Genomic DNA, 72,089 nt, shown 5'->3' on the forward strand with positions numbered 1-72,089 from the left:
CAGGTCGGAACACCTTCTGCTCCTCCGTGGAAGGTTAAGTTTCCTTGTAAATTGTGTAAGGGTGACCATATTCTTCGGGATTGTCCTGGTATTCCTAGGATCTTAGAAGCATGGTCTCACGATCTGGCTCATCCCTCGTCATCATCTGAAGCTCATGGCGATGCTACCCTATCAACTGGAAATGGTAAGAATAAAGGGAAGATTCGATTCCCCTGTAGGCTATGTGAAGGAAACCATCCCCTTCACCTCTGTCCGCTCATGGATAAAGCTTCCACCATTTTGGAAAGTCTTACAGCTTCTTTACCCCAACTTCCTGTTGGTTATCAGAGGCTCTCTTGAGACCCTCTCCCTATTGACAAAGAGATTGACTTAGATTCTTCTCTTGTCCACCCTCCTCTTTCCGAGCTTGGCTGTGCTAAGCCTATTCCAGACTAACCATTGGTCGGAGAGAGTGTCAACTTGGGTTCACCACCTATTTATCACTCTGTTTCGGAAGAGCATCATGCTCATGTTCTTCTCATCTCGTCAAATTCTCCTGAGTCGGAAAATGACCCTCTTATCCCCGCTAGTCAAGAGGGTCCTTCTTCGGTTTCTGTAGAGCAGGGGGCAATCATACGATTCCCCCACCAAGTAGTTCGGTCGTTTCCTTCGACTGGAGTCATTTGACTACATCCTGCCTTCCATCCTATGTGCCTTTCAAGATCATAGTACATGCCTATGATAAGGTAGTACCTGACACTGTCTTGGATGAGGGTGCGTCTGTCAGTCTTATGCCTTCCACTACTTGGCAAGCTTTGGGCTCCCCACAGCTTGTGCCAGTCACACAGAATTTGTTGGCATTCGACGGAGGAACCTGTCAACCCTTAGGGATCCTTCTGAAGTTCCCTATTACTTTGGGAGGAAAAACCGTCTATATAGACATCATGGTTGTCCAAGGTGCTTTAGATTTCAGTCTTCTCCTTGGCCGTGACTATGTTTATGCCATGGGGGCCCTCATCTCTTCACTTTTTCGTGTGGTTTGTTTTCCACATGATGGAAGAATCGTGATCATAGATCAATTATCATTCTTTAGTCCCCCGGTGCCTCCTGCGCAGCCATCATCCCCTCTTGGTTCTTACACACAAGCAATACCTTCTTTGCCGCAGGTCAATTATGTGGCTACCTATTCCGTCTCCGTCTCTGCTGACGATCATGTAGATGGTATCGTACATCATGTACTGGGGTAATTGGAACCTGATCTGTCATTAGTGCCTCATGACATGTATTCCTCCCAGAGTTCATTTCTTCCATCTAGTGAAGACCTCTTGGGAGCCATGTTCTCATCTGACCCATGAACAGATGAACAAGGATAGTTTGTTCCTGTCTCCACCTCATTAAAAAATGAAACCGGGTGTACCGAGGATAGTTCTAATCTTGTGTCGACCTCGTTAAAAAACGAAACAAGGTGCCTGAGGATAGTTTGTTCCTGTGTCAACCTAGTTAAAAAATGAAACAAGGGTTATGAGGATAGTTCTTTTATTGTGTCAACCTCATTAAAAAATAAAACACCTCCCTTTCCAAATCGAGTCTTTGATTAAGATCTTGTAAAATCCAAGTCGAGTCTTTCCAAGATCTCGAAAGTGAACCTTCATTCCATCCACCTCGTTGAATGCAATGAATCTTGGGGGCATGTACCTCGATTTGCGTCATTATGCTGGGGGCATGCGAACTCATAAAAAGCATAGTTTTTCATTTCAAGCTTGTGTAAACATGAAACCAAATCCAAGCAGAGTTCTCTGTGGTTCAAGCTTGTGTAAAAATGAACCCATGCATGATTTACATTTTTATCTGCTAAATTCTGCTAGATGAGCCTTGGTTGTTTCATTCCATTGCCACCATCTCTTTGGCCAATCATATGCTTTCACTTGGTTTTTTTTCCTTCCCTGAGGAACCGCAGCATTGAGTGGTTTTATTTGCCAGCCTCTTGACCATTACATGTTTTGAGCAGCTCCACCATTGCCGAAACCAGTTGCTACCCTTTATACCACTCGTTCCTCTAGGACGATTCACCTTTAAGCTCTTTTCTGTCTCGTAAACAATGAAAAGATTGCCAAGTTTTCCTTTTTGACTCGTTAAAGAGAATAAAAATGGAGGTCTGCTTTCAGCTCTTTTCTAACCATTTAAACACGAAAAGATTTCCGGAATTTTGTCATTTCAAGTCTGATATTGGTTACGAAATGGTGTGTCTTTGATCACTTTTCTACTCTTTCGGATTGAGGTCACTAATCACGAAAAGCACTCCTTGATCATAATGGTTAAGGGGTTCTTTCAAGTATCGTTTTATACTTTTTTGGGCTCGAGAGACACAAATTTACGAAAAAGGACCCCCCTGGAGTTTTCTTTTCCATGTCTTTTTCAAACTCTCTAAACATGAAAAGGACTTCGAGTTTAACCTATGTCGGAATCGTTAAACCCTGACGACATTGGACTCATCACCATGACGAGACTTGAGCTTCTCCTCCCTAGGGCTCGTTAAACTATTACTAGGTTGGATTCGACCGAAGGTTGAGCTTATATCACAAGCACATGCTATCCCCTTCAAGCTTGTTTTCAAAAATAATTGGGGTACTTGCCAGAAATGGTGGGGTAAAATTTGGAAATCATCATTGATTGTCTATGACAGCTAGTCACTCTTGAACATCGACACTTTTGCTTGTTGTCAGGTTGGGATATCCATACATCGTCTTTTGGCCTTCCGTGGGTTGGATTGTCATTTAGCCTCATTCCATCTGATCCATGCTATCTTCATTAAGCCTCTGATCCCTTGGTACCTAAATTCTGCCACCCTCCGGAGCCGTGTTGCCGACATGTTCAAGAGTATAATCCTTCTATAGTTTACATCCTTGCCTCTTCCTCTAATACTCTGTTTCACCATCTACCGCTTGTTCCTTGTCTCGTGTCGTTTATGGGGGAAACATTATGGCCCTCCTGCGATGGGTCGTCTCCTGTCGACATCAGCTCATTATCCAGGAGATTGATCTAGAGATCCCCTTTGGTACCTTAGAGCTTGTATGCCTCAATGGAAACTTCTTTGCGCCTGACGGTTGACTTACATCATTGGTCGTCGATTGGGTGATTCTACGAGTGTTCGACTTCAGCTCATTCTTCACACTTCATGGATTGTACTGGACAGTACCTTGAGAACCATTAGCATTATTGATGGTTTCTCTTGTGCTTGTTAATGGTTTACATCATCGACCGGTAATCAAGTGATTTTCTATCATGCTCGACTTCAACACCTCTATTCACATGTTAGAATTTGTACTATGATCTGTTGGGCTCAAGACCCTGAAATTAGATTACACATGTTCGGGATACGTGGATTGGTTCGTGATTACATGACTCATTGATGGATGGTTGCGGCCATACTTGAGTCTTCATGGATGGATACGACCATACCTTTATCATTATCATGGTCTCATTAGCTGGATGGTTGCGTCCATACCACAGACCTAGTTCGTATGTCTTTTGGTTGGCTGCGTCCATGCCTAGAATACATGTATTTCATTATTAGAGATATCAGTTGTACTTGCGCCTGCAGGTTCTTCTAGATGGTGTTCCAACTCAGTCAGTTTTGTAAAGCATTTCACCGCTCCCACTCTATCAGGCTTCATACTTTAGGGGTCATCTATTACATAGCAATTTTTCACTACCTTCACTCCCAATCCATCTACTGTGTCATGTGTCCAAGTCAAACATGCTCATGCTGAACAAATGCTCTCTCATGCTGCCAATTGACCCACTTTTCATAAGTTATCTGCCTCATTGTGACTATGGACTTAATATACGTGCTGAAGGGCACTCATAAATAGTCTAGCCACACTGCTAGTGTGGAAGTACATTTGATTCCCGTGATGGTCCAATTTCATGCTCCAACGCGAGGTTACTTATTATCTTTATCGATGATCTGACTGGCTACATTGCTCACTAGTGATGTCAGTGCTAAATCTCAGTTATGTACCCGTGATGATCTAGATTGGGCAAATTTGTTCCAACAGTTGGCCTTCTGGATGACTCCAGACCTAGTTGTTGGCATAGTTTGTGTCGCCCTTCCTTCCCTGGTGTGGCAGTTCCGTCAATTGTGCTACCTTCCTTGGTGATAAGCTCTCTCTTCCACCTTTCATGGAGACTCCTTCTCCTATTTAAACACTCACCTTTGATATGATCAGCGGGTTGGTAGTTGGTAAATTCTTGGATTGAGCAGTGCTGTTAGTGCTTTTGATAGATAGCTGGTGTGGGTGTGATAAGTGTGAGAGTGTTGATAGCTTGTGGAAGGTTGTGAAGTGCCCTTGATTTTATGTAAAACTTATGAGTGAGAGAGAGATTTTGTATGTTGGGAGATCCATCTTCAAAGAGTGAATGCTTGAAGAACATGCTGGCTGGATCCCTCTGAGAAGGCTTGTGACGTCAAGACTTTGGTTGTAAGCTTACTCTTATTTCATTATTAATACAATCAATGATGTTTTCCTATGTCTTGTATGTAATGTACTTGATAGCTCATGACTTCTTGACTTTGTGAGTAAATAGATCATTGTTGTTTTCCGGTTACATGCTTTGTTGTATTTCCTTTGCATTGTTTCAGGTTGATCACTCATTGAGGAGAAGGAAGCGAAAGCTGGAGCAACGAAACGGAACTCCATCGACCAACAGTTGAGGTAGGCCTCCAACTATGATTGTTTAAGGAAAAATATTGTTGATCTGTCCTTGTTTGTGACTAGACCCACTCCAGGGGTAGAGGGGTTGCCTCTGTCCACAGAGGGAACACTTTGCTGCATCACAAGTGTAGTTGTGGGGAGTGTTTGGTATCTATATAATGGTGTCTCATTCCACATGACAGGGAACAAAGAAATTTTCAATAACTTGGAGGAGAAATATCTCTAGATGCATATTGAGATGGGATATGATTGAAGGTACAACACGATCGGTATTGCTACAATCACCTTTCAGAGGCAGTCAAGCTCCCCTGTCAGGCTCAAGGATGTGATGTATATGCCGGGTCTAAAGAAGAATCTAATCTTTGTTACAGTGTTGGAAGATCATGGTTATGATGTGATCTTAAGCAAAGGGAAAGAATTATTGAGACACATATCCATGAGACAAGTGAAGTAGATCAGGGTTCATATGAAGAATCTTTGCAAGCTAGATAGGGAAGATTTTGTTGCATTGATAAGAAAGGTGGAAAAGTTGCAGAGCCTAGATGTCAGACAAATATGGCATAGAATATGGCCATTTACATCATTTCAACTTTGAAGATTATGCAGTATATTACCACAAGTTTCCCCAAAGGAGCACTATAGAAACAGGATAGATGAAAAGGGTGTACCTTGGGGAAGTACACAAAAGCCACTTTCAATGATCGGGACAACAAGGCACATGCAGTCCTTGAAAGGATCCATTTTGATTTCTGTGGACCTTTCTCGATAACCTCCACTGCCAAGAACAAGTATTATGTTAACTTTGTTGATGATTTATCATGGACATAATATCATACACTCTTCAAGTTCGTTAAATTGAAAGCACTTGTTGAGAAATAAACTGGTAAGAAATTAAAGGATATCAGGAGCGATAATGGAGGTGAGTATGTGTCGAATGAGTTTAAAAATTTATGTGCAAAGGAAGGCATTCAACGGGAGTTGACAACACCCCACAACCCACAACAGAATGGGGTGGATGTAAGGAAGAACCACAGTATTCTGGGAGAATCAAGGGTGATGTTGCATGACCAAGGCCTACCACTGAACTTGTGGGCTGAAGTATGCAACACATTAGTCTATTTGCAGAACATGAGTCCTCACTGGATTCTTGGCATGAGTACACGAGAGGAATATCTTTTGTGTAAGAAGCCATATGTGTCACACTTTAGGATTTTTGGAGCATTAATTTACTACCATGTCTCCAAGGAATCAAGGAAGAAGCTAGAGCCAACAACAGAGTTGAGGATATTGTTTGGGTACACAAAAACTCCTCACAACTACTGTGTGTACTTTCCATCCCTCAAAATGAAAATTGTGCGAAGGGATGTGAAATTTGATGAGGAGAAGGAAATGCAATGTTCTCTTTAGAGGGTGCTTCAATTGCAGCCTAATCAATATATTTTGTCTCCAAAGGAAGAACCTAAGGAAGTTGTGGAGAAGCCACAAGCAGAAGAGTAGAGAGTGGAGACAACCACTCAAGCATAAACATCCAGAGGAAGAAGGAAATGAACCAGGGAAGCTGAGAAATTATTGCATGATGCTAGAGAGAATGTGGGAGCACCCACTTCAGAGGGAACATAGAGGGGGTCACCAGATCAGTACACTAGCTACATGGATCTAATATTTGAGATTGTGGAAACTGAGCCATCCTCCTTCAAGGAAGCAGTAGAGCAACCTTTATGGGTTGATGCTATTGTAGAGGAATATGATTCCATTGTCAGAAAAAATGTTTGGGAAGTGGTCCCAAGACCAGAAGATAAATTAGTGGTGGGTTCAAGATGGATCTTCAAGGTAAATCATGTAGAAAATGAAATCATAAAGAAGTAAAAGGCCAAATTTGTGGCCAAGGGATTCTCTCAAGTTGAGTGAATTAACTATGAGGAGACCTTTGCTCCAGTAGTGATCAGGTGCTCAAGTTTATGCTCAAAAATCAAAGTTTATAGAATGGAATGGAAACTATATGGTTGGATATATCTCAGTAATTTGAATCCAACATAACTCGTCTCATCAAAAATGGAGTTCGGATGCTCCCAGAAATGAGTTCTAATCAGTTTACTAAACAGGAAAAATAAGTGCACAGTCAATAAGTTCAAGTCTCTTCAGCTAATCGAGAGACGCCAAGTGTCACTCTATCACTAGTCGTGCAAATCGGCCCATCACATCTCATCAGCATAAGTTTTCTATTAAAAATCGGCCCGGGTCCCGCCGAGATGCGATATGTGATATCGCATGGATCGCATTGCAAAATCACATCGCAGCAAGAAGTCTTGTTAAGAATCACCCTGCCTGCGTCAATAGCGGAACGCAGAGGGAACCGGATGTGAAAAGAGAATAGGTTGAAATGTATGGAATGTTCAGGTCCTGCGTCAATTGCGACAAGCCGATATATATATCAGACGTGAAATTGTTATGAACCATGGTGCATAAATCAATAAGTCTGCCATCACAAAATGCTCATCGTAGTTTCAGAAGTGTGGCGTATTCTATGTGCCCATTTCTCTGTCGATAGCTGATTGAGATGTGTTCCACCCCCAATCAATAATCACAGTTTTTGAAAGGAGTTATTCTGTCCATCTCTCCACCAATGCTGACTGCGATTGCGATTTCCAAACCATCAGGAAGTATGGCTCTAGTGGTCGAAATGTGGCAAATTTGGCGGATTTCATGTTGAATTTGATGGTTAGTGGCCGAAAGAGAGGAATTTGTTGAGAAAATTGTGGGAGAACTGGGAGAGGTCATAAATTCTTCAGTTCTTATCCAAATAAGGTGTAAAAAGAGTCAATTCTAAGGTTTTTGGCTATTCTAAACTCATTGATATAGGTTTCATATGCATTTGAGCATTGTAACACACTTTTGTTGTAATTTCTAGCATAATAGAGAGGCTCAAGCATTGGAAGCTGGACCAAGGAGACGTAGCCCAGGAGGGGTGAACTCCTCATAAAATATTTGTGTTGTGTGTTGTATTTTGATGTTCTTTGTTGTTATTTTTCTATTGTTTAGTGTGTGTGTTATGTTAAATTGTTTATAACATTTACATAAGAAACTCTTATGGGAATCATTGAATTAAGAAAAAATGGTGAATCCATAAGCACTTGATAAGAAAATTATAAGCATCTTGGGTTTTATTATGAATGGGGAATTAGCATAGCATTATTAATCTACTCCATTTCAGATCAAGCTGGTATCAGAGCACTAGTTTTTGCTTACTAGATTTTCTTGTCCAAAGAAGGAGTGTTGTTTGCTAGTTTTTGGTCATGCTAACAAGGTTAAAACTCAAAAGATGAGAAGGGAAGCTGGTTGAAAACCCTATAGTTGGCTCCAGTGGAAGAAGAGAAAGGTTGCCAAAGTATTCTACACCAGTACATCCTCAAGTTGCAGTTGAGACTCCAGAGATCATGTCTCATGAAGGAGAACCTACAAACATGACAGAAGATAGGAAGACATTTAGAAAGGATTTCTTTGATATGATAGAGATGGTGAAGGTACTTTATGAAGAGAGGAATAGCAAGTTCCAAGGAGAAAGTTCCAAACCTCCCAAAGGAGAAGGCTCTTCAGGAGGAGGTAATGGAAAAGGAGATAATGGGAATGGAGATAAACCTCCACCCTCTCCACCATATTCTTCATCTTCTTCTTCACAAGCATCTTCACACTCTTCCACTAATACAACCCTTACTCATACTCATCATCATTCTTCAAAAGGAACTGGTAAATCATTGTTTCTAAAACTTGATGTTAAATTCGAGTTGCCCATGTATAATGGTGAAGTGAATTCAGAGAAGCTTCATAATTGGATTCCTTAGTTGGATTTCTATTACAGGATTCAAAACCTTCAAGAGGATGACATAAAGATTCAGTTGGATTCCTTGAGAATGGAGGGTGCAACACTCATTTGGTGGGAAGCGAGGACATAAGACGAGATCAAAAAACACTGTAATATCTCTATTACATGGTCTGATTTCATTGCTTCTATAAAAGGACAATTCTACCCTTTAGCTCATATGAAAAAATATATCATGAATTGGAAAATTTTCAGACAGTTAAAAGGTAAAAATGTGCAGGAGTATACTCAAGAGTTTAGGAGAAGATCTCTTATGCTAGGAGTAGACTTTCAGTCATAAGATACTTTGCCGAAATACATAGGACGTTTGCATAGCTATCTTCGACACACCATTCTTATGTTTAATCCCACGAATCTTGATGAGGTCTGTGTTCAAGCTACACACCTCGAAGCAAGAGGGGAAAGGCACAAGAAGAAGGTAAGAAGAAGCCATTCCAGAGTGGTGAAAAAGGAAATAAATCTAAAGGAAAGCATAAGAAAAATGCTTTTGTTAAGAAAGAAGGGGAGAAACCTGTGTGCAAGAATTGTTCCAAAGAGGGCCATGAGGAAGCACATTATTGGAAGCTTCATCTCGAATTAATACCAAAGAAATTTAATAATAAAGGAAAACATAAGACAAACACTGTTGTACAACAAGGCTTGGGTTTCGACTCATGTGATGAAACAACGATTGCAACAACATTCACTAAAGGAAAAGTCATGGCAAAAATAAGAAAAGAGGAAGTCGTGGCAAGCACCAGCACATTAAATAACTCCAACAACGCTTCAAATGAAGAAAACATAATTGAGTTGTTCCATATCAGACTTATTTCCAAACACATCAAGATTGATACGTTGTGTGATAGTGGATCCCAGGAAAATTTAATTTCTACAGATCCGATCAAGAAATTGAATCTGGAAACTGTGCCTCATCATAAACTGTATTCGTTGGGTTGGATAACCAAGGATGAAAATCTTCCGGTCACAAGGAAATGCATTTTTAGGTTTGCTATTATTGCCAATTTCATTAATGAAGTCGAATTAGATGTAGTTCTGCTAGATATTTCTAGAATTGTGTTGGGAAGCCCATATCTGTATGATTGGAAAGTCGTTTTCCATAGATTTGAGAAAAAATATAATTTGTTCAAAGATGGAGGGGAGTATATTGTGAGATCCCATCGTATAAATCTTAATCTATCTTTAGCAAGTGCAGGGCAAATGAAGTGACTGGTCAATTCCAGTAAGAATCTTGTGCTCCTTATGATCAAGCAAAAGAATGACACAGAGCATAAATCCTTTGTAGCCTGTGACATGAAGCTGAAAGCCAAATTGGTTGACGTGGTCAATCAATATGGATATATGTTTCAATAACCAAAGGGATTGCCACCAAAAAGGAGAATTCATCACGAAATTCAGCTACAGCAAGACTGTCCACTCCCAAATATCGGTATGTATTGAATGTCAATTCTAGAAAGTTTAGAAATTAAGAAACAAGTCCAGGAATTGTTAGATAAAGTTGTAATTAATCCCTCTACTTCACCATGTGGTTCACCAATTTTTTTGGTACCCAAGAAATATGGAACCTGACGCATGTGTGTAGATTATCGAACTTTGAATAAAATTACCATAAAGAATGGATACCCACTGCCTGGAATAAATGATTTGCTAGATCAGTTGAAGAATGTAAAATATTTCACTAAATTAGACTTGAGAAGTGGATATCATCAAGTTAGAATAGTTGAGGAGGATATTTGGAAGACTGCTTTTAAAACCAAACGGGGATTGTTTGAGTGGTTGGTTATGCCTTTCGGTCTTTGCAATTCTCCAGCTACATTCATGAGAGTTATCAATGATGTTTTAATATCCTTTATTGATGAGTTTGTAATTTTCTATTTAGATGGTATTTTGATATTCAACAAATCATGAGAAGAGCATGTTAAGCATGTGAAGAAAGTGTTGGATGTCTTGAAAAAAGGACAGTTATTTCTGAAGATGTCTAAATGTGAATTCAGGAAAACTTCCTTAATGTATTTGGGCCACATAGTTGGAGGAGGTCAGCTAAATATTGACCCCTCTAAAGTTTCGGTCATTGTGAATTGGCCAATACCCAAATCAGTCACAGAAGTAAGGAGTTTTCTAGGAGCAGTGCAGTATTGGAGGAAGTTCATTGCCAATTTCTCTTCCATTGTTGCTCCACTACATGCTTTGACCAACATGAAGGTTGTCTTCTAGTGGGGAGGAAAACAACAAAAAGAATTCAATGCTTTAAAACAAAAGGTTAGTTCATCCCCAATTTTACCATTGTTTTGAAATAACCATTTGAAATACAAATAGATGTAAGTGACTATGCCATGGGAGCATTTTTCTTATAGCATGGTAATCCCATTTCATTTCATTATGATATTTTTATTGGTGTCGTTACTAAATATCCTACATATGATAAAGAGATTGACGCATTGGTGCAAAGTGTAACGAAATAGAAGCATTACTTAATGGGAAAAGAAACAATTATTCACATCAATCATCAACCTTTGCAATATTTGTAATCTCAAACAAAATTGCACTAATCAAGGCACTTCTATTGGATAGGATTCTTATAGCAATTCCACTTGGTAATCAGGTACAAGAAATGTATTTATAACAGATTTGTTGATATGTTTTCTAGACCGATTGTTAATATAGCCATTTTACTCAAGAATCATTATGTTTTTCCTGAAAGTTATGTTGAACAATACACACATGATGTTGACTTTCAAGAGGTATATTCAAACTTGAGTCAAGGCCACCAAGTTGAGGAATTAGACTACCATGTACATGATAATATGTTGTATCATTTGGGAAAACTTTGTGTTCCAAAAGGAGAGAGTAAATGTCACAAGGGAAGCGCACACTTCTCTTATTGCTGGACATTTTGGTGTAAGTAAAACAGTGGCAAATCTTCAGAGGTATTTTGACTGGCCTCGTATGCTTGAAAGTGTGTCACATTTTATCAGAGGTTTTTCATTGTGTGTAGTCAGTAAGCCTAATAATAGGAAACTAGGATTGTACACACCACTTCCAGTGCCTTCACGTCCATGGGAGAGTGTTTCTATGGATTTTGTAGGAGGTCTTCATTTATCAACAAGAGGCCATGATTATTTGTATGTAGTTGTGGATAGGTTCAACAAGATGTGCATATTAATGCCTTGTAAAAAAAAAAAAAAAAAAACAAAACAAACAACTCAACTTTTCTTCAAAATGTATGGGTTCATGTTGGATTACCTACTTCTATTGTAAGTGATCGTGATTCCCGATTTGTTGGGAAGAAAAGTATAGCCTTCCATCTGCAAACAGATGGTCAAACTGAAGTAGTTAACAAGAAAGTTATTCATTTGGTAAGAGGATATTGCAGCAAATGTCCTAAGTTGTGGGATGAACAGTTGCATTATATTCAACATGCTTACAATCGAGAAAAACACTCTTCTACTCTAACTTCACCTTTTGAGGCATGTCTTGGTTATTTTCCTAAATCGCCTTTAGATTTCATCTTTGAGAAAGATGTAGCTTTAGATGGACATAGCAACATAGACAGAGCAAAGAAATTCATTGAGAAAATTTAGTTGATTCAACAAACAGTTCAAGAACAACTAGAAAAGAGTCAAGGCAAGTATAAAGCAAGGCATGATAAGCATCGTGTGGATCATCAGTTTCAAGTAGGTGATCAAGTTTGGCTTTACATTAGCAAGGAAAGGCTTCAAGTTGAAGGTAAAAAGTTGAAACCAATCTGTTATGGTCCATTTAAAATTTTCGAAAATATTGGTAATAATGCTTTCAAGCTTGATTTTCCTTCATAAATGCAAATTTATTCTGTTGTTAATATTGAAAATTTGAGATTGTATGAGCCTCCCTTGATTGAATATCAAGGAGAAAGTGTATATATTCCATCAATTGAATAATTTTCTCCATAACTTCTTGATGAGCTTCAGCAAGACACCATACTTGACAGAAGAACAAGGTCATCAAAGAGTGGAAATGTTGATTATATTTGAGTGGGTCTCAACGATACAAATCCATCAAAGGCAAAATGGATTGAAGAGGGGAAGATGAGGGAACTGTACCCTCATCTTTTCAATAACTAAAGATAATATTTTGGGGTCCAAAAGCTTTCAGTGGGGAGGAGTGATTAGGTGCTTAAGTTTATGCTCAAAAACCGAAATTCATAGAATGGAATGGAAATTGTATGGTTGGATAGATCTCGACTATCTAAATCCAATGCAACTCGTTTCATCGAAAACGGAGTTCGGATGCTCCTAGAAATGAGTTCTAATCAGTTTGCTAAACAGGGAAAACAAGTGCACAGTCAGCAAGTTCAAGTCTCCTCATCCAATTAGGAGGTGCCAAGTGTCACTCTATCGTTGTTCCCAAAAATCGGCCCATCACATCGCATCGGCATAAGTTTTCTATTAAAAATCGGCCCCCAGTCCCGCTGAGATGTGATATGCGATATCGCATGGATCGCACCGCAAAATCGCATCGCAGCAGGAAGTCTTGTTAAGAATCACCCTACCCATGACGATAGTGGAATGTTTATGGAACCAGATGCAAAAATAGAATAGGTTGCAATGTAGGAATTTTCGGGTCTCGTGGCGATTGCGACAAGCTGATATATACCAAATGTGAAATTGTTATGAACCATGGTGCATAAATTGTTAAGTCCGCCATCACAAAATGCTCATCGTAGTTTCAAAAGTGTGGCATATTATGTGTGCCCATTTCTCTGTCGATATCCAATTGCGATGTGTTTTGCTACCGATCAATGATTGAAGTTTTTGAAAGGAGTTGTTTCGTTCGTCTCTCTGCCAACGCCGATTGCGATTGAAATTTCCAAACCCGCCGGTAGGTATGGCTCCAGTGGCCGAAATGTGGCAAAAGTGGTAGATTTCAGGCCAAATTAGATGTTTAGTGGCCAGAAAGGGGGAATTTGTTCAAAAATTTGTGGGAGAACTAGGAGAGGTCATAACTTCTTTAGTTCTTATCCAAATTAGGTGCAAAAAGAGACAATTCTAGTGGTTTTGGCTATTTTGAACTCATTGAGATGGGTTTCAGAGGCATTTGAGCATTGTAATGCACTTTTGTTGTAAGTTTGAGCATAATAGAGAGGCCCAAGCATTGGAAGATGGACCAAGGAGACGTAGCCAAAGAGAGGTGAACTACTCATCAAATCTTTGTATTGTGTGTTGTATTTTGATGGTATTTGTTGTTATTTTTTTGTTTTTCAACATATGTTTTATGTTAAATTATTTATAACATTTACATAATAAACTCTCATGGGAATTAGTGAATTAAGAAAAAATGGTGAATCCTGAAGTACTTGATAAGAAAATGATAAGCATCTTAGGTTTTATTCTGAATGGAGAATTAGCACAACATTACTAATCTACTCCATTTCAAATCAAGTAGCAAGGTACTCATCCATCAAATCAATTATGCATTGGTTTCACGGATGGGGTGGAAGATAAACCAGATGGATGTGAAGACAACTTTACTCAATGGAGTTATTGAGGAGGAGGTGAACATCAAGCAACCAAAAGGTTTTAAGAACTTTGATAGATAGTCGTATGTGTGTAGACTCAAGCAAGCATTGTATGGATTGAAGCAAGCACATCCTGCTTGCTACACCAGGATCGAAAATTATCTCATTAGGTTGGGCTTCACCAAAAGTGAAGTAGATGTAAACCTTTATCATATTGTGGTTGAAGGTAAATTATTGATTATTGTGTTATATGTCTATGATTTAATTTTAACTGGTGATGAGAAGTTGATCAGATGTTACAAGGAGGACCTTGCAAGAGAATTTGAAATGAAGGACATGAGACTCATGCATTATTTCCTTGGTTTCGAAGTATGTCAAGGAGATGGGGAACTGCTTGTCTATCAAGGAAAGTATTCCAATTAGATCCTGAAGAAGTTATACATGGAGAGTAGAAAACCCATGGACACTCCTCTCATAGATAATTTGAGGAAGGAAGATGCCACTTCAGGTGAGGAAGTGGAGGCTACCATTTATTGGCATCTTGTGGGTTCACTAATGTATCTTGTGAACACATGACTAGACACGTGCTATGAAGTCAACCAAATTAGTCAAGCTATGGTTATGCCAACCAAATTGTATTGGAAGGCAAATAAGCATGTTCTTTGGTACCTCAAGGGCACCACCCAGTTTGGAGTATGATACAGATGGATAGAGGGAGTGAAGCTTCAAGGATTCATAGATGCATATTGGGTGGGGAGTCCATCACACTAGAAGAGTACATCATGACGAATTTTAGTGCTAGGTCCACAACGGTTTCTTGTTACAACAACAAGAAAAGGTTTGTAGCACTCAGTTCAGCAGAAGCAAAGTACATGGCTGCCAGTCAAGCAGCATGTGTGAGGTGATCTAGATGAGAAATATCATTGTCAGACTATTTGGTCAGATGATGGATCCTACTGTGATCTACTGTGATAATAAAAGTTGTATCAAACTCTCTAAAAATCATGTATTTCATGATCGATCCAAGCATATAGATATCTGGTATCCCCATCTAAGGGATTGTGTGCAAAGGTGGATTGTGTTGGAATACATTCCTATAGAGGAACAAGATGAAGATATTTTGACAAAGGCTTTGTCAAGAGGAAAATTTGAGTACCATAGAGGCAGGATTAGGGTATCTAATAATCCCTTTATTTTTTAGAGGGAGTGTTGAAAATGTAGCAAGAAATCTCTATTTGACTTTTCCATGGTCAAACTAGATTAAAATTCGAAATTCTATTTCAGCAGAAATCTTGGAGGTATTTAACTGTGACATGGAACTTGTCACTCAATTAACTCAGTTAATTCAATTTGGGAAATGTGAGTTCAATTCAATATGATTGATTGCTAATTTGTAGCAATCTATTTCAGTTAAATTGAGTTATGGTAAGTTAAATTAGTTCTAACTATTACAGGAACTAGTGGAAGGTCGAATTGTGGAAGTGTAACTTTAGCTCACTTAGTGATCAACCAGTTGACTAATCAATCAACCCAAAATAACTTATGCATGTAGAGAATTTGTTACCCAGTTGAGATGGAGATTCCAAGGCAATGTACTATCAATTGTAGACTATTCTGAATTGTATAGGTGGTGCATGCAGTCAGTGGATGAATCTAGATGGATTACGCAATTCCAATTGAGGAATGCTCTAATTAATAGGGACCTACTTCCTCAGGGAACAATGTAAGGAAATAAGAGTTTAGAGGGCTTGAAAATTGGCTAAGTGTTGGCCATAGTTAGCGAATCAAAACTATATAGTTGCAGGTTGTTCTAAGGCTTGAGCAAGAATTGTATTTCATCTGTATTCTTTGATTAATGCAATATAAATAGGAAGGGGTTTTGAGCAGTTTCTTTCCACTAGATAAATCTCTATGTATGTGTGATAAATATTCATGCATGTTTATTACTTTTCTTCTCGATAATGAATTGAATTATGCAAATGAGCAAAAGATATTTGAGTCTTGTATTTTAGTAAATTACATGAGTAGTTTCATATCTACACATTAATTTCTACAAAACGAAGTTGTGAATTAAAAGTGAGAAAATGCAACCAAAAAACCATATCGAACCTAAGCTCTACTAGATTGATGGGCTTTGAAGGAAGCTCTCTTGGAGAACTATGCCTTTCTTTCAGTTCACATTGATTGAAGGGATGGAGAGCCACTTTCTAGAATTGATATTCATTGGTTGAGAGAATGAGGGCACCAAGAGGAAAGATGCTAACAATAATGGGATAAGAAATCAACCAGGATTTTTAGACTATTCTTCAGGCCAACTGTCAAGTGGAACTTGCTAAAAGGTCATTACATTAGAGTAATTTTAAGGTAAAATATAGGCCTCAAAACAAAAATGTACAAATTTTTTTTTATAATAACCAATAGGATTCAATATGATGATGTCAACCATGGGCGATGATTCACCAATTTTTGAGTAAAAATGTAATAAAAAAAAAAAAATACTTTTTCAACTCATATTTTCAAATTATCTCCCTACGATTTTACTCAAATTTCAAGCTGAAACACTCATTTGATGTGGAATTTAATTTTTCATCCAAGTGCATACTTTTGATAAAAAAATGTGAAATACATGAAAAAAAACATAGTTGCAATAATGTTTTTGCATGTATTTCACATTTTTCATGTAGTAGGGCCCATCAAAAGTATGAAACATGGGTACTCAGATTCAAAATTAAATTATGCATCCAATGGGTGCTCCTGCTTGAAATTTGAGTTAAAATCATAGGGAGATAAGTCGAAAATACAAGTTGAAAAAAGTAGTTTTTTCTTTTTTCCCTCCAAAACTTGATAAAGTAATATAATCATATTTTATTATTTCCACCATTATTTTATAATATTCCTTAGGAGGCCCATTTTACACCTCAAAATTTCTCTAATGCACTAGGCTAAAAATAAGGATCTTGTTGCATGCTTTAGAAAGCCTCGATTAAACCTTAAGAATTAGAGTTTGTTGACAAGGAAAACAATTTTTTTATCCACCTTGAACTAGGTGATTCTCTATGTATTCTTTCTAGTGTGTGAAATCCCAACTGATTTCCCATTGAATGTTGATCATTGAATGCTAGAAGAGTGCTATGAATTTGTAGGTTGGCCAAATTCATGAGAGCTATATTGTCAACTATGAAATCCATAGTAATCTCCCTTCATGTAGGAGATAGAGCTAAGTAATGAATGACATACAAACCCCCTAAGTGGTGGAATGTGGTGAAATTTGTGAAAATTTCATGTCTTAATTAAAATCTTGAAGGGGTGTATCACTACATCTCACTAGAATGTGGGCTTGTGGGATGACCTTTATTTGCATGGTCATCCTATCCAGGGAATTTGACAACATTGCTCAGCATGATTACGAACTTGATAAAAGTTAGGATCTCAAAATTAGAATTATTGCTCTAAAACCATTATGGTTACTAATTTGATGAGTCATGAACTCTTACGGCTTCAATGGAATCAAAGTAACCCTCTCTCTTTTTATATTAAGTATAAAGCAAACTTCTCCTCACTTTATTCCATGTCTCTATTGGTTGACTCTAGAGAGAGATAGAGAGAGAGAGAAAGAGAGAGGGATGAAAAAAGAGGAATGATATGGAGGGAGAGAGAGAAAAAGATGAAAATAAAGGAATGAGATGGATGGATGGAGAGAGAGAGAGAATGATAGATAAAGGGGATATAATGACAGAGATATAGAGGAATGAGATGGAGGGATGGAGAGAGAGAGAGAATGATAGATAAAGGGGAGATAATAACAGGAATATAGGAAGGAGACATAAAATGGGAAGGAATTTAGAGAGAGAGAGAGAGAGAGAGAGAGAGAGAAGGAAAGAAAGAGAGATAGGGAGGTAGGGAAAGTGATAAATAAATGGATATTAGATGTAGGTATAGGGAGAGAGATAGATAGCTACTAAAGATAAGGAAAGGGGAATAGATAGAAAAGGAAGGGGAGAGAGAGATAGAGGGAGGAATTGAACCAGAGAAAAATGGAAAGAGGTAAAGAGAGTGACATGGAATGAAAAATATAGAGAGGGGTAACAAATAAGGAAATGGATAAAGAGATAGAAAGGCATATAGGGAAAGGGGAAGTGATAGGAAGGGATAGAGAGTAGTGGGCTTAGGGGTGATCCAGGTGGCTCCAAGGACACACACAGGACAAAGAGGGCTTATGGAAGCTCAAAAACCAAAGTGATCAGAATGCTTTTGAACTAGCACAAGAGCATAGATCTTGTCATCTTGATCGCAACGATGTAAATGGTTCGTCAATCCGAGCTCGTATGAGGGAGAAAGAGCCAGTCAAAGTTTTGGTCAAAGTTGGGTTGTGGGCCAAGTTTAAGTGTCCTACAATTTGACCGACCCTGGGACATGAAACCTAGCTCCTAAAAGCGGGTAAATTTGTTAGGTCATTAATTTATCTAATAACCCTTATATTAGAAAAAATAAAAAAATGACCTTATTCTTAATAAAAATAAAAATAAATATACTTTTGGGGTGGCAAGCCACCAACCCCACCACCCCCCAACAACCGAAAACAAAATTTTAATTATGGGCAGACAGGCCATGACTCCCGCTGGCCCTCCCTCAACCACCATAACTGAAAGTCAATTTGGGGTGGGCGGCCATGACCCCACCACCCCCTAAGCCACACAATTACATCACATTATATATGGTGGGGGGCGCAGGCTGTCAACCCCATCGCCCCTCTACCTCACCATTAATACAAAAGGGCCAGCAAATTTGGGGGGAAGCAGGCCACTGGGAGCGAGACCCACCTCCATTAATAACCCTCCACGCACCTTATACGGAGCTGCTAGCAGAGTTGGGGGCGCGGGCCACAAAAACAGTAGAACCGCTGCCAAAAAAAAATAAAACAAAAAAGTGTTATGTTAATTTGGGAGGGGTGGGTTTTGATCCCCCGACCCCTCCTCAACTACTTTTAATTTTAACCAATGTGCCCAACCATGTCCTTGGTTTGTCCACCCACCAAACTACATATCAAACTATTTGCATAGTGTGCCCGGGGGGAGGAGGAGGAGGCCAGGAGTGGGCATGCATTTCTATGTAGGTGGAACCATGAGCAATGCAGAGAGGGGGTCGAAACCATGATCTGAGAAATTTCTCCAGGGGGCCTGATATTCACTTTGTTAGTTTTTGACAAATTTTATATGGTTTCAGCATTTCTTGACACCACAAACTCAACAGTTCTGTCTGTTTCTCCATCAGAGATCTGCAATTTTTGGGCTTCTTCAATTTTAGAGGTATAAGGTCATCATTTTGACTTTTTGATGTACTTTCATTATTTTTCCATCTAATGAAAACAGGGCCTCCCCACTAATTCAAGCAGGACCCAGAGACGTAGTCCCTCCTGGACAAACTCTGATATCAATCATGTGTCTTCTATGTGTGACTTGTTATTATTCTCTTCCTCTTCTTTATGCACTTATAATTTCATGGTTAAATGCAAGCTTAATATGTAATTCTTTAATGCATGACAAGGAAAAGATTTTTTGGGATCAAGTGGTATCAAAGCAGGACTTTGTGGATGCAAATTTCATGTTTGCATGCTAACGAGAAATAGGTTGTGAAGAGGTGAAGGCAAATTAAATTATTTTGATCTCGAAGCAGGACGTGCGTGTCGAAAGAGAAACATGGGTGAGGAGGACGATGTTCGATATGAAGAGGAGGTAAACTTCCACAAGACTTTCTACACGATGGCAAATCATGTTGAGAAGATGTTCTCAAGACTTCAAAATCTTGAGAGTGTGGGGGAAAAATATCCAGAAGGACAAGGTTCAATGCACGGAGATGATGGAGGAGATCCACCTCCTTCTTCACCAGCAAGTGAAAGTTCTTCTTCCTCTTCTTCTCGCCATGATCATAGGAATACAGGAAACACTTCTAAAATCCTTTCTTTAAGTTAAATGTAAAATTTTATCTCCCTATGTTTAACGGTGAAAGTAATGCAAAGAAATTGAACAACTGGATTAGGCAAATCGAAGTTTACTGCAAGGTTCAGTAGATCGAGGAGGATGAGGAAAAAATCCAGTTGGCATCCCTTCAACTAAACGACATCGTTCTTGTTTGGTGGGAGAGAAAATTGTGAAGCGGTAAGAGGATGGGTAATCTTATTTCTTCGTGGCCAAGTTTTATTTCTGCATTAAATGATCAATTCTATCCCTTGGGTTATAAGCAAAAAGCCTTAATGGAGTGGCAGTACCTAAGGCAAGGCAAGGGGCAAAACATGCAAATATTTACCAAGGAATTTAGAAAACAAGCACTAAACTTGGGCATTTCATTAGATTCACCTAAAGTGGTAACTAAGTATATTGGATCATTACATAGTTATATTAGGCATTCGTTGTTAATGTTTGAACCGACTACCATTGACTCGACCAGTGTAAAGGCATTTCATTAGATTCACCTGAAGTGGTAACTAAGTATATTGGATCATTACATAGTTACATTAGACATTCATTGTTAATGTTTGAACCTACTACCATTGACTTAGCCAGTGTAAAGGCCATTCATTTTGAAAACAAGGGAACACATGAATGCGATGACCACCCAAGGAGAATGGCAACAACCAAGAGAAAGGGAGCAAAGCCCTCTTGTACACATTGTGAGATAGAGGGGCATGACGAAGAAAATTGTTGGAAGCTGCACCCTGAGCTGAGACCTGAAAGTAATGATGGAAAGGGGAAGCAGAAGGCCGTCACCAACATGTAGAAAAACCAAGATTCCAAGTCAGAGGAAGGTGAGAAGGTCACAGCTACGGGATTGGCACGAGGTAGGCCAATTGACTTGGGGTCTGATTCCGTTGATGAAATGATGTTTTCAACCCTTGAGATCGTGATAGGAGGACCCATAGATTTGGGGTCTGATTTCGACAATGAATCAAGGATTTCAACAGACATAACAAAAAGGGCACTCCCCACAATAGGACTCCAAGAACTTGAGGAGATCAACCACTGCATCCAAGCAGAGAATGTTGAGCTAAGGAGGCTTCTACAGGAGGCAAGGGAAGAAAAACAAAGATTACTACACCAGTTGCAAGCCAAGGATGAGGCCTTGGAAAAGCTACAGCATCGCCATCCAGAGGTAGAAAATGATTCTCCATTTTTATATGATTTTCATGATGATGAATTCACTGCTTTTGAAAAACATACTACACGGATTGGATCCAAACTATTGAAGAATATGGGGTATTAGGGAAAGGGCCTCAGCATCAAAGGCCAAGGCATCGTAAACCCCATCGAAGTCAAGGAATTACCACGTCGTGTAGGATTTGGATACACCACAAAAGAAATGGGAGAAAGCTCCAATACAACTAGTAACCGGCCAACGACATATGCTGAAATTCCTTCCTCACAATCTAGTGATAGTGAGGGCCCCATGAACACTTATCAGAGGAACACCAGGAGAAAGTATCCCAAGGTAGCCCCGAAAGTTCGAAGGAAAAAGAATCGTTGTAGTCATTGCAATAAAGAAGGACACCAACAAACCACATGTTCGATGCTCCATGCTCTGGAAACCTCACTAGAGGAGCCGAAAGGTGAACATGTTCAACAAATGAATCTACCCCTTTCATGGTGGTCCGCTTTATTAAGTTGGTTTTTTTAGAGGTAGTAGCTTGTTATGGCCACCATTGTAAATCATATGTTGCAAGTAAATCTAAAAGTGATGGTGTGTTTCCCATCACTTCAAAACACAATGATGATATTTTGGCCTTTCCTTATTAGTAGTTGAGGTATTGATTACTTTTTATGTAATCCTTGGCCGATGAGTGTGTGCTATAAACTCTTGGCAAGGAAGGGTTGTTGAGTCATGTGTGGTGTGCGTGATTGCAAAAGATGTACCAGTTTTGCATGCAGGTGATTGAAAGTGTGGATTGAAAAGGAAAAAAACAATGTGCTAAGTGTAAATGCTTTTGGAGGACCCAAAATCTCCTCAGTGGGGAGGATTGATCGAAGTGGCTCCAGAGACACACAAAGGACAAAGAGGGTTTATGGAAGCTCAAAAACTAAAGTTTTCATAATGCTTTTGAACCAGCACCAGAGCGTAGATCTTGTCATCCTGATCACAACAGTGTGAACGGTTCATCAATCTGAGCTTGTATGAGGGAGAACAATCCAGTCAAATTTTTTGTCAAAGTTGGGATGTGGGCCAGGTTTAAGTTTCCTACAATTTCACTGACCCTGGGGCATGAAACCTAGCTCCCAAAAGCGAACAAATTTTTTGGGTCATTAATTTGTCTAATAACCCTTATATTAGACAAAATCAAAAAAATGACCTTATTGTTAACAAAAATAAAAATAAATAAAAATAAAAAATTGGTTTCGTGGCCACCAACCCCGCCACCCCCCAACAACGAAAAACAAAATTTTAATGATGGGCAGACGAGCCATGACCCCCGTCGGCCCTCCTTCAATGACCATAACCGAAAGTCAATTTAGGGTGGGCGGCCATGACCCTGTCACCCCCGGAGCCACACAATGACATCACATTATATATGGTGGGGGGCATGGGTTGTCAACCCTGTTGCCCCTCCATGTCACCATTAATACAAAAGGGTTGACTGATTTTGGGGGAAGCGGGCCACTGGGAGCAGGACCCACCTCCATTAATAACCCTCCATGCACCTTATACGAAGCTTCCAACGGAGTTGGGGGTGTAGGCCACCAAAACAGTGGAACCACTGCCAAAAAAACTTAAAACAAAAAATGTGTAATGTTAATTCGAGACAGGTGGATTTTGATCCCTCGACCCCTCCTCAACTACTTTTAATTTTAACCAATGCGCCCAACCATCTCCTTGGTTTATCCGCCCACCTAACTACATATCAACCTATATGCACAGTGCGCCCGAGGGGAGGAGGAGGAGGCCAAGAGCGGGAACGCATTTCTATGCTGGTGGAACCATGAGCAGTGCAGAGAGGGGGGTGGAACCATGATTTGAGCAATTTCTCTAGGGGGCCAGATTTTCACTTTGTTAGTTTTTGACAAATTTTATATGGTTTCAGCATTTCTCGATGCCACGAACTCAACAGTGTTGTCTGTTTCTCCATCAAAGATCTGCAATTTTTAAGATTTTTCAATTTTGGAGGTATAAGGTCATCATTTTGACTTTTTGATGTACTTTCATTATTTTCCATCTAATGAAAACAGGGCCTCCCCACTAATTCGAGCAGGACCCGGAGACGTAGTCCCTCCTGGATGAATTCCGATATCAATCCTGTGTCTTCTATGTGTGACTTTTTATTCTTCTCTTCCTTTTCTTTATGGACTTATAATTTAATGGTTAAATGCAAGCTTAATATGTAATTCTTTAATGCATGACAAGGAAAAGATTTTTTTGGATCAAGGGTGGTGAGGGAGATTGGAGGGAGGCATAGGAAGAGAGATAGATTGAGAGACAAGAAAAGAGATATAGAGAGAGAATGAGAGAGAAGGGGGAGAGAGAAAGAGAAATATAGGCGAGCGAGTTAAGGAAAAGTGGGAGAAAGAGATAAGAACCAAAAAGAGTTATGAAAGATGGTGGACCATGGAAAAAAGAGATCATGCAAATTATTTAATGCATGTGCATATATAACACATGCATGTTACATGCTTTGTCAATGTCACACACATTGTTAATTTCAATAAATATTTGGCAAGAACACCTTTTTCAATTATGTGGTGGATGAGGTGGATTTGGTTTTAGGTTTGGACCAACAACCCTCTTTATTTGGTCTAGATAAACTTAAAGCACATCCAGTTTTACAACTTATTGATTTTCATCCATGATTTTGTATATGCTCTACACATTCATTAATAGTGAATTTGAAGACATTTGGACATATATAAAATTTATATAAAAAATAAGTCTTTTATTTTTGCTATAAATTTTGATTGGCAAGCTCATGCCTAAAATTGAAAAAGAATTCACACTAGAATATATGAAGACCAACATAGTTTTAAAATAATTATGAATAAGTTAAGGCCCTCATAACAAGCCCTAACATTCACCCTCATTATTTTAAAGCTTCATTGCATTTATTAATTTGAAAATATACATGTAATCAATATTAAAAGTTATAGAAAAAAAAATGATGCACAAAATCCATCTAGTATCTACATTCATACAAATTTGTTTCAAAAAATTCCATCATTCACGAACGAAACTTGCGTGACATGGATTTTATGCTTACCACTACCACTATAACCTCTAGGTTTCTAGATATGCCCCTTACACAAACACAAGTTAACTAGGGAGATTTGAACCTTGAATCTCAGAGTTTACACATTAATTCATAACAGGCCATAGCTAATTGAGCTATCTCCCATGGGCTAATAATTAATTATTTTCAAATAAAAATATAATATACAATCATCTTTGAACTCTATATTTCTATTTCAACAATTATCATCAACCCAACTTCTTCAAATTTTATTAGTTTTAGAATTTGAACACATGAATCATATTTTTCTTATGAAATTCATTTTATACCTAAATATAATCTAAAAGAATTTTGCAAAATTGTTAAATGGATATGACTATAGGAATAGTGATAACAATAATTGTTTGCACCAACTACAAAATAAAAAGTTGTTGTGTATCTTTTTGCTAAAATGCATTTGAGTAGTATAGTAAGTATTAGTGTCATCAAATAGTGGCAATGTCTAATGAAGAACAAATCCCAAATCCTAGACAACCTTGTTCATTGATTTATGGAAAAAAAAAAAAAAAAATCACTATAAAGAATCGTGGTGATCAATGCAATATGCATCAAATATTCAAGAACTAGTACATTTATTTAAGAAATTTTTCTAAAAACAATGAATCTTAGGGCCACTATCAAAAGATCCTTCTAATATAAATAAATTTAATCTATGGATTTGTATAAGATAGTTTTTGTTTAATCTATTTCATTTTGGGGCATGTTAAAATTAAAACTTTTAGTGATTATAAGTCTAGGTTGTTGAATCTAGATAAGATGGAATACAATCGCAAGTGGTCCATGAGGTGCATAATGAATTTTTTTTAATTTGACAACAATCATGTTTTTTTTGTGAACTAAGGTTTGTATTTATTTCTTTCAAAGGTTTTCATGCATAGTTATTGAAATTTGTGTTGGCCTTCCATTGGGGAAACCAAAATAAACATAGAAATTGAACTGATTCGAAATGTCAAAATATAAGAGAGAGTATATAGATCTAAAAAAAAAAAAAATCTAATTGTTTTTTCACGAGGGCCCTTCTAATTCTAGAAACTAAAGAAATAAAAAATAGAAGGAAATAAGAGTAGAGAAGAAGATGAACATGCATGCCTATTTCTCTGAATAAGTTGCTTATATGGGGATGGGATCCTTATTGCCACCAGGGGAGCAACCAAGATCGGAGGAGTGTCCATATCCTTTTCATTCTCACAAGCCTGTGGCTCATTACAATTAGATGTCATTGCATTTGATTCATAGTGAAGATGATGTCTTCCCTAATTTATTTCCTGTTTACAAGCACCCTCCCCAAGAGAAACTTGAGATGCTAGTAGATGTCTACATTGTACATATATTGATTATACCAGCTCTAGTGTGCCCTGCATCAAGAACCCAATTTTCCATTTTGGCAAAAACCTTTGTGTCTATAATATTGCATCTTTCATTTGAGAGATCCCTTTCCACTTGAGTGATCTCCTCTTGAATTAGTTAAGTTATCAAGTCTCTATGGTAAGTGGCTTAGCTTTCAGCTCGAGTTCGAGCTCTGGAGAGATCTCTCTCTTGGTAATATACTACTTCCCATCACATTGTGGCTCTTTGCTTAGGCATGGATACAAATTGAAAGAGGGAGAGAGCTATGGTAGGCGCGGGGAACTCAAAAAATGTGGTGGGGCAATGTATTAGTTTCAAAATCCCACAAATATCACCTATAACACGAGTTACCCCTAAGCATGTGACAACTATAGTAACATATTTGGAACAAGTTGTGAATTAGAAGAGAGTGATTATAACCAGAAAATCATATCATACCTATGCCCTGCTAAACCAATGGGATCCAAAGGAAGCTATCTTAGGATTGTGCCTTGCTTTCAATTCGTACTAGTTGAAGGAATGAAGAGCCAATTGGAATTAAGATTCAACAACCCAGAGAACAAGGGTGCCAAGAGGGAGGAGGCTGACAGTAGAATGGGATAAGGAATCAACTAGGATTTTCTAGCTTATTCTTTGGACTGACTGTTATGAAAAACTTACTAAAAATAAATTATACTGGGTATAAAATAAGGAGCCTATTGCATGCTTCAGAAAACTTGAACTAAAACTTGAGAATCAAAGTATGTTGATAAGGGAAACAAACTTTTTCTCCACTTTAAACCAGGTGATGCTATGTGTATCCTTTTCTTGTGTGTAGAATCCCAACTCAGTGTTCATTGAATGCTAATCGTTGAATTCCAGAAAGTGACAGGACTTTGTGGGTTGGTCAAATTCATGAGAATTGTACTATCAACTATGAAACCCAACTGGAAGTCCAATGTAATCTCCCTTCATGCAAGAGATAGAGTTGAGTAATGAATGCCATGCAAACCCTCTAGGTGGTGGGATGTGGCGACATCTTGTGCAAAGTGCATGTCTTAATTAAAATCTTGAAGGATTGCATTTCCATGTCCTGCTAGCATGTGGGCTAGTGGGATGACCTTTTGTTTGTATGGTCATCCCATTTGGGGAATTTGACAACAATGTTTAGCATGATCACCATTTTGATAAAAAAATAGAATCTCAAAATGAGAATTTTAGCTTTAAAAACCTTTATTTTTGGATCAAAAACATTAAAATCAATCATTGTTTAGGGAATATACACCTGATAAATAATAATATAATGAACATTATGAAGTGAAGCATATAAGATAGTAAGCAAAATTTTGATTGATAGGCATGTTAACATTCACTACAACATGTCATGGTTGGCCTTTGTCTTGGATCTATATTAATATTTCTTTCATTATTCATGATAATTGACCCTTCTCCCTTGCTTGTTAAGGTTATGAACACCAAATCCCAACCATTGATATGAGAAAGGAAACAACAAAAGGTCATTCAAGTTTGTGTAATGAGAATTAAGTTTCCAATATCCTTGTCATGTCAAGGTAGGTAAGTTCAATTAAGTTATCACATTTTTTAAGTTTAAAGTCACAACAAACAAACAAGAATCAAGACTTTAATCACCATTGTACTTACTAGTTACATAAATTTATTTGTTTTATTTACTTGATATCATGAAATTTTTATAAATACAAAATGTTATTTGTTCAATGTCATGAAAATGAAACCACTTATAACTTTTTTTTCCTTATAAAATTTTAAAACATTTGATTTTTTTTTAAATAATAAATTCTATTTAAAAAAAAATCATATTTCTGAAATTGTTTTAATATTAATAAATATTTTCTCTTATATAATTTTAAAATATTTAATTCCATTTTAATTCATTTAAAATATTAAATTCAATTTAAAAATTCATAATGAAGAGTATCCATTTTTGTAAAGTATAAATCTAAATAATAGTTAATTAAAACACACATACTTAAATTTTGAAGAGTGAATAGCGTCATCAGTACATCGTCTAGTTGACTTAATGGCTTCTTTCTTGCTCATGTTATACTGTTTGGCATAGATTTTGTTTTTACAGCACCATTTCTCACTTTGTTCATGTAAAATACAACATGAGTTATCTGTTACTTTATCTTTATAGAATTTTATTTTTCTAAATTACTTCAATGAAGAATTAGTAGAAAATTCATTAAGTGGCCTGTAGATAAAGATAAAGTAATAGAAGTGGCTATTTTGTAGATAAAGATAAAGTCATAGAAGCGGCTTAGATCCTGCTAGGGAGAGGATTTTCTAGAGGTTTAAAGAAAAGTTTATAATATTTTTTTTCAATTACTTTTCAATATAGTGATTTTAATGGACCTTGTTAAAATGTAATTTATTAGATTTTTTCCTCAATGATTTTATATATGTATGGAGAAAAAAGCTAAATTAAAATGATTTTATATGTAGTAAATTAAAAAGCCAGAATGTAAATGTTAATAAAATGATTTTATACATGTATGGAAAGAAAAGTTAAAATGCTAATTTTTTACAAGATATCATAGCCATGTCATAATTACACATAAGAAGTGAGAGGCTTTTGTTTCTAGCATATCTTTGGAAAATGGGAAAATTTGGTGATTTTAAATATTTATATTTTAAATTTTCCATTTTCGTTTGTAAATTTATCAACCATAATAGTATCTATCAAGATTGGTCTCTTTTTCATATATAAGTTTAGTAATACTTATAATAAAGAATTTTTAAATGAAGAAAATTATTAGTTTCAAAAATAAGTGGGCTTAATGACATTTTATGATGGGTAGGTTAATACTTTTTGTTTTTTAAATGATAACATCAAAATCTTAGTGAAAAAACATTAATAATTAATTTTTTTTATATATTATAAATTAATGTTTTTAGAGATTTGGTTGGTTTTAAAAATTTCTATTTAAATTTCTAAAGTTTTTATAGTAGTATACACAAATGTGAACTCAATATGAACACCAAACATATGTGAATTTTTATAGTAGTATACACAAATGTTGACTCAATATGAACATCAAATATATGCGAACCATCATCAACCATCGTGAATGACGATCAACCATCATCAACCATTTTCAACCATGGTCCAACGTCGCATTGTGACGAAGATTGTTTCAATATGAAAAACAACCATGGTCACATTGTGTCAAAGATTGTCTCATTCTCCAACGTCACATTGTGACAAACATGGTCAACCTTGGTCCAACGTCGCATTGTGACAAATAGTCTCATTATGAAAATCAACCATGGTAAACCGAGGTCCAATGTCGCATTGTGAGAAAGATTCTTTCAATATGAAAATCAATCATGGTAAACCATGGTCAACAATAGTCCAATGTTGCATTGTGACAAATATTGTCTCAATATGAAAATCAACCATGGTCAACCATGTTTGTTTTAGGATTTATAATATTTATCTTAGAGTTTATATAACTTGGGTTTACAATATTAATCCCTTAATGGGCCATTACCATGGCTTATCAATGCTACATGCGCATTAAAGTGGGATAAATCTCTATGGTTAAAAATTTTGTTCCATATTTTTTTAAATGTAGATATGTTATGATAATAATTTAAAATAAAGTTATGATAAAATTTTCTGGACCTACACTCTGAAAGAGCATGTGTTAATATTTTACAATATTTCTTCTACCTGGAAGGTTTAAATTTCTATTCTTTATAAGCATGTAATGAATTCAGAATTCAATGTTGAATCTATATAATATCAATGCATAATAAAGTCAAAATTTGAAAGTGAATTTCTATAAACAAACGAAGAAGCCCAAACCATTCGCATTCCGTTCAGAGCAGTAGAAGATGAAGATCTATAACATTTCATCACTTTTATGGACATTACTTTTACTCGTTTCTTTTTCCATTTTGTTTTCAGTCCCTCCCCATTTCCTTCTGCCCTTTAATTCTCACACCGTTGGCATCCTTGTCTCAGAAATGCTTCTAATCAAGAGGCTGTCCTCGGACTTTGGTCTGCAATCACCTATGATCCATCTCAATCATTAACCACTTTGTGGAAAACCAACATTTTTTTCTAAGAGTTGAGAGTCATATGCAGTCGACACAAACAGAAAGTGGTTTCACACAATGTTTCATCCAAGGAATTTCAAGGTAAAATATCTCCTCTTCTCAGCAATCTCTCATTTCATAGAATGGTTAACCTTACCAATAGCAATTTTCATGGTCACATTCCCTCTCAATTCAGTTGTTTTTCTTGGAGATGCTTTAACTGTATATGAATCAACTCCACAGTTTTATTCTGTCCATTCTTGGTTGTTGTCGTAGTTTACGAGTCATATCTATACACTCTAACGAGTTCATGTGAAACATGTAGTGGACCACACTTCACTGCCTTGTGAAGCAAAATCTGAGCATCCTCATTTTCCAAATCCACCATAGCCTTCCAAAGCCTCACAAAGTCAAGAATATGCTCCATCCCTTTCCTCAACACTCAACTATTGTTTGTGCCATCTTGTTCAATCTTTGAAGCTTACATCCATAACTTCACCAAATTGGGGATCTCCTCTACACCACACACAATGACAACTTTGGCTTCATCTAGACTCACCAATATGCATGCCTCCAAACCTACATCTTCATTCTTTGACATTCTTCACAACCTTTTTAATCAAATGTCATGCTTCCTGTATCTTCCCTGCAACCTCCTCTATCCTTTTCTCCGCAATCCAACCAAGAGGAAGCTCCGGGTTAGTATGAGTAATTAACTTGAGCAACAATTTGGCCATTCTAACTTCTAAAGGATATGCATCTCTGGTAATCTTCATACTCTTGAGATCAATTAGATACGCATTAAGATCTACGACGATCAATCCTGAAACTAAATTAGAGAGCCTATTGAGCTTCAAAGACAACACAGTCTATCTCCCCTCTCCAATAGTTGTGAGATGAGTCACCAACGTCTGCGCCCACGGTGTCTCTGTGCCACCTGTAGCCCTATTTTTGGGATCCAATACACTAACATGCTCCTTCTCTTACCTGACATTCTCCAACAATGTATCCAGAATGGGAACAAACTCTCAAACATCTTTTTTTTTATCGAAATGAATAATCCCCAATCTCTGGTATGATGTCCCACTCCTCAGTGGAGAGCGTATACACTTTCCTCTTAATATCTACAAACTACTTTGTAATTTTCAGGTTTGAGGCTCTGCACTTCTCAATCTCTTATGTTTTAGCATTGCCTCCCACTAGTCCTTGCTACGAGAGTCCATTATTTAATCAGTGCTCTCCTGGACAACATCGACTTCCTTGTCATCCTCATCATATCTGGAAAAGGAAAACAAATCCACATTGTTGCCCTCAAATTCATCGAACTTATGGTTCTCATCATATCCCTTCTCGTCGTCTACTTATTTCTCCTCTTCGGCACCCACGACACTGGCACCAACATTGCCCCACCCTTTGCCTACTATCGTGCCGCTTATGGTGTTGGCAGATCAGTTTAGTGCGGTCCTCGCAAGCCCAATATCAGATCACATGGTGAAAATCGTGGCCCCTCCCTCATCATTGCATCTGGCCCAGTCTCTGGTCTCAATTTTTCTAACTTCAGGCTTTATCTTGTAGGAATTTACAAGGTAAGTTCCTCAGACAAAACACTAAATGACACCGCTCACAAACAGATCACAGATCAATACACCAGTATTCTTGATGTGGTTAAAACCCTTACAGAGGGACATAGTCCACGGCCTGAGCCAATGCGGGGACTTCAGGCAATTTATTAATAAAAGAATGAAAATTTACATAAGCTTCTCTCATGAACGGTTACCCTACAAATGACCTTCCATGCTCTTTAAATAGAGATCATGGACCAATCGGGTGTTAAGCCACAAATCAAGTGTCGGTAATACCGAGGAGAGAATGAACCATTGGATCACTTCATGTCTAGAACATATCGTGACCGTCGGATTTTAAGTTACAAAAGTACATAGTAAAGGAACACATTTTACCTAACTCTACACTAGACCAAGTTATACTTAACTATTTCCTATGTGTCGGAATATCCTAACTTCCCCCCTTGGGAACAACCTCGGATAGGATTGATGGATGTACAAATATGACTCAATAGGAGAAGGAAGGAGGCATTAGAGCCTATCCCCCCTTAGTGACAACTTTCTAAACTCCATTCATAAATCAAAGTTTAGTAAATTTTGCCTCTGTGAGAGCCTTTGTAAAGAAGTCTGCAACTTGATCATCTATTGAACAATATTTCACTTCAAGAACATGGTCATGAATGAGCTTTCTGATGAAGTGCATGAGAATTCAATGTGTTTTCTTTGCTGACGTTGGACTGGATCTTTGCATAGTTGAATGGCACTTTGATTATCACACCAAGGTGTAGTCGGATGCTGCTACTAAAAGCCAAACTCTAACAAGATCTGATGAAGCCACAGGGCTTCCTTACTAGCTTCTTGCAAGCCCATGTAATAGGTCCTGAACCAAGAGTGAACTCATAACCTGCAGTAGACTTCTGATCATTAGGGTTGTTGGGTATACGACCAAAGTCCCACATGGACGAGAAGTGGGGAGGATCATGGTTATATAAGGATGTACAAATATCTCCATTGGTATGAGGCCTTTTGGGGTAAAGCCCAAAAACAAATCCATGAGGGCTTAGGCCCAAAGTGGACAATATCATACCATTGTGGAGATATGTGGTGTCCAGAGTTCTTAACAATTGGTATCAGAGCCAGATTCAAAGTTAGCCAAGTGGATGAATCCTCAGAATGTCAAACGAAGGTGGTGGGCCCCGATAATATCATGATGGGATCCATGGATGAGCTCGGTTAGAGAAAGCTCTCGAGGCAGGTGGTGTTCCATGTAAGGCGTGTGCTTCCAACGCATTGGAGCAGAGAATCCTGGTTGGTAGAGAGTGGACAGATGGATAATCATTCGAGTGGAGGCTCGATGGTCCTTTGTTCGAGGGGAGGATTGTTGGTTATACGACCAAAGTCCCACATGGACGAGAAGTGGGGAGGATCATGGGTATATAAGGATGGACAAATATCTCCATTGGTATGAGGCCTTTTGGGGTAAAGCCCAAAAACAAATCCATGAGGGCTTAGGCCCAAAGTGGACAATATCATACCATTGTGGAGATATGTGGTGTCCAGAGTTCTTAACAAGGGTCAGTAGCCTAATTGGAATCAGTGAAACTAAATAATAGAGGAGATGCTTCTGCACTGTAATGAATCCCAAACTGAACTATACCTCGAACAAAACGAAGTATTTTTTTAGATGCTTTCCAATGAATTTCATGTGGGTTTTGCATAAACTAAGCAATAAGACCAACAACAAAAGAAAGGTCAGGACGAGTATCAGTCAGATGCAAAAGCTTTCCTACAAGTTGACGGTATAAGGTAGCATCAACTTCATGGGAAGTCCAAGTGGCTAAAAGTTTGGCTCCAAACTAAAAGGGAGGAGGGGTTGGCTTATAGTCTTCCATATGAAAATTGCGTAGAAGATCACATGCATACTTGGACTGGGAAAGGGAAATACCTTCCTTGGATTGCAAGCCTTGAAGACCAAGAAAATAATGTAAGTGTCCTAAGTCTGTCATTTCAAACTTATTTTTAAGGCTGGACTTCACATGGTTTATAAGGTTGGGATCACTAAAAGTAAGGATAAGATCATCAACATAAAGAACAAGAATGATAAGAGGCTTTCCCACTTTCTTGGTGTAGACAGTATTTTCAAAATGACACCTAGAAAAGCTAGTTTCTAAAAGAAATCTATCCATTTTGGCATACCAAGCTTGAGGGGCTTGCTTGAGACCATAAGGGGATTTCTTAAGCCGACATACAAGGCTGGAGTTTGTTTGTATAAAGTCAGTAGGTTGTTCCATATAGATTTCTTCATGCAAGTCCCCATGCAAGAAGGCAGATTTAACATCCATCTGATGGACCTCCCATTTGAAAGAGGTAGCAAGGGAAAGAACAAGGCAGATAGAGTTCATTTAGGCAACAAGGGGGAAGGTTTCAGTATAATCAATTCCTTCAACTTTTGAAAATCCCTTAGCAACAAGATGAGCTTTATGTTTATCAAATTTTCCATCTGGTCCATACTTCGTTCTGTAAACCCATTTGCATCTAACAATTTTTCGTCCCTTTGGAAGAGGAACAAGATCCCATTTATCATTTGCCAATAATGAACAATATTCTACATTCATAGTTGCGTCCCAATCTTGATGGCCTGAAGCTTCTGCAAAGGTGTCAAGATCATAATTCGTTGAAGCTTGAGCCAATAAAGAAGAGGCTCTATCAAACTGAGAACATGTACGTCAATGATCTGTAGGATCACTGGCAAGAGCACCTGCTACATCCTGAGTAGAACAGACCCATTTTGGAAGCTGAGGAGCTAAAGGAGGATCTTGAGAAGGTGGGGGAGGATTGTCATCCTCATTGTCATCATCTGAAGAAGAAATATTTTTAGAAGTAGAAGGGATAGAGAGAGGTGGCACATCTTCCGAACTAGGCTCGTAGGCCGATATATTTTCAGCAAACTTTACATCTCTTCTAATGATAACATTTTTGGACTTAAGTGGAATAAGTCTATATCCTTTGACATCTTCGGAATATCCAACAAAAATACATTTTTCACTCTTAGGTTCCAAATCTTTATGTTTCTCATCTGGAATATGGGCCCATGCTTCACTTCCAAAAACATGAAAGTGACTTACATCTGGTTTAATTGAGCTCCATGCTTCTTCTGGAGTAATATTCTTTAAAACCTTAGTAGGAGTGCGATTTACTTTGTAATTTGCACAGTTAATTTCTTCTGCCCAAAAATTAAGACTAAGTCCTTTAGATTGAAGCATACAATTAGCCATTTCCTTTAAGGTGTGATTCTTCCTTTTAGCTACACCATTTGGAATAGTTAGTTGCATTTACATTCCATTCTCAGTGAAAAAGTTGATGAATTGTTGTTAACATATTATCCGCCATTATCAGATCTTAGCTTAAGAATTTGATGTCCAGATTGTTTTTCAACAAAGGCCTTAAAGGCCAAGAACATGTTAAATAGTTCACTCTTGAGTTTTAAGAAGTATACCCAAGTGCGTCTGGAGAAATCATCAATGAAAGTTAAGAAATACTTGTAGCCAGAGAATGAAACAACTAGAAGTGGACCACAAAAATCACTATGCACAAGCTTTAAAGGGGCTGAGGCGTGCTAAGAGGCACGTTTTTCAAAACTATCCCAATGATGTTTTCCAAGTACACATCCAGAACAAAAACCATCTCTGCAAGATACCATTAGAAGACCTGTCACCATATTTTCTTTACATAGATTCTGAATGGAGTGATAGTTTAAGTGACATAATTGCTCATGCCAAAGTTTGCTCACTTCATCATTATGAGCAACAAATACCGAGGGAATATTTGATGACCCAAAGTTGTTAAACTTATACAACCTTGCATAATCATCAGCAATACTAGTAGCTAAAATTTGTCTAGGATCTCTTCGGTCCTTAATTACAACGCCGTGAGGTGAAAATTCAACGATTTTACCTTCACCTGAATGAGTTATCTGATATACATATAGAAGGTTGTAGGATAAGGTTGGAAGACATAATACATCATTAAATTGACCATTGTCTAAATAAACAATTCTAGTCCCTACAACACTAAGAGATCTATCATCACCAACATATATATTTTTGGTGTTACGATCATTTAAAGAAGAAAACATGGCTTTGTTTTTGGCCATGTGATAAGGAGCTCCAGAATCAATGAGACACTCATGAGAATGAGAAGAAGAAGATACATTTAGTGCATAACCAGACCAAGATGCTTGACAACCACATGCAAAAAGTGTTATTCCTGGAGACAAAGTTGAAGTTGAAGAGTACTCCAAATGGATGTTATGCTTCTTCATTGTTGTTTCCAAGGCTTCCATATTCTTAAAGCATTTGCATTCTAAGTGGCCATCTCAATTAAAAAAGTGGCAATGTCTATTAGTCTTCTTCCATTTGTTTTTATTTGCCTTATCATTTTGTTGAAATGATTTTTCCTTTTGAGACTAAAATTGCTTGGGACCCTTGTTTGGTTTAGGACCATTCTTTTTAGGATATTGTTTCTTAGGATTCTTTGAATTTGGTTGTTGCTGGGAGGCTAAGGCTTTCTTAGAAGAGTTTCCAAGATTAAGAAGGCCAAGATATAAGAGCTTTTCTTGTTCTCTTATTAAAGAATCACAGAAGGCATCAAAGGAGGGGGACTTGTAGTCTCATCCTTGAGAAATAAAGGCTTCTCTAGTACAATGGAAGGTGGAAACAAACACAGAGTAGGCTGGTACAAACTTAGTAAGAATGGAATAGATCAGGCTACCATCTTCTTTCTTAACCTTAACACCTTCCAAGAGAAGTCTAAGGGTCTTGAACTTGGACAAAAAATCTTCAATGGAAGAAAAATTATTAGGGTCCAATGTAAGCAACTCATTTTCTAGTTGATGGGCTCTAATTTCATTTTTAATTCCAAAAACTTTAGTGAGTTGTTTCATTGCTTCATTAAAAGTATCAAGCTCTGCGATATGGAATCTAAGGTCTCGAGAAATAGACATCCCTATCAAACCACCCGCTTGATCTTACCTATTTTCCCATTTGGCTTCCTTATCTTCATCTTGAGGTTTGGTTTCTTGGCCTGAGGCTATTTTGTAAAGACCTTTACTTCTAAGTAAATCCACAATGTAGGACCACCATTGGAAGTAGTTGGTGCTATCAAGAATAACTTGGCATAGACTTTCCATTTTAACAAAAACTGAAGTTGTAGATGTTGAAACTAAGTGTTGCAATGGAAAGATCTCGAAAAATTAAGCTAATTAAAAAAAACGGCTTTGAAAACGACTTCCAGATGAAGAATTTATGGCTATTGAAGAAGCCGACGAAGTGCATGAATGTGCGAAAATGATTGATAATGTTATATTTAAAAGAAATCCCCCTCCTTTCCAAACCTAATCTAATTAGCTCACTTTAAAAAAAAAAAATTATGTGACTCACTTTTATAAATAAGTGAAAGTCACTTTTACAATGGTACTTTATGAGCTACACACTAAAATGTAACTTAAATAAAAGACAAAGAGACTTTAGAATTACAAGTGACTCACCTTTTATAATGGGTGAGAACACTTTTACACAAAGTAACTTTAAAACATAAGTCACATGTGCTTTTTGAAAAAGTAACTCAACAAAAATAAAGACTTGAACTCCATACCTCTATTCTCATAAAGTAACTTTGGACCAAGTGAGCTAATTTAAAAGGTTAGTAATTTTTGGAAAAGAGGAAGGGTTTTTTTTTTTTTTTTAGTCACTGAAGCTTTGGGGTGCGTGCTTGCTTGAAAAAACTCTTTCTTGCCTACAAACCAAAAACCACAAAACCCAACATGGACATACAAAAAAAAACAAACCTTACGGCTTGAAGTTAGCTTTAGGCGGAAAATAAATATTTTCCTCAATGTTTTTGATTTTCCGAGATTACACTAAGGCATGACGGAAAAGAGCATACACATGAGAAAAATCTTTCCTTTCTATTTCTGATTTTCCCAGATCACACAGAATCACGGGGCAAAGAGCATACTCAAAAATGAAAGGTATAGATCCAGTCATAAAAAACAGAGAGCTAAATAAACTGAAATAAACAGAGAGATGAATAGTTAGAACTACAAATAAAGATTGTATACCTCCAGATCTTAAAAATGACATAGCTAGGGCTACAGGAAACCTTTTCACGTGAAACGAAAGGGGTACCTCACTGTAACGGCTGCTCCTTACACAATAGAGTAGTCCTCTCGGCCCAAAACCAGTCAGAAACAATAAATCTAGGAAACTACAGTCGGATGCAGTTGTACCAGCTTCAGATTTGGATCACCAACAGATGTGGCCCTCAAATAGCTCTGATACCATGTAGGAATTTATAGGGTAAGTTCCTCAGACATAACACCAAAGGACACCGCTCACAAATAGATCATAGATCAATGCACCAGTGTTCTTGACGTGGTTAAAACCCTCAAAGAGGGAAACAATCCACAGCCTGAGCCAACGCGGCCACTTTAGGCAATTTATTAATAAAATAATGAAAATTTACATAAGCTTCTCTCATGACCCTCCATGTTCTTTAAATAGAGATCATGGACAAATCGGGTGTTAAGCCACAGATCAAGTGTCGGTAATACCGAGGAGAGAACGAACCATCGAATCACTTCATGTCTATAACATATCGTGACCGTCGGATTGTAAGTTACGAAAGTACATAGTAAAGAAACACACTTTACCTAACTCTACACTAGACCAAGTTATACTTAACTATTTCCTATGTGTTAGAATATCCTAACAATCCATGTGACGAATAGCTGCGAGTGGAAAGACATATAACGGAAATCTGACTATGTTGGTGGTTGGTTCCATGGCATCATCATGGAGGACTCGATGTAGTTCACCTTTTCGTTTCAGGAAGTCATTGCCAATTAACAGGAAAGTGATGATCCCCCAATATTCTTCCCTGGTCAGCTTCTTATTATGGATCCAACTATAGGATAATGAGATCTGTGATGCCCTGTAGAGTGCGCAGTGAATTGCTTTCCAACAAGTTTACATATAATTACAATTTCCAACTAGGTTACATATAATTACATTTTGTAACTCATGCCATTAAGGAGGTATGCTTTCCTTTGTAACTCATGCCATAAAGGAGGTACTCTTTCCTTTGTAACTCATTTCATAAAGGAGGTATGCTTTCATTTCTAACTCATGCCATAAAGAGGAGTACATATGCCTTGAAGAAGAGAGAGTAACTTATGCATTGAAGAGTGCGTAAAAGGAATATTTTATGACGATTCTTTAATGTGCCTAAGAGAGTGTAAAAGGAGTGCAACAAATCCATTATGAGAGAGAGAGGGTAACACATTATTAAGTGAGAGAGAGGGGAACGAGTGCCATCAAGAAGAGAGAGAGGTGCGAAGTGGCATTATAGAGTGCTAAGTAAGAAATGTGACATGTATTTCCATTTTTGATAATAATATTATAGTATCATAATGATAATAATAATAACATTAATGATAATATTGATGATTAAGTAAAAATTGAACAATTAAGATTGATTAAGGATAACTGGAATGATTTTCCATCATCTATACTTGATTATCAATTGAAGCAAGGATATTTACTAATTTTGGAAAGTCATGCTTGAAATGATAGACACAACTTTCTATTTTTAGAAAGTTACTCTAGAATTGTCAGAAATGGGATTTTGTTCAAGGAAATTCATCCCTTAGCTGCCAATTTTCAACACAACCTCCAATCTTATTGATTGATGAACATTTTTTCATAAAATCAATTCCAAGAAAATATTTGGCTATGCATCATGTATAAGATTTCTTTATATCTAGTTACATTTAAAAATCCATAATTTGGACTAAGAATTTTCCCTAGCCACAATCTCGCACACCCGACCCAATGTTTTGCTTTCATGGAATCCCCTTGTCTTTCCTCTCAATACCTAATGAATATTGTGGAATCAATGACCCCTCAAAGGCACTGTAGATCTAAGGATCACAGCCCCTATACCACCAAGGAAGTGGCTACTCCTTTGAAGGACTCAATTTATCTACCTTCTAAAACACAAAAAGTAAAAGGTTCCAATCATGAAATACAACCTCCGATATTATTGATTTCTAATCAACTATTTGGCCATGCATACATGTATAGGATTTATGTATATCTAGTTATTTTTAAAAGTCCTTAACTTGGGTTAGGGCATTGCCCTAGCCACAATCCCGCACACCCCATGCAGTATTTTGCTTTCATGGCATCCCCTTTCCTTTCCTTCCAAGGCCTTATGAATATTGTGAAATCAATGACCCCTAAAAGGCACTCTAGAACTGAGGATCACAACCCCCTCTACCAGTAAGGAAGTAGCTACTCCTTTGAAGAAATCAATTGCTCTACTTTTGAACGTTGTTCAACATCTTAGTAGAAGGGATGACTTGTTGCCTAAGAATATTTCGAAGTTTCTCCACCCATTTTGTAGGTTAATCAACCCTCGTAGAAGTCTCCCATCTAGCAAGCTTAGGAAAATCTTCTAATAAGGCTCTACCCACTGTTAGAAGTGCTGATGCATCTCAATCTCATCCCTATAATGACTTCATAGTTGAGAAGGATACCTCCCATCATTTGATGTATCACTCCAATGGCCTTCACTTCAACGCTTGAACCTACGTCATTGGGCTTCACATGTGCAGAAACCACTTATTTAGGAAGAAGCCTACATTTACCCATGTGCTTATGGGTTCTTCATGGTGAAGTTTAACTCTATCGAAGTCAAGGAGCATATTCTTCACTTCATGTATTGATCTTTGGGGTTTTTCAACTTATGCATGAGTACCACTACCTTGAATTCATTTGCAAACTCATTGACTCCAATAATGTGGTTCATATTTGTAACCTACCTTTACAATTCTAAACACTTGCAGTTTTGGCCTCCATTAAAAATACTTGGGAAAAAAACCTTTATGGATCTCCTAAAACTCCAAAAATGCATATCACAACCTATGTCAATATATTCTTCAAAGTGGATTTCACATATGGATTATCAAAGAAATATGGAAACTAGACTATGAACAAGTTGCCTTCACATGTAGATAATGTTTTGTCTACAAACACTTAACATATTCATGTCCTAATATTTGCCTTAGGATATCAAGAAACCCATAAGTCTTTTGTGGGGGGTCATTTGGTGGAACCCACCAAGGAATTGATGCATCAAGAAATAAGGAATATTTAGTGAAGGAATTCCATGACATTAATATCTAGGTAAATGATCAACTGAAGATTTAGGTGGGAGAAGAAAAGTAAATGATACAATCTATCCTAAAAAATTATTTGTGTGAAGCAACCAGGACTGTGAGACTACAATGAAGAAAAGAAGAGAGAAGAAGGGGGGGATCTTATGCTACATTATATGACTTTGCTCTCAAGGAAAATAGTAGTCCTTGAGGATGATCATCTTCACAACAATTCTACCCAGCATTGAAGACTAAAAAGTAAAAAGTTGGGTTCTAAAACATGCATAATGTGGGGTTTTGGATCAACATTATAACTAATCATTTGTTGTTTGGCAGCTCTAGCTTCTGTCAATGTACACAAAGAAGAAATGTTTCACTTTTGTAATATAAGCTAAAGGGTCAAAATTTCAATATTAGACACTACAAAATACAAGTAACAGTTGTGTGTATGACATAATCCTGCATAAATATAATCTCTATCTGCATAAAATAAAAAAAAAATAAAATAATAATAATAATAATAAATAAATAAATAAATATATATATATAAAATAAAAAATAAATAAAAAATTAAATAAATAAATAAAATTAAATAAAAAAAAATCCTTAGTTTTGACAGACATTAATCCCAAAATTTAATTGCACCATGTCATACATTTAAGTTTTAATAGTTATGATAAACTCTTCTCACTAACAATAATTGACATTCATAAGATATGATTCCTCTATGCAAATGCTGACCACGAACATTGAATACATCAACGATAGAAAAGATAATCAACCAGCACAATTTTTCTGGTTTTCAAGGGATCTTCTATAAAGAAATAAAAGTTCCAACACAGGATTAGTTGCAAGATTATTCAAAAAAGAATTCCATGATTGTTAGTATTGGAGGGCCCTTTCTCACAATACATAATATTTTATCCTGTCGAATTCTCTAAGAATCCTGTAAAAAAAAATATGTATGCATGGTATATTACTCCTATGTTCTGGTCTCTTATGATTGGAAAATCTAGGGAATGTACATCAAAAACTAAAACTAAAACTATTGGAAAATACTAGAATTATGTGGATTTCAATGTTGTCTCAATACTTGAGAAATCAGATAAAGGTCGCATGTACTAATATTGAATAGAAAATAACAATGATTATCATTTTTTTTTCGAGCACAATAATCTGTGGGCATAATATTCTACCTCAGAGATGAAAAAGAATGGTAGCTTGCACTGCAATTAAAGATATGCAAAAAAAGGGAACAAGAAGGAATTCTAGAACAAGTAAAAACAACTGAGATTCTCCCATAGGCCGCATTCAAATAAATGGACATAGTTGCAATAATTTAAATTTAAGATTTGGGAATGTACTAAACTCACACACATGATATAGTTTTAGGAATAAAATGACACAAATTGCTTTCCAAATTTATTATTTAACAGGCATAGCAGAGAAAATATTGAGAATCTTCGAAACAACAGAAAATATCAGTACCAATTACAAGCATTTTATCCTCCAATTAAGATTGTGGACAAGTGGAAAAAAACCCGTGAACAAGGGGTGGTGAGCACTCGTGATGGAGAAATGAGAGACCTTCAGCTGCTCCAATTTCTATCTTGAGATGTGTTATCCAGTCTAGTGACTGTAAAGTATCTTCAGTGAGCTGCCCTTTTTGTAAAGGGCATAAGAAAGATGTTCGTTTGCCATGTATTTATACACAAGAAGCTTCTCATCTTCACATTCCAAATAATGACCTAAAAGAGGCACTAACCCTGTGTGTGAATCCCTCCCAAATATATCTAACTCTGCAAGATATCCATCTCTTATGAATGATTTTAAATCAATCCTTTTTACAACAATAGGAACACCACCTTCCAACAACCCTTGATAGAGACCTCCTGAGTGGCCATGTTTTATGAGATTAGAAGCATTAAACTCCTGTATCCTAAAGAAACTACTCATAAGAAAAAGACTCTCCGAGGCTTGAAAAACTAACTAAAATTCGAACTACAGGATTTACGTCTCTTTCTGTGTGTCCAACAACAACCCTTATCTCATGTTTAAGGACAAAGAAAACAAACATGATGACAAGTAGGACAAGGCCCGAGCCACTAAACACCCCTCCTAATATTGGTCCCAGTCGTGTGATTTTTGTAGAAGGCCTCTCCAATGGAGTTGGAGGGAAAAATGGAGCACTTGTAGGCCCTAACACAGGGAAAGATAGACCCCTTGTAGCATAGAATAATGTGCACTCGAAAAGCATTTGTTGCTTTGTTATTCCCTGTAAACAATTTTCTGCATCGACCACTTGTGTGGAAAGGGAAAAGGTAGGTATTCTTTTCTTGAAGTAGTTATATGATAGATCTATCACAACTAATTGAGGGAGCCTTGCAAGTCCATATGGCAAGGAATAATAAAATAGATTATGAGATAGATTGATATCTGTGATATTGACCAAACTTGAGATGGAAATTGGCAATGGTTGTGTCAAATTGTTGTATGAAGGGTTTAAAGAAAGAAGGTTAATCAGTGAACCAAGAGATGTGGACAAATTTCTAGACAATTTGTTATGAGCCAAATTAAGTGCTCGGAGTGCAATACATTTGAAAATGTCACCGGGAATAACGCCATTGAGAAAAAAATTTGCAAGAACCAAATTACTCAAATTGATAAGTCTCCCCAAGTCACTTGGAATAGGACCAGAGAGTTAATTGGAACCCAGATCAAGGTTCTTTAATGAAGAGAGATTTCCCAACTAACTTGGAATCAAACAACTGAAATAGTTATTGTCCAACTTCAGTTGTGTCAGACTTGACAGAACTCCAACACTATCAGGAATTGGACCTTGCAAGTTATTTGCAAAAATATCGAGATAAGTCAGATTTTCCAAATTCGATAAATTACTAGGTATATGTCTGGTCAAATTATTGGATGACAAATTCATAGTTGTCAAACTGGATAGCCACCCAAGCATTGGAGGAATGGGTCCTGTGATATTGTTCCATGACAACATTAGAACATTCAAATTGTATAAACTACCAAGTGAAATAGGAAGACCACCATTGAAAGTGGTTGTGCTGAGATCTAGAGTCTTTAATGCACTGAGTTATCCAAACCATACTGGTATGGAGCCATGAAAGAGAAAGTCAAAAGTATTGAAGGTCTCCAAAAACGGAAGATTCTACAAACCATCGACAATAAATTGTGGATTTCGTGGCCCTATTACTGTCTTTTGAATCTAGACAAGTTTATAGATATAACATGCCCTTCCCTACATGTAATCCCTTTCCATACTTGGCAGAGATTGACCTTCTTAGGCCACTCCTTTCTCCTCAATCCCAAGGAAGCCCTCAAGCTGAAAAGAGCACTTAGCTATGACCTGTTCATTGAGATCGACTATTGGCTAGGGCCTCCTGCCAACAAAACACATTGTGAGGTCAAATGGAAGGTGTTGCATTCACCTCCCAAATTCATCAAAAGAGGCAACAATAACAGTAGAGCACATCTCCAACTTTTTTAACGTGCCATAGAAACCATGTAGTAGGAGCAAATCTTTTGATACCCTACTCTGCCGATGTGTTCTAAAAAGCAACATTTACAGCACTATTACTCTTGTTTATCACACATAACAACTGCCACTGCCATTGTAATACTACTCTTAATTACAATAAATGTGGGAATTTTTCCGGTAGATCAGACATTAGTATTTTACCTAGTGACCACAATGACATATGTTCCTCTGTAGAGAGCCTTTATGCCTTGAGCAACCTCATTCAATCGGATCCATCTATGAAAGAAATATATCGTCCTATTTTTCTTCCATCATATTTAAAGCTACATAAGCCTTTCATGCAAACCAAACGTACAAATAAATTACCCCAAGAAGCCATTCATGTTGTTGCAATTCCTCACACTTCACAAACCATGAGAACCAGGAGTAGCAGTGGCATCACTTACAAGTAATTACACCAAACTATGTTAAGTTGCAGACCCTCAGTCACGTCAACACCTTATTTTACTAACAATTGAACATCTACGTACGTCAATCCCAATAGTGGATTGAACCGATATCGTGGTGATTGAACTTGTACGTATGTCGACCCACAGTGGATTGTCAAGCTCATGAATTTTCCATTTGTAAGATTTTAACAACAGGATTGGATGGGGTGAACAGTTTTTTCTCACCCCAAGCACGTAGTGAAAAATGCCTTCGACGTAATTAGATGTAACTCCCCAAAATTCAAAAGTCTTTCATCGATATCTGTCATCGAAGTTATTTATAACTTTAAATCTCAATTCAGACACAAATTACAATTTCATGTAACTCCCTAAAGTTCATAAGTCCTTCATCAATATCTATCGTCTGAGTTATATATAACTTGTATTTTTGACACGATGGACTTTCCTTTTAGGAAAAATTCTTTGAAATTGAAGAGTATCTAACCATGGGGCTTCCATCATGCTAAAAGCATCTCAATAAAACCAAGAAAATAAAGGTGGACTTATGTTTTTCAAGTTGAGATATTGTTATATAAATGTAGTCTAAATAAGTTAAGATTTAGTGAGAAAATAATGGTTTTGAGGGTATTTGGATTTGTTTAAATTTACGTTATAGATGTCAAGTTCCAAAATTTTAATTTGTCAAGAGTTTGAATATATTTATACTATTAAAAGAATGTTCAAACCCATAGATATTTTGGAATATATACATCCATCAAGTTTTTTTTTAAATACTATATAAAAATTCTTTTTAATAATTATTTTTCATATTAATATTTTATTTATAAATAATATTGAAATATATTTTAGTTATATTTTATTTTATATATTATTAAAAACTATATATATATATATATATAGAGGGTTTTTATATTAAGATATTAAAAATATTTATATATCTTTTTTATTTCCAATGATTATATATAATAATATGGGTAGTTTAATTGGTCATCTCCTTATACTTTGTAAATGATGTAAATGAAGTATGATGTTGGAAGATAAAATTTTCTATCTTTATCTTTGGGCTTCTTGTTGTGGTTTGTGATTTACATGGAAGTTATAGTAGTATTTGGAATGTACCACTTACCCGATTACACCATATATATTAATCTTAACCCTATATTAATTATACATCTTAATACACTATAGTCCCCAAATTTCATTCAACTTTATAAGATATTCCCTCACTCACAAATAAGTGCCAAATCAAATGAAGCGATATATATATATATATATATATAACCATAATTAATTATTATCAATAATAATTCATTATTAATAATAATAAATCATAATTAATAATAATCATAATTCATTATTATTATTAGTAATTAATAATAATAATAATAATAATAATAATAATGATAAGTAATTGATTAGTTATTAATTATTAATAATTTAAACTTAGGACTTTGGGTTGTAAGTAAACCATTGTCAACGATGGTCAACGATGCTGATTTTAAGGTTTATATTATTTATCTGAAGGTTAATATACCTTGGGTTCATAACATTGATCCCTTGGGTTTTAGTGTTAAACCCTTGGATTTATTAGTCTCTCCTTAGGTTTATGAATCTAAGGGTTCATATTCCTAGGGTATAATATTAATCATAGGGTTTATAATATTAATCCTAGGGTTTAATATAAATCCTTTGGGTTTATAATCATGGTCAACCATGGTCTATCTTCATCAATATGGAAATCAACCATGGTCAATCATGGTCAGTCATGATCAACCATGGTCCAACATCGCATTGTGACAAATATTGACTCAATATGAGCAACAAACATATGTGAACCTTCATCAGCCATGGTGAATGACGGTCAACGATCATTAACCATTTTCAACCATGGTCCAACGTCGCATTGTGACGAAGATTGTCTCAATATGAAAAACAACCATGGTCACATTGTGTCAAAGATTGTCTCATTATCCAACATCACATTGTGACAAACATGGTCAACCTTGGTCCAACGTCACATTTTGACAAATATTGTCTCATTATGAAAATCAACCATGGTAAACCAGGGTGCAATATCGCATTGTGAGAAAGATTCTTTCAATATGAAAATCAATCATGGTAAACCATGGTAACAATAGTCCAATGTCACATTGTGACAAATATTGTCTCAATATGAAAATCAACCATGGTAAACCATGTTTGTTTTAGGATTTATAATATTTATCTTAAAGTTCATATAACTTGGGTCTACAATATTAATCCCTTAGGTTTGTTAGTGCCTTGGGTTTATAATATCAATCCCTTGGGTTTATTAATCTAAGGGTTCATATTCCTAGGGTATAATATTATTTGTGGGGTTTAATACAAATATCTTGGGTTTATAATCCATTGGGTTTAATATAAATTCATTAGGTTTATTAATCTGTTGTGTTTATTAATGTCTAATGCCACATTGTGACAAAGATTGTCTCAATATGAATATGAATCATTGTCAACCAAGGTCCAACGTCATATTTTTCTCAATAAAAAAATTAATCATGGTCAATCATGGTCAACCATGGTTAATAAGCATGGTCACTTTATGAAAAATATTATCTGATGGACTGATGTCACATTTCAAAAACCATGGTCAATTATGGTCAACCATGGTCCAATGTCCCATTGTAACATAGATTGTCCCAATATGAAAATCAACCATGGTCAACCACAATCTGATCGCATTGTGACAAAGATTATCTCAATATGAAAATCTACCATGGTCAACCACGGTCCAATGTCGCAATGTGACAAAGATTGTCTCAATATGAAAATCAGTCATGGTGAACCATCATTAATCATCATCAACCAGGGTCCAACATTGCATTGTGACAAATATTCTCAATCATCATCAACCATCGTCAACCATCATTAATTATTTTCAACCATGGTCCAGCGCCGCATTGTGACAAAGATTGTCTCAATATGAAAACCAACCATGGTGAATAACCATGGTCAAATTGTGTCAAATATTGTGTAATGGTCTAACGTCACATGTGACAACCATGGTCCAACATCGAATTGTGACAAATATTGGTTGAATATGACCTTTCTTTCGAGTGGATACCTTCACGTATTCCAGTCATTCTAACTGGATCTTTCTGAATAATGGTCAAACACGTTCAACCATGTTTCAATTAACTCATGGTCAAATCATGGTCAATTTATAAATCATGATCAAACCATGTTTCAATTTTTGAATCATGGTCAAATCATGCTTGAACATGGTCAACCACCTTTCTAAATTATGACCTTTTTAAATCACGGTCAAACATGGTCAACCATGATCCAACATCGCATTGTGGCAAAGATTGTCTCAATATGAAAATTAAACATGGTCAACCATGGTCAAACAAGTTTGTTTTATGGTTTAAAATATTTATCTTAGGGTTTATATATCTTGAATTCACAACATTAATCCCTTGGGTTTAATAATATTACCTTAGGTTTTTAGTTTTAATCCCTTGATTTTATTAATTCTTTGGGTTTATTAATCCAAGAGTTCATATTCATAGGGTATAATATTATTGATAGAGTTTATAATAGTATTCCTAGGGTTTAATATAAATCCCTTGGGTTTATAATCAATTGGGTTTATACTATAAATTCCTTAGTTTTATTAATCCCTTTGGTTGCTAGTATTAATCCCTTGAGCTTATTAATCTCTTAGGTTTATAATAATCCCAATATGGGTTTGTGACAAAGATTTTCTCAATATGGAAAGCAATCATGGTCAACTATGGTCAACCATTCTTAACCATGGTCAACATTGGTCAAACATGGTCAACCATGGTCAATTATGGTGTACCATGGTCCAACACCATGTTGTATCATGTTGTGACGATAATTCGTTTATTCTTTATGATAGCTCGCATAACCCGGGTGATCGCTCAAATAACCCGAGAGATTACCAGATATGCGGACTGGTTACTCACTTATGATATGTCACGTTTTCTGTGATAGGTCACGTATCCACCGATGATAATTCGTGTATTCTTGATGATAGCTCGCATAACCCGGGTGATCGCTCAAATACTTTGCTGAAAGACATAGGAGGTTTAATATAAATCACAAGATATGCTCGGAGTAGACTTGCAGTCACAAGATACTTTGCTGAAATACATAAGCGGTTTGCATGGCTATCTTTGACACACCATTCTTATGTTTAATCCCATGAATCTTGATGAGGTTTGTGTTCAAGCTACACACCTCGAAGCAAGAGGGAAAAATGTACAAGAAGACGGTAAGAAGAAGCCATTCCAGAGTGTTGAAAAAGGAAATAAATCTAAAGGAAAGCAGAAGAAAAATGCTTCTATTAAGAAATAAGGGGAGAAACTTGTGTGCAAGAATTGTTCCAAAGAGGGCCATGATGAAGTGCATTGCTGGAAGTTTCATCTCAAATTAATACCAAATAAATTTAATAATAAAGGGAAACATAAGACAAACAATGTTGTACAACAAGGCTTGGGTTCCGACTCATGTGATGAAACAAAGATTGCAGCCACAGTCACTAAAGGAAAAGTCATGGCAAAAACAAGGAAAGAGGAAGTCGTGGCAAGCACCAACACAATAAATAACTCCAACAACACTTCAAACAAAGAAAATAGAGTTGAGTTGTTCCATATCAAACTTATTTCCAAACACATCAAGATTGATATGTTGTTTGATAGTGGATCCTAGGAAAATTCAATTTCTACATACCTGGTCAAGAAGTTGAATCTGGAAACTGTGCCTCATCATAAACCGTATTCGTTGGGTTGGATAACCAAGGATGCAAATCTTCAGGTCACAAGGAAATGCATTTTTAGGTTTGCTATTACTGCTAATTTTATTGATGAAGTCAAATTAGATGTAGTTCTGCTGGATATTTCTAGAATTGTTTTGGGAAGCCCATATCTATATGATTGGAAAGACGTTTTCCATATATTTGAGAAAACATATAATTTGTTCAAAGATGGAGGGGAGTATATTGTGAGAGCCCATCGTATAAAGCTTAATCTGTCTTTAGCAAGCGCAGGGCAAATGAAGTGACTGGTCAATTCCAGTAAGAATCTCGTGCTCCTTATGATCAAGCAGAAGAATGACATAGAGTGTGAATCCTTTGTAGGTTGTGACATGAAGCTGATAGCCGAATTGTTTGATGTGGTCAATCAATATGGAGATATGTTTCAATAACCAAAGGGATTGCCACAAAAAAGGAGAATTCAACACGAAATTCAGCTACAGCAAGACTGTCCAATCCCAAATATCGTTATGTATTGAATGTCAATTCTGGAAAGTTTAGAAATTAAGAAACAAGTTAAGGAATTGTTAGATAAAGTTGTAATTCATCCCTCTACTTCACCATGTGGTTCACCAATATTTTTGGTACCCAAGAAAGATGGAACCTGGCGCATGTGTGTAGATTATCGAGCTTTGAATTAAATTACCATAAAGAATGGATACCCACTGCTTGGAATAGATGATTTGCTAGATTAGTTGAAGAATGCAAAATATTTCACTAAATTAGACTTGAGAAGTGGATATCATCAAGTTAGAATAGTTGAGAAGGATATTTGGAAGACTGCTTTTAAAACCAAATAGGGATTGTTTGAGTGGTTGGTTATGCCTTTCGATCTTTGCAATTCTCTAGCTACATTCATGAGAGTTATGAATGATGTTTTAATATCCTTTATTGATGAGTTTGTAATTTTCTATTTAGATGATATTTTGATATTCAAAAAATCATGAGAAGAGCATGTCAAGCATGTGAGGAAAGTGTTGGATGTCTTGAAAAAAGAACAATTATTTTTGAAGATGTCTAAATGTGAATTCAGGAAAACTTCCTTAATGTATTTGGGCCACATAGTTGGAGGAGGTCAGCTAAATATTGACCCCTCTAAAGTTTCGGTCATTGTGAATTGGCCAATACCCAAATCAGTCACAGAAGTAAGGAGTGTTCTGGGAGAAGCATAGTATTGGAGGAAGTTCATTGCCAATTTCTCTTCCATTGTAGCTCCACTACATGCTTTGACCAGCATGAAGGTTGTCTTCAGTGGGGAGGAAAACAACTAAAATAATTCGATGCTTTAAAATGAAAGATCAGTTCAGCCCTAGTTTTACCATTGTCGGATTTGAAATAACCATTTGAAATACAAACAAATGCAAGTGACTACGCCATGGGTGCAGTTCTCTTATAGCATGGTAATCCCATTTCATTTCATTATGATATTTTTAATGGTGTCATTGTTAACTATCCTACATATGATAAAGAGATTTACGCATTGGTGCAAAGTGTGAAGAATTGGAAACATTACTTAATAGAAAAAGAAACAATTATTCACATCGATCATCAACCTTTGCAATATCTGTAATCCCAAACAAAATTGCAACAATCAAGGCACTTAATTGGATGGGATTCTTATAGCAATTCCACTTGGTAATCAGGTACAAGAAATGTATTTATAACAAAGTTGTTGATATTCTTTCTAGACCAGTTGTTAATGTAGCCATTTTACTCAAGAATCATTATGTTTTTCCTGAAAGTTATGTTGAACAATACGCACATAATGCTAACTTTCAAGAGGTATATTCAAACTTGAGTCAAGGCCACCAAGTTGAGGAATTAGACTACCATGTACATGATAAGATGTTGTATCATTTGGGAAAACTTTGTGTTCCACAAGGAGAGAGAGTAAATGCCACAAGGGAAGCACACACTTCTCTTATTGCTGGACATTTTGGTGTAAGTAAAACAGTGGAAAATCTTTAGAGGTATTTTTACTGGCCTCGTATGCTTGAAAGTGTGTGACGTTTTATTAGAGGTTTTTCATTGTGTGCAGTCAGTAAGCCTAATAATAGGAAACTAGGATTGTACACACCACTTCCAGTGCCTTCACGTCCATGGGAGAGTGTTTCTATGGATTTTGTAGGAGGTCTTCCTTTATCAAGAGAAGGCCATGATTATTTGTTCATAGTTGTGGATAGGTTCACAAAATGTGCATATTAATGCCTTGCAAAAAAAAAAGACTGAACAAACAACTCAACTTTTCTTTCAAAATGTATGGGTTCATTTTGGATTACCTACTTCTATTGTAAGTGATCGTGATTCCCAATTTGTTGGGAAGTTTTGGTCAAATTTATGGAACTTGATGGACACCAAGTTGAAGAAAAGTACAACCTTCCATCTGCAAACATATGGTCAAACTGAAGTAGTTAACAAGAAAGTTATTCATTTGCTAAGAGGATATTGCAGCAAATGTCCTAAGTTGTGGGATGAACAGTTGCATTATATTCAACATGCTTACGATCAAGAAAAACACTCTTCTACTCTAACTTCACCTTTTGAGGCATGCCTTGGTTATTTTCCTAAATCACCTTTGGATTTCATATTTGAGAAAGATGTAGCTTTAGATGGACATAGTGACATAGACAAAGGAAAGAAATTCATTCAGAAAATTCAGTAGATTCACCAAACAGTTCAAGAACAACTAGAAAAGAGTCAAGGCAAGTATAAAGCAAGGCATGATAAGCATCGTTTGGATCATCAGTTTCGAGTAGGTGATGAAGTTTGGCTTTACATTAGCAAGGAAAGGCTTCAATATTTTTCTCCATAATTTCTTGATGAGCTTTAGCAAGACACCATATTTGACAGAAGAACAAGGTCATCAAAGAGGGGAAATGTTGATTATCTTCGAGTGGGTCTCAATAGTACAAATCCATCAAAGGCCAAATGGATTGAAGAGGGGAAGATGAGGGAACAGTACCCTCATCTTTTCAATAGCTGAAGATAATATTTTGGGGTCCAAGAGCTTCCAGTGGGGAGGAGTGATCAGGTGCTCAAGTTTATGCTCAAAAATCAAAATTCATAGAATGGAATGGAAATTGTATGGTTGGATAGATCTTGACGATCTAAATCCAATGCAAATCGCCTCATCGAAAATGGATTTCGAGTGCTCCTAGAAATGAGTTCTGATCAGTTTGCTAAACAGGGAAAATAAGTGCACAGTTAGCAAGTTCAAGTCTCTTCAACCAATCGAGAGGTGCCAAGTGTCACTCTATCATTGTTCCCGCAAATTAGCCCATCACATCACATCGACATAAGTTTTCTATTAAAAATCGGCCCCCGGTCCCACTAAGATGCGATATGCGATATCGCATGGATCGCATCGCATCAGGAAGTCTTGTTAAGAATCACATTGCTCGTGCCGATAGCGGAATCCTGAGGGAACAAAATGCGAAAATAGAATAGGTTGTAATGTAGGAATTTTCGAGTCCCGCGTCGATTGCAACAAGCTGATATATACCAGACGTGAAATTGTTATGAACCATGGTGCATAAATCGTTAAGTCCGCCATCACAAAATTCTCATCGCAGTTTCAAAAGTGTGGCGTATTATGTGCGCCCATTTCTCCATCGATAGTCGATCACGATGTGTTTTGTCGTCGATTGACGATTGAAGTTTTTGAAAGGAGTTGTTTCTTCCATCTCTCTTCCAATGTCGATTACAATTGCGATTTTCAAACCCATTGGGAAGTATGGCTCTAGTCGCCGAAATGTGGTAAAAATGGTGGATTTTAGGCCGAATTTGATGTTTAGTGACCAGAAAGGGGGAATTTGTTGAGAAAATTGTGGGAGAACTAGGAGAGGTCATAACTTCTTTAGTTCTTATCCAAATTAGGTGCAAAAAGTGTCAATTCTAGCAGTTTTGGCTATTTTGAACTCATTGAGATTGGTTTCAGAGGCATTTGAGCATTGCAACACACTTTTGTTGTATTTTTGAGCATAATAGAGAGGCCCAAGCATTGGAAGCTGGACCAAGGAGACGTACCCTAGGAGTGGTGAACTACTCATCAAATCTTTGTATTGTGCGTTGTATTTTGATGTTCTTTGTTGTTATTTTGTTGTTGTTCAACATATGTTTTATGTTAAATTATTTATAACATTTACATAAGAAACTCTCATGGGAATTATTGAATTAAGAAAAAATGGTGAATCCTTAAGTATGTGATAAGAAAATGATAAGCATCTTGGGTTTTATTCTGAATGGGGATTTAGTACAACATTAATAATTGTTATCGGGAAATCTAGTGTCCACTCAGAGCTACTAGTCCCACTAAGACGGGTAGCTATCTTAGAAACAAACAAACTAAAGTTATCTTCATTTTCCTTTATGAGAAGTAGATGAGATGGAAGCAAGAGTACCAACCTCAGTCTTTCGCTTGCTTCTTTGCTTGTTTCCTCTCCCCTCTGACAGATCTTTGCCGCTCCTTCCTTGTTTACCCCGATTCAAATAGTACCTGTAAAGTCAAAGCAGCATAATACTATCGAAGTACAAAGATCTACAATCATAAACAATATAGGACCAGATATATATTGACCACACAAACGCATATATCATCTAACATACAAGAATGTGGAGGAAAACTTGAATAGCTTTATTAATAGAAAGAGTAGAAGAGAGGATTACAACCCATTGATCTGACCCAGTGTCATCCTCCCAGCATGAAAGCCCTTCTTCACCTCATGAAAAGCTTAGATCACCCAACATTATGATATTCCACCAAGAAACCAACAACACTTCTTTATAAAATACAAGATTCCAACCTCTGGATCTCTGGGATGAGGGATCCATATATAGATGTTTGCAGGGGGTGAGTCAGCTTCTGGGATTTTGATTAGTGTCCTCTCTTTGATAGTTCTTGGTTCCACATGGAGATTCATGATCTCTTACTCATCCCTGGGTGAATTCAAAGAGGCAAGTGTCACAGGAGAAGTTTCTGGAAGATTCCATGATCATCCACCTTGCAAACTGTCTCTGCCATTTGTCTACACTCTCCCATCGCACCCTATAGAAGGGATTTCCAGTATGCATGACAATTTTTGCGCTGAGAAGGTGAGATGCATCGCACCCTTAGCACTGAGCAGTCTGTATGGTCCATTTTTGACCAGTTCTGAGCAGTTTTCCATGGAGAACTTCTGGGAGATGATGTAATCAGCTGACCTTGTTCCTTTAGGGTATGAAACAACACTTTTAGGGACTCAGAAGCCCTTGGTTTATGAACATATATGATTGGGGTTGCAGTGCCCAAATATGTCTATAACAGTTGCCCCCTAAAGCATGAGGTCGAAAATCTTTTGATGTCAGGGAAATGCTTTATCATGAGGATCCGAGGTTTTTCAAACTAGAAGGCGACCTGTAATAAGATACAATACATACATTATCTTCATAATATTTTCATGATCTAGCTGAGGTGGCCATTCCGATACTGAACTTTATAAATTCATTTCATGTACATAGGGCAGACAACCATCTATGTGGCAGACTGATGATTCTGATAGAGCCATCATCCTTTGATTCGGATGATCATTTGTGCAGTAATGATGTACATTTGATGTCTTTATTTTCCTGAATATATCGCAGCCTGGATGGATGAAACTAGATCCGAGGTCTTCAAACTCATTCAATCTTCACCCGAAGTACAATTCGATCCATGTGAAAGATGTTCTGGAGTCAAACATGGAAAGACATTTCCTGCTTACTAGCCAATGATGTAAGTTGTTAACAGGCGCGAGAGAAATCACCGATAATGATGATGACCCTAAAGGTATGACAATACAATTCACGTGGTGTGAAAAAGGGACTTGGCATCGAACACCACATAAAATCTTTCGGTCGAAGGCCATTGATGTAAACCTGTCACTAGAAGTGAGAAACTTGCCATTGAGGCATGCAAGCTTCAAAGTACTGAAAGGGTTGTTCCTAGGTCGACTTCTTGGATAATGAGCTGATGTCAAAAAGAAGGGACCCGTCGTAGGAGGGCCTTAATGAATCCCACATCTATGACACAAAACGAAGAAAATGATTTTGTGGAGGTGAAAACAATCTGAAGATACAAGGTTCTGGGTGGTGGTCATGAAAGAATGGAGCGTGAATGTATTGTAGCAGATGAGACGCAAGGTGGGTTGGTGAATTCTCTGAGCGACTTCTCTTGAACATATCGGTGACACTGAAATGTATTGGTAGCGTTAACCCCAAATATGGATGGTACGATGGACCAATGGCAATATGATTGGTGAATGGAATAACCCAACCCGAATCAATCATGGCGATGGAGTGAAAGTGTCATGTTCAAGAGCGACTTGCTACCAATAAAGTTTCTTCAAGTTTTCTTCCAAATTTTTCCCCAGTCATTGCTGACCAGTACCTCATTATTTTTATCAAGCTTAAGGAGGATAACATATGCTTGTTCTATAATTCACCCTTCGGGAAAACCCGTCGTTATGCTTTAACGAACCTAGCGATGGTGAAACTCGTTCTTGTCTATATGGACAAGTTTTTCGCTATTGGTTTTAACAAGTTTAACGACAAAGATAACTCGGTCCTTTTTCAATTTTAGAGAGTCTGAAAAGGGACAGAAAGGAAACTCCAATAATCCTTTTTCATCATATAATCCCTTAAGTCTGAAAAAGTATAAAATAATATGAAAGGGATGAATTTTCGATAGTTTTAACGAGCTGAACAAGACAAGCGCTCGATCTTTTTGTGTAATAATCCCTCAGGTCCAAAAAGATTAAAATCTAGAGGAGGGATAGCACTTCTGATAGCTTTAATGAGCTGGAGAGGCCAATTGCTCGGCAATATTTTCATATTTTATGAGTTAGATGAAAAGAGCTTAAAGGAGACTCGTTTTTTGAGGAACGAGTGATATTTTCGGGTAGCAGCTGATTCCAGGTAAGGTTTGGAATTTTCCAATCATGGCAGTGTCACAAGGATGGCTAACAGAATCACTCATCGTAGCTGTTCCTCAAAAGGGTAAACAATCAAATGGAGGCATATGATCGGCTAAAACAGAGTGGAGGTGATGATGAGAACACGACCAAGGCTCAAAAGCTGATGATAATGCATTCACAATGGTTATTTACCGGAGGTTGGTTCATTTTTTAATGAGCTTAAACTCTAGGGGAACATTTTCTCATTGCTTAGGTTTAATTTTTAACGAGCTTGAACTTTGCGTAAAACTGCTCATGCCAGTCGCATAATAAGGATGTCTCATCGATAGATTCCATTTTTATGGAGCTTGCACCATTCAAAGCTTTGCTCCGTATCCTTTCATTATGCAAGCTAGGAACGACCAATCCTACGAGTTTAAAGGGTTGAGAATCTACAAACTAAGAAAATAAATGGTCGCTTTTCACTTGCATGCAAAAAGGTTTGCATGCCCCCAGGTATAGTGAAATAGAGTTTCTAGGCTACCATATAGAAGTTCTTATATTTGCAAGATAGTTCCCATCCACATAGCAGACAGAAACACTTCCTCAGCTTAGTCCATTTGGACAAAGGTGATTCTAGCTCCAATCACCTAACCTTGATGAGGGAATCTTATTCCGGTCTAATCCCATTTTCCTATACGGACGGGTGTGAGACTAGTCATATATCCTTCGTGGAAACCTACCCTATACCCAAGGTTTTCCTGCCGAAGTAGACCAGGGTGCATGCCCCCTGGATTTCAGTCATGAACACCGAATTACTCGCGCTCTTCAGGTGGGCGGACTGGAGATTGATGAGACATTCCTTATGTGAAAAGACCAGTTAGGGATGGCATTTGACTGTTAGCTATGTGTGAGCCCGGGAATGAAAGCTGGTCTATGAGCTGGACCACTCTAACTTCATCCGGAAAACACATTACTCGAAAGAGTGAGGAGACAATGGCTCCCATGCTATAAATGTAGTCACACCCAAGGAGCAGATTATAATCTAAAGGTCCTTGGACTACCATTATGTTCAGATAAATGGTTTTCCCTCTCAAAGTTATAGGAAAACTTGGAAGGATCCCTAATAGTGGACTGGTTTCCTTGTCGAAGCCTGTCAGATTTCGCATCTCAGGCAGAAGCGATGGTGAACCAAGCGCTTTCCAAGCAGTTGAGTAAATAATACTCACAGAAGCCCCTTCATCTATGATAGTACCGACCATGACCATTCTGTAAGGTTGTAAAATGATTCGAAATGGTACATTAGACGGTAGACGGGGTCTGCGTAGTAGATTCCAATCGAAAGAAACGACTAGGTTGCTTGAAAGTGGGACCGAATAAACAGCCGAATATGACTTTGACGAACTTTCTTCCTGCGGTAAAGGAACGGGTAGAGGAGTCTGTGTTTACGAAAAGAATTTGGACGGTGTTGTTCTTATTCTCTGTGGTGACTGTATCATCTGAAGATGGACCTTTCGAAGACAAGACCAGGTCGACTACCACCTCGACCTTTTGACTTTCATCTGGCATGGACTCAAATGGTTTATCTTCAATGATAGATGCTTCAACCGACCTCAAAGTTGTGTCAGTCGGATTTTCAACTAGCGATGGACTCGGCAAGAGTTTCTTGTACCTAGGAGGAAGCCATAGCGGTGAAGTAAGATGGTTATCCAAGACTCTTTTAGCTTCATCTAGGAAGGGACAATGGTGGATGGCATGATTGCCTTCACACAGTTTACAAGGAAATTTACATTTTCCTTTCTGTCCAGAGACTTCATTTTCACTAGTTGATGGTGTACTCTCAACATGATCGTCAGAGGTTGATGACACCGGATTGTGCAAATGAGGAGACCAGTCCCTTAAGATCCGAGGGATGAAAGGACAATCTCGATGATAGTGGTCTCCATTGCAAATGACACATGGAGATCTAGGTTTGGACGGTGCGGTGTGTGGATTTTCGCTAGATGATGCATGGTTGCCCCTTTTTTCCTTTGGCTCCTTCTTCTTCTTCTCCTTCTCCTTCCCTTTCTTCTTCTTCTCAGTTACTTGGTTTTTAGCTTTACCAACTTCACCAAGCGAAGAGGAAGGAGGGGAGGGAGAAACAAGCAAAGTAGAAGGTTGGGGGGTAACTCTAGTATCATCTAGTTTTTTACTTGATTGCTCAGGAATTATGGTGGTTTGAACGACAGAGGTCGAGAAGAGCCATATTGGCAAGCCAATTGTCAGTCCTGGGAGGGACAATGTGGCCATATGAGGTGCAACAACATCTCCCCAAAAGGAAAAAGTACTAGGATTTCCCCCAAGGGGAAATCCTTGGTTGGTGGACTCCATTTTTCTCAACCTAAGACCAACAAGGGAATAGTGATGTTATTCCGATTAAAATAAATTTTAGTTTCTTTGACACAACTTGCTTTTTCAATTTTTAAGAGTCGAGAAAAATCAAAAGATGACTCTAGTCGCCTTCAATTTTTAATGAGCCTGAAGTGACAAGTGCTCAGATGGACCTTTTACTTTAAGGAGTCTAAAACGGAATGAAAGAGACTACTCTGGAAATCTAAGCAGAGGGATTACCAAACCAATCGTAAAACTGCAGAATAATTTTTACGGTATGACAGTCAATATTCCCGAATGTTGTGTTCAGTGCATTGCGATTGATAGGGCGACAGACACAGATTCCTAAGGATAAAGGATATAGCCTATTGTGGTCTCCCAATATATACTCGACAGTATGTGGGAGCACAAGTCCATACTGGCACTTGTTGTCTCAAAGAGGAGGAATCACCCAACCTACGATGAAAGCGATAGTTACCAGGCTTTACGACACTGGAAATACGTCTCTAGCCTAGACTTCTAAATGTTGTGCGTTAGGTTCCAAATCGTTTTTATGTTCATTGAATTTATTTTACAATTGATATTTCTCAAAAAGTTTTCCTTTCAGGTTCACCATGTGATGTAGATATACAATTCCTAAAATGCAATCTAAGATGATAAACAGTCATTTAATCTTCTTTTTGCAATGAAAATCCTAGCTACTAAGGAAAGAGAAATGAGATTCTTTCAACATAGAGCAGAGAGCACACACTAGATGCACTGTCCTAAATCAAAATCAACAAGCAGTCTAAATGCAAATGCACATGCATGTATTTGTTTTTAGCCTTCTTAATGTGTGAATGACAAAAAGAATGCTAAGTACAGACTTGAATTATCTTTTCAAAGTGACAATACTAACAATTTTCTCTTCAAAAAATGAAAGGAAGACAATGACGACACTTTGTGATTTTGAATTGAAAACTACTTTCGACACTTGAAAAACTATTATTTCAAATCAAATACAAGAGTAACAGTATAATCAACCATCAAGAATAGTAGTATTCTTTTCTTTGACTGAAAACGACACTTGCGACACTTCCAAATCAAAAGACGATAGTTCGACTAAGCTACTTCTTTGAAAAATAGAACTATAAATGGCACACAATACATAAAAACATTCACAATTCTTTGTACAATGGAGGCCAAATAATGCAAAGGAAGGGGGTTTCCACGGTGTTATACTGATCACAGACAGCAAAACTCCTAAATAAGGCTGAAAAGAGTGAAGAAAAACCAAAATCTGTAGGCAAAATTAGCCTTATCTCATCATTGCACCTGTAACACAGGGAAACAGGGATGCATCTCACCTACTGCACATGGGAGGAGCGATGCATCCAGTTTTCCTAGAAGAAAGGGTGCAATGGTACAAGGACGAGACTTTACTTGGTTTTTGGTCATAGTTTGCAACTCAGTTCAGGGATTTAGGCCGAGCAAATGATAGTCAGTAAATGTAAATCACAGGGGCTGATCTAATGAGGTTACTTGAGCCACCACCAGGGCAATTAGGATGTTTGAAAATCAATTGTTCAGTTCATAAACAAAACTTGGAGAGACTGAAGCAGCATTGATCTACTTTTCACTTGCATAGCAAATGCAGTTCGAAGGCTAGCTGGCTTGACTTCAGGCTCCGTCTGTAGTTTATAAAGCAAACAAATATAGACAAGCAAACAAGCTATTCACTCCCTAATGGAGTCACCATTTTGTAATCGGGAAATCTAGTGTCCACTCAGAGCTGCTAGTCCCACTGACATGGGTAGCTATCTTAGAAACAAACAAACTAAAGTTATCTTCATTTTCCTTTATGAGAAGTAGATGAGAGGGAAGCAAGAGTACCAACCTCAGTCTTTCACTTGCTTCTTTGCTTGTATCTTCTCCCCTCTGACAGATCTTTTCCACTCCTTCCTTGTTTACCCAAATTCAAAGAGTACCTGTAAAGTCAAAGAAGCATAATACTATTGAAGTACAGAGATCTACAATCATAAACAATATAGGACCAAATATATATTGACCACACAAATGCATATATCATCAAACATACAAGAATGTGGAGGAAAACTTGAATAGCTTTATTAATAGAAAGAGTAGAAGAGAGGATTACAACCCATTGATCTGACCCAACGTCATCCTCCCAGCATGAAAGCCCTTCTTCACCTCATGAAAAGCTTAGATCACCCAACATTATGATATTCCACCAAGAAACCAACAGCACTTCCTTACAAAATACAATATTCCAGCCTCTGGATCTCTGGGATGAGGGATCCATATATAGATGTTTGCAGGGGGTGAGTTAGCTTATGGGATTTTGATTAGTGTCCTCTCTCTGATAGTTCTTGGTTCCACTTGGAGATTCATGATCTCTTACTCATCCCTGGGTGAATTCAAAGAGGCAAGTGTCACAGGAGAAGTTTCCGGAAGATTCCATGATCATCCACCGTGCAAACTGTCTCTGCCATTTGTCTACTCTCACCCATCACATCCTACAGAAGGGCTTTCCGGTATGCATCGCACTTTTTGCACTGAGCAGGTGAGATGCATCCCACCCGTAGCACTGAGCAGTCTGTATGGTCCAATTTTGACCAGTTCTGAGCAGTTTTCCATGGAGAACTTCTCGAAGATGATGTAATCAGCTGACCTTGTTCCTTTAGTGTATGAAACAACACTTTTAGGGACTCATAAGCCCTTGGTTTATGGACATATATGATTGGGGTTGCAGTGCCCAAATATTTCTATAACACCAATCTGCTCCATTTCAAATCAAGTAGCAAGGTACTCATCCATCAAATTAATTATGCACTGGTTGCGCAGATGGGGTGGAAGATAAACCAGATGGATGTGAAGACAACATTACTCAATGGAGTTATTTAGGAGGAGGTGAACATCAAGCAACCAAAAGGTTTTAAGAACTTTGATAGATAGTCGTATGTGTGTAGACTCAAGCAAGCATTGTATGGATTGAAGCAAGCATGCCATGCTTGCTACACCAGGATTCAAAAATTATCTCAATGGGTTGGGCTTCACCAAAAGTGAAGTAGATGTAAACCTTTATCATATTGTGGTTGAAGGTAAATTATTGATTATTGTGTTATATGTCGATGATTTAATTTTAACCAGTGATGAGAAGTTGATTAGATGTTGCAAGGAGGATCTTGCAAGAGAATTTGAAATGAAGGACATGAGACTCATGCATTATTTCCTTGGTTTGGAAGTATGGCAAGGAGATGGGGAAATGCTTGTCTCTCAAGGAAAGTATTCCAATTAGAACCTGAAGAATTTATACATGGAGAGAAGAAAACCCATGGACACTCCTCTAATAGATAGTTGAAGGAAGGAAGATGCCACTTTAGGTGAGGAAGTGGAGGCTACCATTTATCGGCATCTTGTGGGTTCACTAATGTATCTTATGAACACATGACTAGACATGTGCTATGAAGTCAACCAAATTAGTCAAGCTATGGTTATGCCAACCAAATTGTATTGGAAGGAAAATAAGCATGTCCTTCGGTACCTCAGAGCACCACCTAGTTTGGACTATGACACAGACGGATAAAGGGAGTGAAGCTTCAAGGATTCACAGATGTAGATTGGGTCGGGAGTCCATCACAATAGAATAGTACATCATGAGGAATTTTAATGCTAGGTCGACAACGGTTTCTTGGTACAACAATCAGCAAATGTTTGTAGCACTTAGTTCAGCAGAAGAAAAGTACATGGCTGCCAGTCAAGTAGCATGTGTGAGGTGATCTGGATGAGAAATATCGTTGTCAAACTATTTGTTCAGATGACGGATCCTACTATGATCTACTGTCATAATCAAAGTTGTATCAAACTATCTAAAAATCATGTATTTCATGATTGATCCAAGCATATAGATATCTGGTATCCCCATCTAAGGGATTGTGTGTAGATGTGGATTGCGTTGGAATACATTCCTATAGAGGAACAAGATGAAGATATTTTGACAAAGGCTTTGTCAAGAGGAAAATTTGAGTACCATAGAGGCAGGATCAGGGTATCTAATAATCCATTTATTTTTGAGATGGAGTGTTGAAAATGTAGCAAGAAAATCTCTGTTTGACTTTTCCATGGTCAAACAAGATTAAAATTCGAATTTCTATTTCAGCAGAAATCTTGGAGGTAGTTAACTGAGGTGACATGGAAATTGTCACTCAATTAACTCAGTTAATTCAATTTGGAGAAATGTGAGTTCAATTCAATATGATTGATTACTAATTTGTAGCAATCTATTTTAGTTAAATTGAGTTATGGTAAGTTAAATTAGTTCTAACTATTACAGGAACTAGTGGAAGGCCCAATTGTGGAAGTGTAACTTCAGCTCAATCAGTGATCAACCAATTGACTAATTAATCAACCCAAAATAACTGATGCATGTAGAGAATTTGAGTTAGCTGGTTGAGATGGAGATTCCAAGGCAATGTACTATCAATCGTAGACTATTCCAAAGTGTACAGGTGGTGCATGTAGTCAATGGATGAGTCTAGATGGATTATGCAATTCCAATTAGGGAATTCCCTAATTAATAGGGACCTACTTCCTCAAGGAACAATGCAAAGAAATAAGAATTTAGAGGGCTTGAAAATTGGCTAAGTGTTGGCCATAGTTAGCGAACCAAATAGAGGGATAGGTTATATAGTTACAGGTTGTTCTAAGGCTTGAGCAAGCATTGTATTTCATTTGTATTCTTTGATTAATGGAATACATATAGGAATTGGTTTTGAGTAGTTTCTTTCCACTAGATACATCTCAATGTATGTGTGATAAATATTCATGCATGTTTATTATTTTTCTTATCGATCGTGAATTGACTTCCGTAGATGAGTATAGTAGATTTGAGTCTCGTGTTTTAGTAAATTACATAAGTAGTTTCATATCTACACATTAATTTCTACCAAACGAAGTTGTGAATTAAAAGTGAGAAAATGCAACAAAAAAATCATATCATACCTAAGCTCTACTAGATTGATGGGCTTCGAAGTAAACTCTCTTGGAGGACTATGCCTTTCTTTCAGTGCACACTCGTTGAAGGGATGGAGAGCCACTTTCCAGAATTGATATTCATTGGCCGAGAGAATGAGGGCACCAAGAGGAAAGATGCTAACAATAATGGGATAAGAAATGAACCAGGAATTTTAGACTATTCTTCAGGTGAACTGTCAAGTGGAACTTGCTAAAAAGTCATTGCATTAGAGTAATTTTAAGGTAAAATATAGAGCTAAAAACAAAAATGTACAAAAAAAAAATAAAATTATAATAACCAATAGGATTCAATATGATGATGTCAACCATGGGCGATGATTCACCAATTTTTGAGGAAAAAAAAAAATACTTTTTCAACTCGTATTTTAAAGTTATCTCCCTACGGTTTTACTCAAATTTCAAGCAGAAGCACTAATTGGATATGGAATTTAATTTTTCATCCAAATGCATACTTTTGATAAAATAATGTGAAATACATGAAAAGAACATAGTTGCAATAATCCTTTTGCATGTATTTCACATTTTTCATGTAATAGGGCCCATCGCAAGTATGAAACATGGGTACTCAGATTCAAAATTAAATTATGCATCCAATGGGTGTTCCTGCTTGAAATTTTAGTAAAAATCGTGGGGATATAAGTCGAAAATACAAGTTGAAAAGAGTAGTTTTTCCTATTTTCCCTCCAAAACTTGATAAAGTAATATAATCATATTTTATTATTTCCACCATTATTTTATAATATTCCTTAGGAGGCCCATTTTAGACCTCAAAATTTCTCTAATGCACTAGGCCAAAAATAAGGAGCTCATTACATGCTTCAGAAAGCCTAGATTAAACCGTAAGAATTAGAGTTTGTTGACAAGGAAAACAATTTTTTTATCCACTTTGAACTAGGTGATTCTCTGTGCATCCTTTCTAGTGTGTGAAATCCCAACTGATTTCCCATTGAATGTTGATCATTGAATGCTGGAAGAGTGCTATAAATTTGTAGTTTTTCATGAGAGCTATATTGTCAACTACGAAATCCAAATGGAAATCTATATTAATCTTCCTTCATGTAGGATATAGAGCTAAGTAATGAATGACATACAAACCCTCTAAGTGGTGGAATGTGGTGACATTTTGTGAAGAGTTCATGTCTTAATTAAAATCTTGAAGGGGTGTGTCGCTACATCTCACTAGCATGTGGGCTTGTGGGATGACCTTTATTTGCACGGTCATCCTATCCAGGGAATTTGACAACATTGCTCATCATGATTACAAACTTGATAAAAATTAGGATCTCAAAATTATAATTCTTTCCCTAAAACCATTGTGGTTACTAATTTGATGAGTCATGAACTCTTAGGAGCTTCAATGCAATCAAAGCAATCCTCTCTCTTTTCATATTAGATATAACACATACTACACATTACCTTCTTTTGTGTGCATATTCCTCTCTCTTTTTATATTAAGTATAAAACAAACTTCTCCTTACCTTATTCCATGTCTCTATTGGTTGACTTTAGAGAGAGATAGAGAGAGGGATGAAAATAGAGCAATGATATGGAGGGAGAGAGATAAAAACGTGAAAATAAAGGAATGAGATGGATGGATGGAGAGAGAGAGAATGATAGATAAAGGAGATATCATGACATAGATATAGAGGAATGAGATGGAGGGATGGAGAGAGAAAGAATTATAGATAAAGGGGAGATAATAACAGGAATATAGGAAGGAGACATAAAAGGGGAAGGAATGTAGAGAGAGAGAGAGTGGAAGGTGTTAGGGAGAAATAAAGAGAAATGTGATTATCAAATGAGAGAGGAATGGATATAGGAGGCATACATAAAGATACAGAGAGAAAGGGATAGGGATAGAGAAAACGATGAAGATGGGTTTTGGGATAGAGAGAAAGAGAGATGAAAGGCTTAGAAAATGGTAGGGAGAGGAATATAGGAGGGAGACTTAAGGAGAGAGAGAGAGGCTTAGAAAATGGTAGGGAGAGGAATATAGGAGGGAGACTTAAGGGGGGGAGAGAGAGAGAGAGAGAGAGAGAGAGTGCATGTTAAAGAGAGAGAGAGAGAGAGGAAAATGGGGAAGTTAGAGAGTTTTCATGTTAGAGAGAGAGAGAGAGAGAGAGAATGAAAGAAAGAGAGATAGGGAAGTAGGGAAAGTGATAAAGAAATGGATATTAGATGCAAGCATAGGGAGAGAGATATATAGATATTAAAGATAAGGAAATGGGAATAGATAGAAACTGAAGGGGAGAGAGAGATAGAGGGAGGAATTGGACTAGAGAAAAATCGAAAGAGGTAAAGAGAGTCACATGGAATGAAAATATAGAGAGGGGTAACAAATAAGGAAAGGGAGAAAGATATAGAAAGAGGCATAGGGAGAGGGAGAGTGATAGGAAGGGATAGAGAGCAGTGGGCTTATGGGTGATCCAGGTGGCTCCAAGGACACATAGGACAAAGAGGTCTTATGGAAGCTCAAAAACCAAAGTGATCAGAATGCTTTCGAAGTAGCACCAGAGTGTAGATATTGTCGTCCTAACCGCAACGGTGTGAACGGTTCATTAATCCAAGCTTGTATGAGGGAGAACGAGCCGGTCAATGTTTTGGTCAAAGTTGGGTTGTGGGCCAGGTTTAAGTGTCCTACAATCTGAAATCTAGCTCCTGAAAGCGGGTGAATTTGTTGGCTCATTAATTTGTCTAATAACCCTCATATTAGACAAAATAAAAAAAATGACCTTATTGTTAATAAAAATAAAAATAAATATATTTTTGGGGTGGGGAGCCACCAACCCTGCCACCCCACAACAACTAAAAACAAAATTTTAATTATGGGCAGACGGGCCATAACTCCCGCCGACCCTCCCTCAACCACCGTAACTGAATGTCAATTTGGGGTGGCGAGCTATGACCCTGCCACCCCCGGAGCCACACAATGCCATCACATTATATATGGTGGGGGGCGCAGGTTTTCAACCCCGCCACCCCTCCACCTCACCATTAATACAAAAGGGCCAGCAAATTTTGGGGGAAGCAGGCCATCGAGAGCGAGACCCACCTCCATTAATAACCCTCCATGCACCTTATACAGATCTACCAATAGATTTGGGGGTGCGAGCCAACAAAACAGTAGAACCCCTGCCAAAAAAGATTAAAAAAAAATGTGTTATGTTAATTTAGGAGGGGCGGGTTTTGATCCCCCGACCCCTCCTCAACTACTTTTAATTTTAACCAATGCACCCAACCATATCCTTGGTTTATCTACCCACTGAGTTACATATCAACCTATTTTAATAGTACACTCGAGGGGAGGAGGAGGAGGACAGGAGCAGGCATGCATTTCTATGCAGGTGGAACCATGAGTAATGCAGAGAGGGGTCGGAACCATGATCTGAGAAATTTCTCCAAGGGGCCAGCTTTTTCCCTTTGTCAGTTTTTGACAAATTTTATATGGTTTCAGCATTTCTTGACGCCACGAACTCAACGGTGTTGTCTGTTTCTCCATTAGAGATCTGCAATTTTCAGGCTTCTTCAATTTTGGAGGTATAAGGTCATCATTTTGACTTTTTGATGTACATTCATTATTTTTCCATGTAATGAAAATAGGGCCTCCCCACTAATTCGAGTAGGGCCCAGAGATGTTGTTCCTCCTAGATGAACTCTGATATCAATCATGTGTCTTCTATGTGTGACTTGTTATTATTCTCTTCCTCTTCTTTATGTGCTTATAATCTCAGGGTTAAATGCAAGCTTAATATATAATTCTTTAACACATCACAAGGAAAAGATTTTTTGGGATCAAGTGGTATCAAAGCAGGAATTTGTGGATGAAAATTTCATGTTTGCATGCTAACTAGAAATATTTTGCGAAGAGGTGAAGGCGAATTAAAGTATTTTGATCCCGAAGTGGGACATGCACGTCGAAAGAGAAACATGGGTGAGGAGGATGATGTTCGATATGAAGAGGAGGTAAACTTCCGCAAGACTTTCTACATGATGGAAGATCGTGTTGAGAAGATGTTCTCAAGACTTGAAAAACTTGAGAGTGCGGGGGAAAAATCTCTAGAAGGATAGGGTTCAGTGCACGGAGATGATGGAGGAGATCCACTTCCTTCTTCGCCAACAAGTGAAAGTTCTTCTTCCTCTTCTTCTCACCATGATCATAGGAATACCAAAAACACATCTAAAAAGAATTTCCTTAAGTTAAATGTAAAATTTGATATCCCTATGTTTAACGGTGAAAGTAATGCAGAGAAATTGAACAAGTGGATTAGGAAAATCTAAGTTTACTGTAGGGTTCAGCAGATCAAGGAGGATGAGGCAAAAATCCAATTGGCCTCCTTTCGACTAAACGACACCGCTCTTGTCTGGTGGGAGAGGAAATTGTGAAGCAGTAAGAGGATGAGTAATCTTCTTTCTTCATGGCCAAGTTTTATTTCTGCATTAAAATAACAATTCTATCCCTTGGGTTATAAGAAAAAAGCATTAATGGAGTGGAAATACCTAAGGCAAGGCAAGGGGAAAAACGTGGAAAGCTTTACCAAGGAATTTAGAAAACAAGCACTAAACTTGGGCATATCATTTGATTCACCTGAAGTGGTAACTAAGTATATTGGATCATTACATAGTTACACTAGACATTCGTTGTTAATGTTGGAACCTACTACCATTGACTCGGCCATTCATCTGGAAAACAGGGGAACACATGAACGTGATGACCACCCAAGGATAACTACAACAGCCAAGATAAGGGGAGAAAAACCCTCTTGTACACACTATGAGGAAGAGGGGCATGATGAAGAAAATTGTTGGAAGCTGCACCCTGAGCTGAGACCTGAAAGGTATGACAGAAAGGGGAAGCAGAAGGCCATCACCACCATGCAGTAAAACCAAGATTCTGAGTCAGAGGAATATGAGAAGGTCACAGCTACGGGATTGGAACGAGGTAGGCCCATTGACCTGGGGTCCGATCCGGCGATGAAATGATGTTTTCTTCCCTTGGGATCGCGATAGGAGGACCCATAGATTTAGGGTATGATCCCAACAATGAACCAAGGATTTCAACAAACATAATGAAAAGGGCACTCCCCGCAACAGGACTCCAAGAACTTGAGGAGATCAACCACTGCACCCAAGCAGAGAATGTTGAACTAGGGAAGCTTCTACAGGAGGCAAGGGAAGAAAAACAAAGATTACTACACTAGTTGCAAGCCAAGGATGAGGCCTTCGAAAAGCTGCAGCATTGCCATCTGAAGGTAAAAAATGATTCTCCAATTTCATATGATTTTCATGATGATGAATTCACTGCTTTTGAAAAACATACTACACAGATTGGATCCAAACTATTGAAGAATATGGGCTATCGAGGAAAGGGCCTCGACATCAAAGGCCAAGGCATCGTAAACCCCATCGAAGTCAAGAAATTGCCATGTCGTGTAAGACTTGGATACACCAGAAAAGAAATGGGAGAAAGCTCCAATACAGCTAGTAACCAACCAACGACATATCCTGAAATTCCTTCCTCACAGTCCAACAATAGTGAGGGCCCCATGAACACTTATCAGAGGAACACTGAGGGAAATTGCCCCAAGGTAGCCCCGAAAGTTTGGAGGAAAAAGAATCGTTGTAGTCATTGCAACAAAGAGGGATACCAACAAACCACATGTCCGATGCTCCATGCTCTAGAAACCTCGCTAGAGGAGCCGAAAGGTGAACAAGTTCAACAAATGAACCCACCTCTTTCATGTTGGTCCACTTTATTAAGTTGGATTTTTTAGAGGTAGTAGCTTGTTATGGCCACCATTGTAAATCATACGTTGCAAGTAAATGTAAAAGTGATGGTATGTTTCCCATCACTTCAAAAGACAATGATGATACTTTGACCTTTCCTTATTAGTAGTTGAGGTATTGATTACTTTTTATGTAATCCTTGGCTAGTGAGTGTGTGCTATAAACTCTTGGCAAGGAAGGGTTGTTGAGTCATGTGTGGTGTGCATGATTGCAAAAGATGTACCAGTTTTGCATGCAGGGGATTGAAAGTGTGGATTGAAAAGGACACAAACAATGTGCTAAGTGTAAATGCTTTTGGAGGACCCAAAATCTCCTCAGTGGGGAGTATTGATCCAGATGGCTCCAAGGACACACACAGGACAAAGAGGGTTTATGGAAGCTCAAAACCCAAAGTGATCAAAATGCTTTCGAACCAGCACCAGAGCATAGATCTTGTCATCCTAATCGCAACGATGCGAACGGTTCATCAATCCGAGCTCGTATGAGGGAGAACGAGCTAGTCAAAGTTTTGGTCAAAGTTGGGATGTGGGCGAGGTTTAAGTTTCCTACAATTTCACCAACCCCGGGCATGAAACCTAGCTCCCGAAATCAGGCGAATTTTTTGGGTCGTTAATTTTTCTAATAACCCTCATATTAGACAAAATAAAATAAAAAGGACCTTATTGTTAATAAAAATAAAAATAAAAAATTGGGGTCATGGGCCACCAACCCTGCCACCCCCCAACAACCAAAAAAAAAATTTAATTATGGGCCGATCGACTATGACCCTCGCCAGCCCTCCCTCAACAAACATAACCGAAAGTCAATTTGGGGTGGGCGGCCATGAACCCACCACTCCTGGAGCCACACAACGACATCACATTATATATGGTGGGGGGCACAAGTTGTCAACCCCGTCACCCCTCCACCTCACCATTAATACAAAAGGGTTGACAGATTTGGGGGGAAGCAGGGCACCGGGAGCGGGACCCACCTCCATTAATAACCCTCCATGCACCTTATATGGAGCTTCCAGCAAAGTTGGGGGCACGGGCCACCAATGCAGTGGAACCACTACCAAAAAAATTAAAACAAAAAATGTGTTATGTTAATTTGGTAGGGGCGGGTTTTGATCCCCCAACCCCTCCTCAACTACTTTATATTTTAACCAATGTGCCCAACCATCTCCTTGGTTTATCCACCCACCGAACTACATATCAACCTATTTGCATAGTGAGCCCGGGGGGAGGAGGAGGAGGCCAGGAGCAGGAATGCATTTCTATGCAGGTGGAACCATGATTTGAGCAATTTCTCCGGGGGGCAGATTTTCACTTTGTCAATTTTCGACAAATTTTATATGGTTTCAGTGTTTCTTGATGCCATGAACTCAACAGTGTTGTCTATTTCTCCATCAGAGATCTGCAATTTTCAAGATTCTTCAATTTTTGAGGTATAAGGTCATCATTTTGACTTTTTGATGTACTTTCATTATTTTGCCACCTAATGAAAACAGGGCCTCCCGACTATTTCGAGCAGGGCCTGAGACATAGTCCCTCCTAGACAAACTCTGATATCAATCTTGTGTCTTCTATGCGTGACTTTTTATTATTCTCTTCCTTTTCTTTATGCACTTATAATTTCTTGGTTAAATGCAAGCTTAATATGTAATTCTTTAATGCATCACAAGGAAAAGATTTTTTGGGATCAAGGGGGGTGAGGGAGATAGGAGGGAGGCATAGGAAGAGAGATAGATTGAGAGACAAGAAAAGAGATATAGAGAGAGAATGAGAGAGAAGGGGGAGAGAGAAAGAGAAATATATGCGAGAGATTTAAGGAAAAGTGGGAGAGAGAGACAAGAACTAAAAAGAGTTATGAAGGATGGTGGACTATGGAAAAAAGAGATTGTGAAAATTATTTAATGCATGTAAATATATAACACATGCGTGTTACATAATTTGTCAATGTCACACACATTGTTAATTTCAATAAATATTTGGCAAGAACGCCTTTTTCAATTATGTGGTGGATGAGGTGGATTTGGTTTTAGGTTTGGACCAACAACCCTCTTTGTTTAGTCTAGATAAAATTAAAGCACATCCATTTTTACAACTTATTGAATTTCAACCATGATTTTGTATATGCTCTACACATTCATTAATAGTGAATTTGAAGACATGTGGACATATATAAAATTTATATAAAAAAGAAGTCTTTTATTTTTGCTATAAATTTTGATTGGCTTGCTCATGCCTGAAATTGAAGAAGAATTAACACTAGAATATACAAAGACCAGCATAGTTTTAAAATAATTATGAATAAGTTAAGGCCCTCATAACAAGGCCTAACATTCACCCTCATTATTTTAAGGCTTCATTGCATTTATTAATTTGAAAATATACATGTAATCAATATTAAAATTTATAGAAAAAAATGATGCACAAAATCCATCTTGTATCTACATTCATACAAATTTGTTTCAAAAAATTCCATCATTCACGAACCAAACTTGCGTGACATGGATTTGATACTTACCACTACCACTATAACCTCTAGGTTTCTACATATGCCCCTTACACAAACACAAGTTAATTAGGGAGATTTGAACCTTGAATCTCATAGTTTACACATTAATTCATAACAGACCATAGCTAATTGAGCTACCTCCCATGGACTAATATTTAATTATTTTCAAATAAATATATAATATACAATCATCTTTGAATTCTA

The 72,089-nt window shown here is 37.5% G+C and overlaps 1 pseudogene; it reads right to left on the reverse strand.

Annotated features, from left to right (window-relative positions):
• Positions 1–18,813: 18,813 nt before the first annotated feature.
• On the reverse strand, positions 18,814–44,153 carry LOC149207876 (uncharacterized; annotated as a pseudogene).
• Positions 44,154–72,089: the final 27,936 nt, after the last annotated feature.

Source organism: Pinus tabuliformis, chromosome 1_2, assembly GCF_031772625.1.
Source record: "Pinus tabuliformis cultivar Carrire ecotype Pingquan chromosome 1_2, CPIR1, whole genome shotgun sequence".
NCBI classification, from domain to species: domain Eukaryota; kingdom Viridiplantae; phylum Streptophyta; class Pinopsida; order Pinales; family Pinaceae; genus Pinus; species Pinus tabuliformis.